Source organism: Centroberyx gerrardi, unplaced genomic scaffold, assembly GCF_048128805.1.
Source record: "Centroberyx gerrardi isolate f3 unplaced genomic scaffold, fCenGer3.hap1.cur.20231027 Scaffold_61, whole genome shotgun sequence".
NCBI lineage: Eukaryota > Metazoa > Chordata > Actinopteri > Beryciformes > Berycidae > Centroberyx > Centroberyx gerrardi.
In genome coordinates this window covers 15,875-87,286 of record NW_027605195.1, presented here as the reverse complement: position 1 = coordinate 87,286, position 71,412 = coordinate 15,875, and the positions used below count along the sequence as shown (strand labels likewise).

The 71,412-nt window shown below is 41.8% G+C and overlaps 4 protein-coding genes across 4 annotated transcripts; 3 read left to right on the top strand and 1 right to left on the bottom strand.

Annotated features, from left to right (window-relative positions):
* The first annotated feature begins 1,891 nt into the window (after positions 1–1,891).
* On the top strand, positions 1,892–9,382 carry LOC139931395 (uncharacterized). Its single transcript, XM_078282288.1, has 7 exons — positions 1,892–1,936; positions 2,056–2,191; positions 3,946–4,096; positions 4,518–4,633; positions 5,206–5,450; positions 6,808–6,935; positions 7,915–9,382. The coding sequence occupies exons 1-7, from the start codon at positions 1,892–1,894 to the stop codon at positions 9,380–9,382; spliced, it is 2,289 nt and encodes a 762-aa protein (XP_078138414.1).
* Positions 9,383–20,283: 10,901 nt separating this feature from the next.
* LOC144538179 (uncharacterized) lies at positions 20,284–25,446 on the top strand. Its single transcript, XM_078282301.1, has 6 exons — positions 20,284–20,307; positions 20,673–20,800; positions 21,714–21,829; positions 22,446–22,690; positions 23,241–23,368; positions 23,533–25,446. The coding sequence occupies exons 1-6, from the start codon at positions 20,284–20,286 to the stop codon at positions 24,950–24,952; spliced, it is 2,061 nt and encodes a 686-aa protein (XP_078138427.1). The 3' UTR covers positions 24,953–25,446.
* Positions 25,447–26,891: 1,445 nt separating this feature from the next.
* LOC144538178 (uncharacterized) lies at positions 26,892–41,006 on the top strand. The gene is made up of 5 exons (XM_078282300.1): positions 26,892–26,921; positions 29,056–29,121; positions 29,341–29,449; positions 30,095–30,875; positions 39,979–41,006. Exons 2-5 carry the CDS (start codon positions 29,104–29,106, stop codon positions 40,685–40,687), a joined length of 1,617 nt encoding a protein of 538 aa, XP_078138426.1. The 5' UTR covers positions 26,892–26,921; positions 29,056–29,103; the 3' UTR covers positions 40,688–41,006.
* A 4,860-nt stretch (positions 41,007–45,866) lies between these two features.
* Positions 45,867–71,091, bottom strand: LOC139931394 (uncharacterized). The gene is made up of 5 exons (XM_078282294.1): positions 71,038–71,091; positions 69,367–69,478; positions 67,437–68,225; positions 57,799–58,309; positions 45,867–46,442 (listed from the first exon to the last, which is right to left on the bottom strand). The coding sequence occupies exons 1-5, from the start codon at positions 71,053–71,055 to the stop codon at positions 45,869–45,871; spliced, it is 2,004 nt and encodes a 667-aa protein (XP_078138420.1). The 5' UTR covers positions 71,056–71,091; the 3' UTR covers positions 45,867–45,868.
* Between the last annotated feature and the right edge of the window lie 321 nt (positions 71,092–71,412).

Sequence of the window (71,412 nt, the reverse complement as noted above, 5' to 3'; positions counted from 1 at the left end):
TTCTGATGTCGTACAAATCCTCCATCGACACCACTTCATTATGGACTTACTGTGAGCCTCGAGCGCCACCAATCCGTGAGTGGTTTCCCCTCTGCTGCAATCGCTCTTATCGGAAAGCATTTACTCATGCACCCAAAACTGGAACGGTACTATGAATAAAACACGAAGTTTCCTTATTGTGGCTGGCTTCACGCTGCTGTTACGATGGGGCCCGATGGTTTCGAGTCGGACGGCATTTGCGCATGCACCAAAACAGGAACTCGCCATTATCACAGCGTAACCGCGTTGTTCTGTGAACGGGAAAAAACAACTTTCTTGCTGGTTAACATGATGCACGCGGACTCCGGGACGCTCGAGAGTTTCAGTAACATGTCTAAAGCTGAGATACTGAGAGGAATCGTCACCGAGAGACTGGCAGCAGCCGCCCGGGAAATCTTAGCGGTTGTAGAAAGAACAGTAGCCGGTTACGAGGAGGAGGCTTCGGGCTTCAAGCAGGAGATCGACCGGCAGAGGAGACAGCTGGATGTTCTCCTGCAGCCTCGAGTCAAACTAGAGAGGGCAGGTCAGTGGCAGACTTACTTCTCTGTGTTATAATAGTAATAATTATCCTTCAACCTCTTCGAACCAGTAATCCCTTAAAATACCCTCACATTTACATGAATTCACCCCTTAATTCATCCAAAATTCATCCAATCCTCTTAAAATGAGTTAATGGAGGAGACCACATCAAAACCTACTTAAACACCCCTTAATGTTTGACTGCTTACTTTCTAATTTAATGTAAAATTCAGGGAGACAGGAACTTTCCATTAATAACTAATAACCTGTAAACCTGCACAAAAGGCATACAAAATCCCTTAATTACCAGTGTCTCTGTGAGCCAACCCATGAATAAATCCATTATAAACCCATGATACTAACCTTACTTTTTTAAACCTATGTTACTTTTAATGGATAATTAATGTCTATGTAATGAGAACTTAAGGACATGGGATAAAATTAAGGGGTTTGGTTTCATAGTGAACCTCAAGTCTAGCACGTACAGTTGTCTCGCAAGGAGAAAGCAGAGCAGATATACATGGTAACAGATCACAAAAATATGTGTAGGACACACATTCACACGTATACACGACAAACAGCAGTGGATTCAAGCAAGACCCAATCAAAAGCCACAGTAAAGAGACATGTTTTTAGTTTTTACTTTTACCCATATATGCTACTAAATGATGTAGTCCCCTTCTTTTAGGACAGGAGATAAACTATGAAGTAATTATCTATTTTTCACTACTTGGAATTTCTTCTCTGTGGCTTTCAAGGACTGAGATGATAGCTAGATGGATGGCTAGATTGATAGATTAACGGATGAATATATCGATAGAAAGATTGATAAATAAAAATAAAAAAAACCTTTATCCCTGATCCAGATGACCTTGGGCTCCCCGCTGTGTGTGAGGAGGAAAAGGAGGAGTCAGGTGGAGGTGAACTGCCTGAGGAGGAAGAGCAGGACAAACCAAGTATGTCTTTACAGTTCTCTTTCTAAAGTTTCTTAATAAAGTTGTTTATAATCAGTGTTTGAGCCAGTTTACAGATAGGTTAAGCAGATTCCCATGACCTCTCGATTATCTGTGAGAGGGTGAAAAGTTGATTGACTGCTCTTTGACTCGGACAAAATATACATTCTTCCTCCTGAATCTGAGGTTGACCCATTGGCAGTGAGTGTCCTTTCTAGCACCATGGCATAGGCTTTCCCAGGGAGGTTGAGTAGTGTGATCTCGCCATGGTTGGAACAAACCTGGTCTCCTTTTTAAAAGGTAGTGACAATTAGCACTGTCTACCAATCTAAAAGGCACTGTTCCTGAAAATCATGTGATATTGAAGAGATTTGTCAATCATGAAGTATCCACAGCCTTCTCCAGCAGCCCACCAAGAAGGATGGGTATTCCAAATTGCTGTAAGGCACATAGGCGCAAACAACAGTCAGAGTTTTCCCCTCAGCAACTCATAGTAGTATTGAGTTGACCCTCTTGTCCACTAAGACAAATTCCACCTGTGCAGCAGCCAGCCGGGGACTTTATCCCCACACCCGCTGGTTACATACGTATAGAGGGCACGGTGGCGCAGTGGTACCGCTGTCGCCTCACAGCAAGAAGGTTGGGTTCGATTCCCGCCTGGGTCGCTGTTGGCACTGGGGGTATGTTCTCACCATGCCCTCGGTGCCTAGTGCCCAGGTGGATTATCTCGTAAAAAGGGGCCTTTCTGTGTGGAGTTTGCATGTTCTCCCCGTGCTCACTTGGGGTTCCCTCCATATAACATCAATAAGAACCCCCCACTAAAAAATATGCAAGGAGATCGTCGCCTGACCAGCGAGGGTCAAAAAGAAGTTGGTCCCCGGGCGCTGTAAGCTGCCCACTGCTCCTGGCCTGCCCCATGGAGGAAGGACGAGCCAGGATGGGAGAAATGCGGAGGACAAATTTCATGGCGCCATTAAGCATGTGTGTGTGTGTGTGCTGGCCGCCGTGCACGTGTGTGCATACGTTGATGGTTGCGTGTGACAAATAAAGACGGGGTTTGTCCGTCCTGTTTCGATTCCCCTACCTCTCATCCTGGACAACTCCTGAATAGGAGAGAGAGAGACCACCCTCTATTGAGGAGTTTGGTTCCAGTATCTACTTATATTTCTCAACCTCGACACCAGATCCGGCTCCTTCCCCTCTGGAGAGGTTACGTTCCATGTTTGGCCAATCTCTGTCGCCAAGGTCCATCCTGTCTCAGTCTGCTCCACTCCTGCCTGTTGCCCGACAGGCATTGCACTAGAACCCTACCCTTCGCCTTGTGGGTGGTGAGCTCGGCAGCAGGCCCTGTGGCAGACCAAGGGAAAGTCCAACCACATGTAGTGGTGCAACAAAAGACAGTCAAGGAGTTCAAAAGAACCAAAAAAATCCACCTTAGCTGTCAGGCACATGCTAACATTTTCTTTAAATTCCCTTCTTGAGGACTTTGGTTCTGCTGCACCCATCTTCAAACATTGAGCTGCTGCATGCATTCCTCCGATGGCAGTAGTCATTTCAGGAGCCATTCCTTGCAGAAAGGAGGGTTGTAGTGCTGGAGTTGCACTCAAAAACTCCTTCAGACCACATCAGTGCTCCTCTGAAAGATGCTTGGCTCCTTCCTTTCCAAGCCAGGTCAATGTGTCAGTGCTCATCATCCAGTTCTCTGGTAGCAGCATTTTTCTTCTCACAAGACATTTTCAACATTATCAGGAACCAAAAAAGGTAAGAGCACTTGTCTGTGTCTTGTCTCAATGTTGCACCACTACTGCAGGATTGCATAAGCTTGCAAGTACCTGCATTATCTTCATTGCCAACCACTTTCAGCTGATGGCCAACAATTATGCAAAAAGTCCCACAGCTGGCCCAGTTGATCCATCAAAGGTCACATGGAACATGGGAATTGTAGGTTAAAGCAAGAAGGGAAGCCATTTTAAGGTGGTATCCGTCCAGGGATGCCACAGCCCATGTTGCTTCTTTGGGCTGTGCCTGGCTGAGCTACAGGGTGACCCAGCTACCAGGCACTCACTGGCCAGCACCAGTCCCAGGCCAGGCTCCAGGAGCGAGTCGCAGTGTCCCTGTCCCATACAAGGTTTCCCTTGATGTTTTCGGAACTCTCAGGTCTTTTCAAGATGCTATTTGTCTGGTTGGTGTCCGACCTGGTGCTCAACATAAGTCCCAGGGCCACTGGGGCTCACAAACCGTTGCATGAGGTTGCTATTCCAGGAATGGCTCCCATCGGCCAACAGTAGTTAACTGTGGTTGTATTGGGCAGCTCCCAGTGGCCAGTAGTAGAAGACTGTCACATGACTGTGCAACCCCCAAGTGGGAATGTGTGAAAAATAAATTCAAAAAGGGTGAATAAATGGGAGTGTTGACATACTCAGTTTTTGCCCAGGCGTGGAGGACACTGGGAGTCTGGGCCTCTTCTGCCATGTTGAGGAAGAGGAGGGCGAAGATGAGGAGGATGAATCCCCTGAGCTACCAGCGCAGAGCCCCAGTCAGCGTCAGGAGAATCTGAAGGACCCGGATTATCAAACACCATCAAGGTTCCAATCACATACTCCTAATATTATCACTTACAGATAGTTTACATGAGAATGAGACTGGAACAATTTGGGTGTGTTGGGCAGTCACACTCATATACAAGGCTATGACAAAAGCATTGTTTGATTTTTGGCTTGAATTTTAATTTGTTCTTTTCTTGGTTGTAGTTGTTTCTAAAGGAGGTCTTTTCAGTCAATGTGTGAAAATGTATATTTAGTAATAACAAATCTAATTTGTATATTATAGTGATGGATAGTTAGCTCCTCTAATCAGAAGTAATGTAACACTAGCGTTAAGCTAATGTATGGTGATACTGATATTGATATCTGTATTCTGCTCCCAGAGGACTACAGGCCAAATTAGTGTATCATCCCTTTATTAACCCTGCTGCCAATCTTAATCTTAAAAAATATTTTCTCTCAGAAGGCAGTTTGAGAGGAGGAAGCCAGGGAGACCTCGGCTCAGTGAAGCATCGAGCCACCTAGATCTCAGGGTCTGCATGCTGGAGGACTCCCAGATCAGTGTACTCTCAAACAATGGTAAATTTAAAGAGTTTAATTCCAAATTGAGATGTCCAATAACAATGTATGTTGCTTGATTTGTAAATGTAGGCTACATCTGCAAGTACACAAGATATTATGGTAATACCATTGGAGCCATTTCTATAAAATATGTTGTGCTCACATCAGAGATGTTTGGTTGAATTAAGCCCACACCACCTCCAGAAGGGTCGACAGGAAGTTCTGTACTGAGTACTGAGCCCCAGACCCCACCCCCCCACCGTCCACACCCGCTCTCAATGTTAAACAGAACTATCATCACCTACATTAGCCTGGTCCTGCACAGGCTTATATCTAGTTCACAACATTATCCAATAATTGATAAACTCGTTATTGTTTTAGCTTCGTTTTAGCTTCAACTTAAGCTATGCATTTGGGCAGGTAGCGTTCTCCTGGCAGCCGACAAACCCAGATTCGTCTGTTGGACTGCCAGATGGTGAAGCGCGACCTGAGGATTTTTTACTTCATTGTGCTCTTGTGTAAGGTGCAATGACAATAAAGCTGAATTGAGCTGAATTAACCTTGTGGTGAATATCTCTCTGTGTCTTAAGTGTTTAAGAAGTGTCGTGTGCAGGAGGTGAAGTGTCCCCGTGGCCTACAGGAGGCAGACTTCCTGGACCTGCTAAGCTCCAGCTTCCCTCAACTGGCTGGAAGAAACAAACTTTTTGACCTCTTCACAACTGACCGAAGCAAGAGACTACAGCCACTGAAACTGAAGACATGGACACCAGAGGAGATCCACAGGTCCATCAAGTCAATTGGAGCAGGGAATTCAGCCCTGTACATCCGACTGAAGGTACTTTGTCATGTTTTGTAGTAATTTGCTAGGTTAGACATTGGTTGCAGTACTTGCAATGCCCATACAAGTCTTCATCCACTACACCACTTTAGCTTCATTTACTGTAGGAGCCATTTTTTTGGGCTCAAAACATTTGTAGAACTACACTTAGACGAGGCCAAGTAAGTGAACTTAGATCTGACAATGGGACCAACTTCATCTCGATGGAAAGAGAACTGAAAGAAGTCTTGCAGGCATTGAAAGACAAAATTGAACAGTCCTTGCCACAGAAAGGAGTGGAAATGGACCTTTAATCCCACTGGTGGTGTACATCACAGAGGATTGTAGGAAAGATTGAATCAAATGCTTAAAAGCATTCTGCTGTCAACATTGGATGCAAGCAATAAACATTGGAGGATGAGAATGTTGGGGGTGAATGAACTACTCATCCCAGAGAGAATTGTGCTGTCAAAGTCCCCCAATTACAGAGCTCACTTCGTCGTTTTGTCATGTGGGAGAGACAAAGTATATCTAGAGCTAGTCATACAAGATAGACTTATTGGTCACACTTTATTCTACCGTTTTCCATCGTCTCAGTCGGCGAGGGAGTGGTGGATCTGACTCATTAGGTAAGTTTAATCAACTCAAAGCAGGTATCAGAGAACTGCTGGTTAGCTCGCTGGTGCGCTGCAGCACTACACAGCTGTCATCTCTACACCAACATGACGCTATAAGGTTTACACTCGGGGAAAAAAAGCAAAGTCTCCAAAGCAGGTAGGCATTGCAAGTTTGTTGTGCTATCACCATAGTAACAGCCTCTAAGGATCATGGATATTGTAGTGTTTGGTGTCGTTTTAAACACAGAAGTGACAGAAAAAAATACAATTAGGCACTAACGAGGTTGAAATATTAGTAACCGAGGAACATTACAGCAACCTTTAGTATTGTTTTCTGATCACGGAGACTCAAGGGGTTCTCTGTTGTGTAGTTTGGCAGCTATCGCTAAAGTTAAAATCCCATATGAGTCTGGTGGCTGGAGAGTCGGTGTCAAAAAACGCTTACGGAGCCGTACGTCTCGACTCTATCGGTTTGCTTGAAAGCTGCTACAGGAACTACAGTTTGTCCTTGCTCCACAAGGCTCAGGACGTCTTCCTTATTCCTGAAATTCATCAATCAATTTTGATAAAAATCTACAGGATCCAGTTTGTAAAAGTCTTCTCATTTTGTCAAACAAGGATTTAACTTAGCTACTGTCCTTTTAAAAAGTACCATCATTTTTGGTTTAATTTTGTGCTGTCAGCCATTTTGTATTAGTAGGTGTCACTTATTTTTAGAGGAAGTGTCATTTGGGAACAAAACTCTTGGTTTCTTTTAGGCAGGAGAGGAGCACCAGGCCAGCGAGGAAGAGCTTCACCTTTCACAGAGAAAAGACGACGCCACCAAAGATTCTCTGTCCACCTCTACCATGATGATGACAAATGATGAAACCAGGCCGTATGCAAGGTAACCAGTGTTGGGGAAGTTACTTTCAAAATGTAATATATTATTTATTACTTATTACTCCTCATTTAAAGTAGTGTGATTAAGTTACTTTATTACTTTCTGTATATGGTTACTAGTTATATTACTTAAGTACTTTCACTCAAGGCAATTATGCTGACAAGTCGGACACCGGCACAAAATAATGTATTTCAACTCTTTATTTAAAGAGATAAAACAACCTCTTCACTCTTAAAAACTTGTGATTAGCAGGAAATACTAACAAAAAATAAATAAGTAAATAAAATAAAGTGCCTAAATGGGGATTAAGTAGCATAATGCCTACAAGCTCACAGTGAGCTCTTGAAAAAGAAAACAACACTGTGTAGGCAATGGCGGTAGATAGTACCTTATAAGGGCAAAACTTGACTTTAATGTTTTTACCTGCCTCTTCGTTTAAGGTAAAAATAATGTGAATATTTCCACCCTGAAAATGTTAAGCGAGCCGCCTCTGAATCCGCCATTGTTGTACTGTACACCAATATTATTACAGTTACTTAAAAAAGTAACTGTAATAATATTACTTCATTTAAAACTGTAACTCGTTACTCTACTCTGTTACTCAGATAAGTAATAATATTACAGAACGCGTTCTATGACGTAACTCGTTACCCCCAACACTGAAGGTAACATGACATTACATAACACAAATGATGTCATTGGGTAGGAGCTTTTATCCAAAGTGTCTTACGGTGGCATGAATGTATAAATCATTAGTATGGGCGGCTCCCAGTTAGGAATGAAACTCCTAACCTGCCCGTGTTGGTGCCGGTCTCCACCCATATATGCCATGTTGAAATGCTTTGTGGATTCTTGATTCTTGAAGATAGCTGACTCTTATGGACTCCAAACACATCCCTTGTATGCATGTGCTTGCAGACAAAGTTAAGTGAATCAATCAGTGTATAATGTAACTTTTTAACTTTTTTATTTCTGCTCCTAGTTCCGGCAACAACCCTACTCAGAGAGTAGAAAGCGACAGAGCAGACCTTCTGTCCAACAACTTGACATCACAACAGATGGAAGAAGAGGAAGCGGATGACGGAGAAGATCGGAGTGGAGAAGCAGAGCAAACCAATGACACTCCAGCTGAGAGTGAATGGGACACCAGTGATGAAGATGAGAAGCAAGATGACAGAGATGATGATTGGAAACCAGATGAGAGTGATGAGGACCTGAAGGAGAGCAAACTTGCAACAAGGAAGCGGTACGCGAGACGTTCTTGTTTTAGGGCCAAGAGCAGGAAAGTGATCCAATCTTCTCCAAAGACTGTGATTGAGAACAGTAACTCTTTTCTCTCCTGTAAAGTCTGTGGATCTCTGCACGGGTCAATGCGCATTTTGATCAAACACGCCTGGAGTCACGTGGACGATCCAGGATGTCTGTGCGGGGTGTGCGGAGAACATTTGGAATCTGCAGAGGCGTTGAGGGGTCATCTGCAAAGTCACCAAAAATCTCACGACTGTCCTGTTTGTGGAAAGTCTTTCATGTCAATGAGTGGCCTCAACGAGCACGCCACTTTACACACAGGAGAGAGGCCATATGAATGCAATATTTGCCATAAAGCATTTACTCAGAAGTCAGGCTTGAACAATCACCAGTGGGTCCATGTGGTGGATAAACCACACAAATGTGCTGTTTGCCATAAAACATTTGCTCATAAATCAAAGTTGAGCAATCACCATTGGGTCCATTCAGTGGATAAACCGCATAAATGCGATATTTGCCATAAAGCGTTTGGTCTAAAGGCACAGGTCAAAGCTCACCGCAGGATCCACACGGGTGAGAAGCCGTTCCGCTGCAGTGTGTGCAGTAAATCTTTCTCTGACCTTGGCTCTTTATCCCGCCACAGGTCGGTCCACACAGGGGAAAGGCGCTACAGCTGTCAGTTTTGTGAGAAGCGCTTCAAACTTCCTGGAACACTGAAATCGCATGAGAGGATTCACACGGTTAGAGAGAAACCATACCTCTGCGATGTTTGCTGCAAAACATTCCGTATGAGTTCTGGGTTAAAGGCTCACCTAAGAACGCACACCAAGGAGAGGCCGTACCCTTGCAGCGAATGTGGAAAGGCCTTTTCGATCAGTGGAGATCTGAAGGTTCACATGAGGATCCACACCGGGGAGATGCCATACTGCTGCACAGAATGTGGCCGGTCCTTTAAACGCAAGACTCACCTCAACACCCATCTGAGAGTCCATTCTGGTCAAAAACCCTTTGTATGTGGGATTTGCGGTAAAGCGTCCTCTCGCCTCGAGCACCTCACCGTCCACATGAGGACTCACAGCGGGGAGAGACCGTACCAGTGCACTGTCTGTGACAAAGCCTTTACTCAGGCCCACTGCCTCAAAACACACATGAAGACTCATGAGGTGGGAGAAAGCTCATCATCGAATGGATCCAAGTCGTAAAAAAAACCCCACATTTTTTGTAGTTTCTGTTCCCCTTCGTTTCAAAAGAACTTTCAATGGGTATTTGAAGGAAAAGCGACATTGCTTAAACACTGAAGTTTGACCTCAAGTGGGCAGAGTTTGGCCCCGCTCTCCATCCTGATCTTGACCAGAAGCGACTTAACTGGGGTGAACAATTGATTTTGTGTATTTCCTGGGTCAACCCCATGTGTGAAAAGAATACAATTTGAGAAATGGTCTTTTACTAGAGTTTTTAAGTCATTAAGAGTCACCAAATGGGAGAAAACACAACACTAATGGATAAGTAGTAGTTACATGCACATCAAATAAGGTGCTGGGCTATTTCAGCAACGATAGATGAAGAGAGTAGAGCCCTCACAGCAGGAAGTCCATTCACCCTCATTAGACATTTTGATCCCTCATGGATCTGCACCAGGTCAGAATAGTTAAAAGTGCTCCCACCACCATTTATCAATGCACAGGATATGATGTTAATATCCTTTGTGCCATAATCCAAGGTGAGCATTCATATAGAGGCCCAATTCAGAGTGTAACAGAATGATATACTTCCATACCAATGAATACCATAGAAAACACCAGGCTACAAGTCTACAGCACCATCAGACAGGCAGCAACATTCACCAGCTACCTACTCTAGCTTCAGGGTGAGTGAGTGTAGGCAAATCATCGGGGTTATCAAGTGGGCTCCCTCCTTCATCGATGTTTCGTTGAATTAGGCCCACGACACCTCAAGAAGGCTCAACAGTGTATTCCAGCGTCCCAGAAACAACAGGCTAATCTATTCTATTCTAATAATCTAATCTAATAATCTATTCTAAATGTATTAATGAACTACAACAACAACACTCCCTGTTATACAGGCGGGAGCCCTCGAATTAAATAAATACAATAAAAACAAACAGGTTCTTTAAGATTGTATGAGTGTGCCAGAAGCCAACATAAAACCATAAAAGCAGGGCATTCTCAGTCAAAAGGGATTTATTATACAAAAGAGATAGAAAATACAAAATGCGTGTTTTTACACCTGTCTTTAGGCCTACTCAACAAGTTACTCAACCAAGCATAATTCAAAAGAGTCGGACCCCCGACAACGGACGTCAGTGTTTCCCACAGGCTGAAAATGTACTTTCTTTACGGTTAATTACTTTAAATTGTCTTTACATTGTGTCCAACAGAACCCAACTGGCGGAATATGCAATGAAGTCTCTGCACTGCACTCATGTTAACTTTCTGAGTGTTGAACAGCGTGAAAAGTATCAAGTTACTCTTTACCGTTACAACACATGCGAGTTCGGGGGAAATTGTGGAATTTTATATTTTTTTACGAACGTTTTCAGAACGGGAGACGGACTGTCAGGTTGAGTACAGAGCTACTGCATCGCCAAGTGACAGACATGACGTGATGCGCACATTAGACGCATTACAGAGCGATTTAGATCAATTTCTATACATTGATTAACTGTTTATGTTGTACCGGCCGTGCCGATATTGTGGCGCTGCCACAGTTTATGTATTGGAAACAATGGCACGACAATCTACTGGTTTATTTAAGAATAAGAGCGTGTCTACGTGGTCAGGGATGAGTCCAGTGCGCAGCCTGGTGACAGTCAGTCCATCCGCTGAAACACACGCAAAAAGTGAGCTTCAACTTGAAAACATTTCGCGGCCCACCAGAGGGCGCTCACGGCCCACACATGGGCCGCGGCCCAGTGGTTGAGAAACACCGCAATAATGGACCAAAACTCAAATTGCGAGTTCATGTTTTGCTGAACAGTGAGAAAACTTGGTTGGATTTATGTTTTTGTAGTTTCACTTTTCCCTCTTCAACAGAACTATCAATGGATGTTTGATGGGGAAATGATGTAAAGCATTGTATTTCATATCATATTTAATAATCAATTCAAAATTCACACGCACAAACATGAATCCTGTTACAAACTGGGCCTGCACATTTAAAAGAAAGTGAAGAAATAAGTAAATGACCATAAAGCGTTATTATTACACCAAATATGTTATATGGGCCATGTGGTGGAAGTTTTCTGAAATAAAGAGACTTGGAGATGAGAAGTTGTCCTTCTGTTATCTTTGTTGCTTGCAAGCAAGGCGCAATGCCCACCCAACGAGTGTGTGAGACAAATAGCGAACCAATGAGCTTTGTCCACCCTTCTTATAATCATGTAGTAGAAACAGCTGAGTCATGAGAAGTCCGACACATTCTTATACTTGAAACATTATGCGATTAAGCTGCATCTGTGCATAACAAAATCCAGTTCCTACCGGACACTCAAGGCCACCTCTGGGCAGAACCTTTGTTTATCTCAAACTGGTGAAGAATGGAAAATTACTGAAGGCAGAGACAGCGTTTAACTGAGGAATGAGATTGTGCTTAATACGTAATGAATAGAATGGTATATAATGGTATAATTTCTACTACAGGCAACACAAACAACATATTTTGTTTGACAAAAAGCATTCACAGACAAAGAAATGTATGTTATCCAGAACAGCAACGTAAATTGTGTTTGGGGTCAGTTTAACCCCAGAGAGAAAAAACTTTAGAAATGCAATAACAGAAATCCCAATAGACTATTGATCTAAGGTAAACGAACTATGTACAAATTTACAATACTCACTCCAATGCCAACAGGACTGCCAGACGCAGAACCCATGCACAAGACGCTACCAAAAGGTCCCTAGCCCGGAAGTGGGCATGGTGGTGGGGGGTGGGGCAGGGGGGGCTTAGTGGACCAAAACATCAGAAGTCAACCAGTTTCCCAAGGACCCTCAGATGCAGCTGTGCGAGAACTTGTTCAGTGTGGAAACATGAATGGAGAGGCTAAAAGGAGAAGCTAAATGACTAAGCAAATCGAATAGCTAATAGAAAAAGGAAAAGCAGCGGGGAAATGGAAATGCAAATGGGAAAGGAAATTGCCCTTTTGATTAAAATCTGTATTCTTAATTCAATTTGTGAATCCAGTTATTTATTTCTCTTTCTAAACTGCATTTTCAAATAGATTTTTAAATTCCATTATTTATTTATGAATTCATTTATGTATTTTTAAATGATGTACTTATTGACTGTTTTATGGTTGTTTTTGTAAGTCCCTTTTTAATTTTAACTATTTATTGATGGGTTAATATTTCATTTGTAAATTCTTTTTATAATTCCTCTTTTTATTGCCCATTAAAATATCAAATAATGAATTACTTTTTAGTCTATTTATTCATAGATTAATAAATTAATTTGTGAACAAATTTATCAATGCCTATTTTTATTGTGCAATTAGTTATTAATTAATGAAATGCTTTATTACTGTTTCCATGACACTTGGTGCTTGCAAAGTAGTAATGTTGCAACTTTGTGGCAGGTGCAGGTGCGCGCGTGTGTGTGTGTGTGTGTGTGTGTGTGTGTGTGTGTGTGTGCGTGCTCGTAGCCTATTAATTTACTGAATATGAGGTGTTTGCTATAGATTCGTTGGGGAGGAGCTTATGCGTCTGGGGGACAATTTTACACACTGGCGTCCCGGTTTCTAGTCGGACGGCATTCGCGCATGCACCCAGACTGGAACCATCACAACGAAACCGCGTTGTTCAGGGAGTAAAAACTATCCGTAAAATACTTCAGTGATGCTTCACTGGATGCACGAGAACACCGCGGACTCCGGGACACCTGAGAGTTTCAGTAACATGTCTAAAGCTGAGATACTGAGAGGAATCGTCACCGAGAGACTGGCAGCAGCCGCCCGGGAAATCTTAGCGGTTGTAGAAAGAACAGTAGCCGGTTACGAGGAGGAGGCTTCGGGCTTCAAGCAGGAGATCGACCGGCAGAGGAGACAGCTGGATGTTCTCCTGCAGCCTCGAGTCAAACTAGAGAGGGCAGGTCAGTGGCAGACTTACTTCTCTGTGTAATAACTTAAGGCCTTGGCGCTTTCATTTCTCTCATCTATGAAGCACATTTGACTTGCAGATCGGCAAATGTACATACCTCGGAGAATATAATTTAAGAACTGAAACGAGTCGATATGACACATTGTTCAATTCGGCCTGCATCTAATACACCAAGCAGCACAAAAAAAGTCAACTTTCAGAATCGGTTCGCATGTGATTCCTCCCCAATCTTCGACCAGAATAGTGCGCGGTAGCCTAATGACCGGTGTGAAACAATTGTAAAACCTAAAATAAAAGCGCCGCTTGTTTGATTACTTGTAGGCCTATGGCGAATTTACCAGTAGACCCCAAGGATTTGTAAAAGGTCTTAATTCATGCTCTACAATGTATGGACCTTTGTAGATTACCAAGGCAACAGAAATTGACAGATTTTGAATGGAGTTTGGCGTAACTCTCTGTCCACACAGTGCATGTAAACATAGTATGGATTTAGATTTCATATCACCAGAATAATGCCCATATTTGCTACAAAATCATTTAGGCCTACAGTCCTACAGTGTCGAGATGGGAGCTACACTACGGAGTAATGATCTAGTTTTCATTGATAAATGAAAAACAAAAACCTTGATCCCCTGATGCAGATGGCTGTGAGATTCTCCCTGTGTGTGAGGAGGAAGAGGAGGAGGCAGGTGGAGGTGAACTCCCCGAGGAGGGAGAGCAGAACAGACAGCAGCCAAGTATGTCTACAGCTCTTTTTCTAAAGTTTGTTAATAAAGTTGTTGTTGGGGCAGACCGAGGGGTGGGGAAAGTCCTACCACATGTAGCGGTGCAACAAAAGACTGTCAAGGAGTTCAAAAGAACCAAAAATGGTGAATTTATTACCATAACACAAGTCTTATACAAACCAAGGTGATCGTCAATGTCTAATTCATAGTATCAAATATGTAATAAACAGAAATGCTGGAGAAGCCCCATCTCTCTGCAGGCCTCACCCCAGCTTTCTCTCCCCCAACTGAGCAATCTTAGTCACTCTATATGCATTGTAGTAGAGGTCTTGATTACTAGTCCTTTTCAGTTGATGGCCAACAATTATGGAAAAAGTCCCTTAGCTGGCCCAGTTGATGCATCACAGATCACAGGGAACATGGGAATGAGCGGATGAGCGGGAAGGGAAGCCAATAAAGTGCAGCCATGTTGCTTCTTTGGGCTGTGCCTGGCTGAGCTACAAGGTCACCCAGCCACCAGGCCAGCACCAGCACCAGTCCCAGGCCAGGCTCCATAAGTGAGTCGCAGTGTCCCTGTTCCATGCAAGGTTTCCCTTGATGTTTCTGGTCCTCTCAGGTCTTTTCAAGATGCCATTTGTCTGGTTGGTGTCCGGCCTGGTGCTCAACATAAGTCCCAGGGCCACTGGGGCTCACAAACCGCTCCACCATGGTGAGGTTGCTATTCCAGGAAGCGCTCCCACTGGCCAACAGTAGTTAACTGTGGTTGTATTGAGGAGCTCCCAGTGGCCACTAGTAGAAGGCTGTTGTGTTACTGTGCAACCCCCAAGTGGGGATGTGTGTGAAGCAGGCAATCTTAATCACCAATCCTTGAGAAAATAGTAGCTGAGCAGCTTCTAGAAGTGACTGAGGGACACACAATTTTTGATCAATTTCAATCTGGTTTCCGATGAAAACGCAGTACAGAGACTGCCCCACTTTGAGTTACTAACAACATCTTAATGTGTGCTGATAATGGTGACTACTCCATCTTAGTGCGTCTTGACTTAAGCGCTGCTTGACACTATTTACCATGCCATCCTCATTGATGGGCTCAGCAGTTGGGTTGGCATTTCTGGTACAGCTCTGAAATGGTTCTCCTCCTACCCCCTCTGTTGTGCGGGGTTCCTCAAGGTCCTCGGCCCCATTCTGTTCTCACTATACATGCTTCCCTTGGGTCAGATTTTTAACAGTTTTGGTTGTATCTCATACCATTGTTACGCTGATGATATTCAGTTGTACTTATCTGTTAAACCCAATAATCAGAGTAATTTTATCACTCTCCACAACTGTGCTATTAGGGACTGGATGCCTTTTAACTTTTAATTTTCTCACGCTTAGATTATTGCAATGCATTGTTCTCCTGCCTTAGCCAGGCAGTCTTGGCTCAGCTACAACGGGTCCAGAATGTGGCAGCCAGACTTTTATCTAGGACAAAACAGAGGGCCCACATAACCCCCATTTCTCACCTCACTGCACTGGCTGCCCATTAAGTTTAGAATTGAATTTAAGATCCTTTTAATCACTTACAAGGCCTTGAATAGCCTAGCCCCTGACTATACATGTGAGTTGCTGACGCTGTATTGGCCTATGAGGTCACTTAGGTCCTCTGATCAAGGTCTGTTAGTAAGCCCAAATTCTAGACTCAAAACTAAGGGGGACCGTGCTTTTGCAGTTCTGGCCCCAACTCTTTGGAATCGTCTCCCCCAACCAATTAGATCAGCTGAATCTTCCTATGACTAGGGGTCTCTTCTTCAGTTTAGATTATGTTGTGTGTATGATTTGTTCTTTGTGTGTATTGTACACGTGTATGATTATGTTATTTTAAAATGGCTTTTAAGGGTTTTTTTCTTCTCTTAAAGTTGTTTTTATGTCTTTTATGTCTTTTCTTTTATCCTCTCGTTGTGAAGCGATGTAAAACCACATGTTTTAAAAAGTCGCTATATAAATAAAGCGTTACTTAATGAAAGAGTAAATTTAGAGCAGATTTTCCCTGGACAAATAAAAGTATAACATTTTGAATAACATCATGAATCCACATTATCCTCATCCTGAGCCATCGTACATGGGAAAATAAATTCAAAAGGTGAATAAATAGGAATTTTGACACACACTCAATTTTTGCCCAGGCATGGAGGACACTGGGAGTCTGGGCCTCTTCTGTCACGTTGAGGAAGAGGAGGGCAAAGATGAGGAGGATGAATCCCCTGAGCTACCAGCGCAGAGCCCCGGTCAGTGTCAGAAGAATCTGAAGGACCCGGATTATCAAGCGCCATCAAGGTTCCAATATTATCACTTATATTAGATAGTTACATACATGAGATACATGAGAATGAGACTGGAACAATTTTGCCTGTTGTTTTTGCTGGTATTATTTTTCTTCTTCTTCGTTCTTCTTTGTTCTGACTAAAACTGCCTTCCCGTGAACGAAAATGCACAAAATTTTGCACAGCAGTGTAAGTGCACTCAAGTTTGGTGCCAATTCTCCCCATGGTGGCACCTTAGCAACTATCTAAAGTTCAAAAGTTTTTGAAAATGCATTAAAAATTGACTGTATGTGATACGGCTTTGCAACTTTCATCAAAATGTAGGCCCAAGTGAGAAGAAACTTTCATATGCTGCAGCCTAGTGTAAATTATTAAGTCCATCACTCTGATTTTTTCAAAAAACTGTAAAACTAATTAAACCTATCTCCTCCCACATTTTTTGGTAAATTGACACCAAACTTGGTACACAGCATCTTCACATTTTCTGATACATCAAAAGCTGAGCCCACAGTGCTTTGAAATGTTTTACTGTAAATGGTGCTCATAATAAATAAGATTTCCAAATCTTCACAAAAATATTTGGCTGGCAGAGGTCATGTTGTAGATGACATGAGGTAAATTTCATCCATGTTAAAATTTTGACTTTTTAAAAAAATGTATTCTGTGGTCATTTCATAATAGAAATGAATGGGAAATTCATTCATTCATACTTGAAAAATAATTTAGAGAAACCACATTCAAAATATGTGCATAGAAATATTATTATTATTGTTGTTATTATATCAAAATTATTAAGTATGCATGTGAATTTTTTTCAATTTTTGTCAAATCCTGTTTTTTTTTTTGTATAAATTCCAAAACGTATTTATTTATTTATTTTTATCACCCTCTTTTTCTTTCTTTTGCCTGACTAACTGTTTTGCAATCGTTTTAGATTTTATATAGACTTACATTCTGAATGAATACTAATACAAAATTTTATTTCCTTTTTTCTCTCTCGTAAATTACTAAATGGCTAGACTGAGCCCGGTCGCCGTATGCAGCTATAATCTTTCTGATTATTTTCTGCCAGAGGTCAGTCTGAGAGGAGGAAGCCAGGGAGACCTCGGCTCAGTGAAGCACCGAGCCACCTAGATCTCAGGGTCTGCATGCTGGAGGACTCCCAGACCAATGTGCTCTCAAAAAATGGTAAATTTAAAGAATTTAATTCCAACTTTAGATGTCCAGTTAGAATGCATGTTGATTGATTGGTAAATGTATAGCTACATCAGCAAGAACAAATCGGTTGTGCTCACATCAGAGATGTTGGGTTGAATTAAGCCCACGCCACCTCCAAAAGGATCAACAGCAAGTCCCCTATGTTACCCTGTACATGCACAGGCTTATACGTAGTTCACAACATTGCCCAATCATTTATAAAATCCTCTTTGTCTTAATCAGAGACTGAAGGGACGGCTGACCTCCTTGCTAGAACCAGCCCACTCGCCATTTCAGAAACCGAATGAACTGAATTAACCTTGTGGTGAATTTGTCTCTGTGCCAGTGTTTAAGAAATGCCCGGTGCAGGAGGTGAAGTGTCCCCGTGGCCTACAGGAGGCAGACTTCCTGGACCTGCTAAGCTCCAGCTTCCCTCAACTGGCTGGAAGAAACAAACTTTTTGACCTCTTCACAACTGACCGGAGCAGGAGACTACAGCCACTGAAACTGAAGACGCTGACCCCAGAGGAGATCGACAGGTCCGTCAAGTCCATTGGAGCAGGGAATTCGGCCCTCTACATCCGACTGAAGGTAGTTTGTCAGATTTTTTTAGTAGTTTGCTAGGTTAGACTTTGTTTGCACTACTTGCAATGCCTGTACAAATCGCCATCCACAACGTCATCCAATAAGTTTGTAGGACTACTCTTGGATGAGACCTAAGTAAGTGAACTTCGATCTGGCAATGGTGCCAACTTCATCTTGATGGAAAGAGAACTGAACCAAGACAAAATCGAACAGTCCTTGCAACAGGACTGAACTGAAATGGACCTTTAATCCCCCCTGCACATAACAGAGGCTTGTGGGAAAGATCGATTCAAATGCTGAAAAGCATTTGCAGTCAGTCATAAAGCAACAAACACGAGATGATGAGAACGCTGTCGCTGTCGGTACAAGTTGAGGTAGTCATTAACAGCTGTCCAGCTGTCCACTGTGTTGGACGATCCCAATGACTTACAGCCACTGACACCAAATCACTTGCTGTAGGTGCAGTCCATGCTTCCACCTGCGATTTCCAAGCAAGATTATATGTATGCCAGACAGCCATGGTGACAATTCCAGAATATGAATATACGAATAATATGAATGGTGAAAGGAGCACCCAAAACACAGCCTACATATATAGACAAAAGAAACAATCATGATTGGATAATTGACATCATGTACTTTGACTCTGAGGAAGGCCAGTTCTTGGTCGATTCGCGTTAGTCACACTTTGTAATGTGTAGCCATTAGGTGAAGTAAACATCAGAGATGCTTTGCTACAAGCAGAAAACTGCAGGAGCTACTTAAGATCTGGTGTTGCAAGTTCCTCCTCATGGTGGTATTCCTTGGTGGGAGGGTGGGCAGAGCATTCGCTTTGTTGGAAACCTTTCTGCATCTTCAGCAGGTATCTCAGGGTCACAAGCGCTTCATCCCTTAGCCTGTACGCCTCGCCTGAGTGGGGCAGCGAAGACCAAATTAGCCTTCGCCTGCAGAAGGGTTCCAACTGCGGGCTCTCGTCAACCACAACCATCTTGAGCTGGTCTCCATGGCTATCTCCCTAGTGGCTTTCTTCAGTTGTTTGGGTTCCAAGCCGGCCTTCTGTAAGAAATAGCGCACTGATGTTGCTGAGAAACCGCGGCAGCCGACTTCAGTGGGGAATAAGGTTGCGTGCCAAACTTTGACAAGAGCCTCATCAATCAAATCCTGGTACTTGGCTTTCTTCAATTGGTGAGAGATGGCTAGCCTGTCCTCCCAGGGCACTGTGAGTTCGGCTACTAAGATGTTTTTTGTGCTCCTGGATAGAAGAACCATGTCTGGTCGGAGTGAGGTTACTGCCACCTCTTCCGGAAAGACAAGTTTCTTCTTTAGGTCCACTTGCATCTCCCAGTCAGAAGCTTGATGCAAAATGGAGGGCGGTATCTTGGCGGCAGTTCTTGCTCTAGGAGCCTTATCTCCTTCCCTTTGGAAATTGACAAATTCGGGTGGTGATGCCTGGTGTTTGTTGGCTTTGACCCTCTGCAGGTTCACCCATTTGGCAACTTCTATAAGGACCTTGTCGTGCCTCCACCTGTATCGGCCTTCTCCCAGTGCTTTGGGACATCCAGTCAAGATGTGATTCAGTGTGCAAAAGGTTGCTCCACACTGCTTGCAGGATGCGTCTTCTTCTTTGCCCCAGATCTTTAGGTTGTTTGGGGTTGGCAAGAGGTCAGCCACAGCGCGCAGGAGGAAGGTCAACTTGCCCTGGTCGGTACCCCAGAGTTCGTTCCAGGACAGCAATCGCTCGAGTGCCTGGTCCCACTGCATCCACTGTCCCTGGCAGGCGAGCCCTACCGCTTTTACGCGGCGTTTTTTTTCAGCTGCCTCTCGGACCCTCTGCACCACAAGCTCTCTCTTGCCTTTGGCATTGGCCTTGCTCCATCTCTTGGCGTTGTAGTTTCCAAGTCCTGTCCGTCCTTGACAGACCACCCCGACGATCTCCTGATGTTTCCAGTGCGCTGCTGCTTCCATCACTGCTTCCTGGGGCTTCCACTTCCTGCCGCACTTGATGGTCTTGTTAGCGTATTATAATACCTGCAGACGGAGTGCCATAGTTTTTTCTTTGGAGAATTCATGCCTTTTGTTTTTTTCCCCTATGTATCTACGTGGCTGGCAAGGAATATCCCTGGTATATTTAGGTTAAGTTATCATTTTTTTTGTTTGTTCGTAGGTAAGAACAAATTCAAAGATGCTCTTGACCACTCTTATTTCAGTACGCACAAATCTTGTTGCTCTTTGTTCCAGGGTTTAAGTAGCCAAATGGATTTTAAAAAGCCATTTGCTTTCTGAAAACTCATACTGCATCCCTGTAGCTTAATTGGTTTGCTTGAAAATTACTACAGGAACTACAGTTTGTCCTTGCTCCACAAGGCTCAGGGCGTCTTACTTATTCCTGAAATTCATCAATCAGTATTGCTAAAATCTACAGGATCCAGTTTGTAAAAGTCCTCTCATTTTGTCAAAAAAGGATTTAACTTAGCTACTAAAAAGTACCATCATTTTTGGTTTAGTAGTAGTAGGTGTCACTTATTTTTAGTGGAAGTGTAATTTGAGAACAAAACTCTTGATTTTTTTTAGGCAGGAGAGGAGCACCAGGCCAGCGAGGAAGAGCTTCACCTTTCACAGAGAAAAGACAACGCCACCAAAGATTCTCCGTCCACCTCTACCATGATGATGACAAATGATGAAACCAGGCCGTATGCAAGGTAATTCAAAAAGAAAGGGAAGGGTGTGGATAACATTACATAAGACAACATTGGGTAGGAGCTTTTATCCAAAGTATCACAGCAGTGTAAGTGCACTCAAATTTGGTGCCAATTCTCCCCATGGTGGCGCCTTAGCAACTATCTAATGGTCGAAAATGCATTAAAAATTGACCATATGTGCAACTTTCACCAAAATGTAGGCCCAAGTGAGAAGAAACTTTCATATGCTTCAGCCTAGGGCAAATTATTAAGTCCATCACTCTGATTTTTTCAAAAAACTGTAAAACTAATTAAACCTATCTCCTCCTCCCTTTTTTGGTCAATTGACACAAAACTTGGTACACAGCATCTTCAGACTTTCTGATACATCAAAAGCTGAGCCCACAGTGCTTTGAAATGTTTTACTGTAAATGGTGCTCATAATAAATAAGGTAATATTTTCCAAATCTTCACAAAAATATTTTGGCAGGCAGAGGACATGTTGTAGATGACGTGGTAAATTTCATCCATTTCTTAAAAAAAAAAAATAATTTTGTGGTCATTTCATAATAGAATTGAATGGGAAATTCATCATACTTGAAAAATCATTTACAGAGAAACCACATTCAAAATATTTGCATAGAAATATTTTCAAAATTATTAAGTATGGATGGGAATTTTTTTTAATGTTTTTTCAAATCCTGTTTTATTTTTATAAATTCCAAAACTTTTATTACCAACTAACTGCTTTGCAGTCGTTTTAGATTTATATAGACTTACATTCTGAATGAATGCTAAATTATTTAGTATTCATTCAGAATACTAAATAATTTAATTTCCTTTTCTCTCTCTCGTAAACTACTAAATGGCTAGACTGAGCCCGGTCACCATATTGCTGCTTGCAGCTATAATCGTTCTGATTATTTTCTGCCAGAGGTCAGTCTGAGAGGAGGAAGCCAGGGAGACCTCGGCTCAGTGAAGCACCGAGCCACCTAGATCTCAGGGTCTGCATGCTGGAGGACTCCCAGACCAATGTGCTCTCAAAAAATGGTAAATTTAAAGAATTTAATTCCAACTTTAGATGTCCAGTTAGAATGCATGTTGATTGATTGGTAAATGTATAGCTACATCAGCAAGTACACAGGATATGATATAAAAATCGATCGTGCTCACATCAGAGATGTTTGGTTGAATTAAGCCCACGCCACCTCCAAAAGGATCAACAGGAAGGTATGTTACCCTGTACATGCACAGGCTTACGGCCCTGCTCCACTACAGCCATCAGCCATCGAAGGAATGATTCCTTTACGTTGTGTTGCGTCCGATGGCTGCGTCCAAGCGAAAAAATCGCAGAGGTTCAATTCTCGATGGCTGACGCACGCGTTCTCCCTCATTGAAATATAGTTGAATTGATTGTTTTCTGGTGGATCCATTCAAAAGTCAACGCGCTCTGTGGAGCAGGGAGAATGTCACGTTGGCGACGCGACGCTGGTAGTGGAGCTCTAACGTTATACGTAGTTCACAACATTGCCCAATCATTTATAAACTCTTTGTCTCAATCAGAGACTAAAGGGACAGCTGACCTACTTGCTAGAACCAGCCCACTCAGCAGTTCAGAAACCGAATGAACTGAATTAACCTTGTGGTGAATTTGTCTCTGTGCCAGTGTTTAAGAAATGCCCGGTGCAGGAGGTGAAGTGTCCCCGTGGCCTACAGGAGGCAGACTTCCTGGACCTGCTAAGCTCCAGCTTCCCTCAACTGGCTGGAAGAAACAAACTTTTTGACCTCTTCACAACTGACCGGAGCAGGAGACTACAGCCACTGAAACTGAAGACGCTGACCCCAGAGGAGATCGACAGGTCCGTCAAATCCATTGGAGCAGGGAATTCGGCCCTCTACGTCCGACTGAAGGTAGTTTGTCAGATTTTTTTAGTAGTTTTTAGGAGTGCCATGGTTTTTTCTTTGGGGAATTCATGCCTTTTGTTTTTTTCCCCTATGTATCTACGTGACTGGCAAGGAATATCCCTGGTGTCATATTTTTTGTTTGTTCGTAGGTAAGAACAAAATCAAAGTTGCTCTTGACCACTCTTATTTCAGTACGCACAAATCTTGTTGCTCTTTGTTCCAGGGTTTAAGTAGCCAAATGGATTTTAAAAAGCCATTTGCTTTCTGAAAACTCATACTGCATCCCTGTAGCTTAATTGCTTTGCTTGAAAATTACGACAGGAACTACAGTTTGTCCTTGCTCCACTAGGCTCAGGACGTCTTACTTATTCCTGAAATTCATCAATCAGTATTGTTAAAATCTACAGGATCCAGTTTGTAAAAGTCCTCTCATTTTGTCAAAAAAGGATTTAACTTAGCTACTAAAAAGTACCATCATTTTTGGTTTAGTAGTAGTAGGTGTCACTTATTTTTAGTGGAAGTGTAATTTGGGAACAAAACTCTTGGTTTCTTTTAGGCAGGAGAGGAGCACCAGGCCAGCGAGGAAGAGCTTCACCTTTCACAGAGAAAAGACGATGCCACCAAAGATTCTCTGTCCACATCTACCATGATGATGACAAATGATGAAACCAGGCCGTATGCAAGGTAATTCAAAAAGAAAGGGAAGGGTGTGGATAACATTACATATGACAACATTGGGTAGGAGCTTTTATCCAAAGTATCACTTGTATGCATGTGCGTGCAGACAAAGTTAAGTGAATCAGTCAGTTCACATGTATATAACATAACTTCTTCATTTCTGCTCCTAGTTCCGGCAACAACCCTACTCAGAGAGTAGAAAGCGACAGAGCAGAACTTCTGTCCAACAACTTGACATCACAACAGATGGAAGAAGAGGAAGCGGATGACGGAGAAGATCGGAGTGGAGAATCAGAGCAAACCAATGACACTCTGGCAGTCTCCTCTGCAGCTGAGAGTGAATGGGACACCAGTGATGAAGATGAGAAGCAAGATGACAGAGATGATGATTGGAAACCAGATGAGAGTGATGAGGACCTGAAGGAGAGCAAACCTGCATCGCACTCACCAAACACAACAAGGAAGCGGTACGCGAGACGTTCTTGTTTTAGGGCCAAGAGCAGGAAAGTGATCCAATCTTCTCCAAAGACTGTGATTGAGAACAGTAACTCTTTTCTCTCCTGTAAAGTCTGTGGATCTCTGCACGGGTCAATGAGCATTTTGATCAAACACGCCTGGAGTCACGTGGACGATCCAGGATGTCTGTGCGGGGTGTGCGGAGAACATTTGGAATCTGCAGAGGCGTTGAGGAGTCATCTGCAAAGTCACCAAAAATCTCACGACTGTCCTGTTTGTGGAAAGTCTTTCATGTCAATGACTGGCCTCAACCAGCACTCCATTTTACACACAGGAGAGAGACCATATGAATGCAATATTTGCTGTAAAGCATTTATTCATAAGTCGGGGTTGAACAATCACATACGGTGGAAACATGTGGTGGATAAACCACACAAATGTGATGTTTGCCATAAAGCATTTAGTTTTAAGTCAGAGCTCAAAGCTCACCACCGGATCCACACGGGTGAGAAGCCGTTCCGCTGCAGTGTGTGCGGTAAATCTTTCTCTGACCTTAGATCTTTATCCCGCCACAGGTCGGTCCACACAGGGGAAAGGCGCTACAGCTGTCAGTTTTGTGAGAAGCGCTTCAAACTTCCCGGAACACTGAAATCGCATGAGAGGATTCACACGGTTAGAGACAAACCATACCTCTGCGATGTTTGCTGCAAAACATTCTATACGAATGATGAGTTAAAGGTTCACATGAGAACGCACTCCAATGAGAGGCCGTACCAGTGCAGTGAATGCGGCAAGGGATTTTCAACCAATGGAGTTCTGAAGGTTCACATGAGGATCCACACCGGAGAGATGCCATACCGCTGCACAGAATGTGGCCGGTCCTTTAAACATAAGACTCATCTCAACAACCATCTGCGAATCCATTCGGGCCAAAAACCGTTCGTCTGTGGGGTTTGTGGGAAAAAATGCTCTCGTCTGGCGCACCTAACCATCCACCTGAGGACCCACAGCGGGGAGAGACCGTACCAGTGCACTCTCTGTGACAAAGCCTTTACTCAGAGCCACTGCCTCAAAACACACATGAAGAGTCATGAGGTGGGAGAAAGCTCATCATCAGATGGATCCAAGTCCTAAAAGACACATTTTTCTGTAGTTTTTGTTCCCCTTCTCTCCAAAAGAACAATTGACCCTTTGCAAACTAATGATTGAAATAGCAATCCATCAATCTGTGCTTAGTATCCGTCTACTTTGTCTGACATTGTTGCGCCGACAGTTCTGACAGAGCCTCAGCAGTTTGACTCTTGACAAGGACATAACACGGTAAAAATGTGGGTAGTTGGGGAACTGCTGAGGCGGATAGTAACATCTTTGGTTGTGTCCATCTTCAATGTTTGTTGGACATAGCAACAGTAACTAAGGGGGTCGGGAGTTAACAAATATGTTGCAAACAGTCAATTGATGGCTATTTGACAGAAAAATTTCAAAGCAAATTTAACAACTTTAAGTGTTATTTCATGTTTAGCTTACGTTTCAGTTTAAATGTTTTTTCTCAGTATTCATACCAAAGTTAAAATTTTGGCCCATGAACATGCTCTAGATGATTTAAGATCATCGTGTGCTTTACTAATACAAACCAGCTCTTTTGCCACTACATTGAGTGCCAGTATTGGAACACAGTACCTGATGCCCCTTTAACATACATGACTCAGGAATATTATGGTATGATCCAGGAACTTCCTATGGGCTTTCACCTCATGACGTTATGAAAAACAGAAAAAAAAGTTGCTAAATTATGATAAATGATGAAGAGGGCTCTGTTTTTATTAAATCATCTTAAATTTAATCACACTGTCCTTTAATATATCACTCATTTTTTCAATGTACATACATATTCATCACTCCTGAGCATTTATATCAGATCTGTTTTTATCAATTCATTGGATTTAAGTTTTAAACGACACGTCTTTTTTAAGTTTCTGTTTCCCTTCCTTGAGAGAACAATCAATGGGAAAAAAAAGGGGGGGGGTTAATTAGTTTAGTTAAATTGTTAATTTAGGTTATTTCCTTTGTTACTGAGCTATTGTTAAAAATTGTTGCCATGATACCTGGACTTGTATTGGTACCCAAGTCAAACTGCGTTGAGTCAAACTGCATGCAAGATACAGATAAAAGAGAAAACATTGCAACATTAAAACAGAGTAAATGGATAATTTGAGAAAAAAGAAAGTTACGTTTTCCTAAACGTTTAAGAAGGTTGTATTAGATGCTGCTAATATAAGCAGCATGTACATAGCCTTTTGCTTTTTTTATGCGTTTAATTGTGCTCATTAAGCTTTATTAAAAGTAACTTTTGCTTTCAAGGTGACTCCTACTGTTTCTTTTTGTTCTTTTTTACATATTATAATGATATAGTGCAGGTTAACCTCTCGTAGAATGAAGTGTATTTTCTACATCCATTAGCACAGTATATTAACTCTGCAATGTTGCAAAACATATACCCAGGCCTATTTAACATTATTCATCTTTTTTCATTTCAGCTTAATAATGCTGTTTAGACAAAAGCGCAAACAAAGTAAAGGACAAATTGATTAATTGATGTCTGACGTCGTCAAGGCAACACGTGATCTCACAAAGTGCTGGCCCGCTCCTCATGTACCATCTGGAGCCCTCGTGACTTCTCGCACTCAGGAACTACAGCTGCGCACACAGGTGACGTCAATTAAGTCCGTGCGGGCTCAGTGTTTAGTCCGTAGGGGGGACGTTGGGATTGGGCTATACTGTCTCTGGAGTCAGGTACAGTACATGTAAAAAAAAAACAAAAAAAACCCTGCAGGACCGGAATTGAGTACCGAAGGTAGTCCAAAAACTACCAAAATGATCAGAACATTTTTTTTTACTAGAGAAAATAATTTGTATTGCACATATTTTTTCTTTATTTTGTACAAAAAATGTACTTGTAGTCAATATTTCAGTGTTGTGGATTTGTATGAGTGGCGCTTTTATTCTGAAGAGAACGAACCGGAAGTCTGCTTGTTGTTCTGGCTGACTTAACACACTGGCGTGTAAAGCAACATGGCGGACGAAAGTTGAGGAGAGAAAAGCGGTAATCCGCTCGGTCTTCCTGGTTTATCTGAGTCCAGTAGTTCCTGATAGCAGTCCGGGTTAAAAGCTGTAAAGCTGTAAGCAGCCTAGCCGTTTAAAGTCAGCGGGTTTCTTCCAGATCCTCGGTGCTAACTTTGTGCTGTCTTAGCTCGGATGTGTGATGCTAGGCTACTACCGTGTTAGTCCTACGGTAGATGTGAGGATGTGAGGAGGGGATGAGACTTCCAGAGCAAACACACAAAACTAAACTGACATCTCAGCTCATTTCGACAGATCCTTTAATAAGGAAGAGAGAGATGTGAGTGGGACTTCACTAAAGTCTGAGTTCAGGCTCATCATAGTCATCGTAGTCTGTGAAGCTAGCTAGCTACTAGCTAAATGCATGCTGGGTAGTGTAGTTCGGTAACTAATTTTGTCGTTTATGTAAGTAATGCAGAGTGGATTTTTGTGAAATTAAGCCAAAGGAGATGTGTTGATGCTTAGTGCAACATATCTCAAAATCAAAACCATATGCTTTTAGATTGCTGATATGAAGAGACCTCCCGTACACTGACAGAGGGCAGTCAAACGAAGGGCTGACGGAAATGACGTCAATTTCGGCACCCCATTGAAGTTGATTATTCAGTCAAAAATTGTCAGTTCAGTTCATTGAGTGGCCTGAATGCGTTAAATGTGATTTCTCTAATGGTTTATTTTCTTTTTCTTCCCCGTTTCTAAACTCCCATTTAGAGCAATTTATAAATTCATGAGAAATTAATGAACAATTAATCGAAAAAAAATATCGAAATCGCAATATGCAATTAATTGCTTAAGAGAGAGAGAGGCGTCCAAAATCCATTTCTAAACAAGGTGTTTTAGTGCTGTGGAGTAATCTTTGGTCCATAAATCAAGTACAATATTGGTGAAAAACTTTCTTCAGATTTAAACTCAGTAAATCCTGCACACTGACATATTTTTTTTTTCTTTAAACAATTTTAAAGGTCTAAAAAATTAGGACAAGAAAAACTTGTGATGATATGAATCGCAGTTTAAATCGCAATCGCAAGATTCTGTCAAATAATCACAAAAATCGATATTTTTGGCAATATCTTCCATTGGCTCGACCCGACCCGACTGGACCGGACCGACTAAATCAAACATGTTTGGGGGGGAAATTTTTGCCAAACGGCTCCAGTCAGCAGTCTTGATCCTGTTCACACTAAAAGATAATCTTGACTGACCGACATGCCCAGATTCAAATCGAGAATCTTAGAATCAGAGTTAAAATCAGCCGGTGTGATCTGTGATTCAGGGAGGAAGAGAGTGTTTAGAGTGCAGCAGAACAGCTTGTAGGAGAGAGAGACAGATAATTCATGAGATCGCTGATAGACGGGTTTCTACTGTACATTATGATGCGGGGGAGGGGGGGGGCAGTGGGATGTGTGGGGAGATTTCCAGCGGGGAAATGTAGAGTTAGAGTCTGTCGGTGCTGCAGATGTGATGGGAAGGAGTGTAGTGCTGAAACGATTAGTCGATTAATTGATCAGTCGATCGACAGAAGTAATCGATAATCGTTTTATTCATTTATCGAGTAAAAAACACCAAACATTTGCTGGTTGAAGATTTGCTGCTTTTCTCTATTTCATCTCTTTATAAAATGAATCCTTTGGGTTTTTAATCTGCTGGTCAGACCGAGGAAGAAATCTGAAGAATCACTTTGGACTCTGGGAACTGAGATGGACATATGTTGTTATTATTGACATTGTATAGACTACATGATTAATCGATTAATCTGAAAAATAAACAACAGATGAATATAGTGGTTAGTTGCAGCCCTATGGGAGTGTAAAGGAAAATAATTGAATTTAAATTCTGTTTTCTGAATTTGTATGGAATGATTGAATTTATTGAAGTTGAAACTGATTATAGAAATCAAACTCATGATGCTCTTACCAAGTTTTTATCCTATTAAAACCATATTGCATTGAAAAGTCCTAGATATTTAGTTTTCTTTAAGATATTAAATTGATACTGGACTCTTGATTTGTTCTGACTTGACTTGCTGTTCTATATTTAGACTTGAGACTTGAGACTTGACTTGGGACTGCTGGTCCAGAAAACCTACAGCTTGTTAACCAACAAATATTTTTTTGCAGGTGAAGAAGAACAGCTGAGCTGAATTTGGTGTTCGCCACTAAGGCAGAATGAGTTCTTCAGAAGAGGTGAGAGAAATATCACTGTAATGTTTTGTTATTTTGTACATAATGTTATCCTGGCTATTGAAAACTTAATGTTCTGTGGATAACATTAGCGTATTAACTAATAATATTTTAACGCAATACAGATAATGGCTTATAATTCTCTCTCTCTCTCTCTCTCTCTCTCTCTCTCTCTCTCTCTCTCTCTCTCTCTCTCTCTCTCTCTCTCTCTCTCTCTCTCAGGAGGAGTTGGGCCTCTTACCTCCAGTGGAATTCATCTGCAAGAAGAAGAAGAGAAGAAGAGCGAAGAGAAGCTCCACTCAGGAAGACGCGACTCGTTCGGCCTCCTCAGGTTCGCTCTGCTCACAGCTTTGATTTCATTTCCCACAGCAGTTAAAAGGTAAATTACTGTCGGAAAGCAGAGGAACATTTACATTGATTTATTGGATGGTTGTTAGTTTACTCAGAGAAGGATGTGATGTACCGAACTTTTTGTCGGATCATATTGATTCACTCTCAGAACCTTATTATTCTCATATGGACACACCACATTTTTCTTTATTTTTACTATTTTCCACATTTTGGAATAATAGTAAAGACAGTAAAACTATGAAATAACACAAATGGAATTATGCTGTGACCATTAAAGTGTTATATATTCGATTCTTTAAAGTAGCCGCCCTTTGCCTTGATGGAAAGGCAAAAGGCTTTGGAAATAAATTTGTACGTAGGATCAACTTCACTATTTATATTTGTCTAAGAAACTCATTTAAAGCATTTAAGCATAAGCCTTTAGATCAAAATGGCTTTAAGAGAATGAAAAACATAGAACATTCAATCAGGTGGGTCCAAAGTTTTGACTGGTTGTGTATGTAACAGTTATAAATTGTTATTTACCAGCTATCAGCCGCCCCCTAAGCATCAGCATTGGCCCTTGGAATAACACATATTGATCAGCCTCTAACTGTCATCCTTTCTTTTTCTTTCTTTTTTTCAGGATTTAAGTCCCGGTCGTCCCGGACTCGGGTTTCCTCCTGTCCTGATGGTCAAGAGACGCCCCTCCCCTCCACAGCCTCTCAGCCAATCAGGAAACGGAGAGGCAGAGACAGAGGCGGAGAGAGACCCAAAAGTCACGTCTGCCAGCAGTGCGGGAAGGCGTACTGTAGTGCAGAAAATTTAAAAGTGCATTGGCGTATTCACACTGGAGAGAGACCGTATCACTGCGACCAGTGTGGGAAGAGTTTCATTAAATCGGAAGCGTACAGGAATCACCAGCGTGTTCACACTGGAGAGAAACCTTATTCTTGTGACCAATGTGGGAGGAGTTTCAGTCAAAGAAGTTCCTTCAACCTTCACCGGCGGATCCACACTAAAGAGAAACTCCCCATGTGTCCAAAGTGTGGGAAACACTTCATCACACTCCAGGCTCTCTCAGTTCACCAGCGTATTCACACCGGAGAGAAACCTTACTGGTGTCCGCAGTGCGAGAAACGCTTCCGTACTTTACAGAACCTCACAGTGCACCAGCGTGTCCATACCGGAGAGAAACCCTACCAGTGTCCACGGTGTGAGAAACGCTTTGCGACTTTTCAGAACTGCACAGTGCATCAGCGCAGTCACACAGGAGAGAAACCGTATGGCTGTCCGCAGTGCGAGAAACGCTACGCCACACTTCAGAGCCTCATGGTGCACAAGCGGAGGCACACCGGAGAAAAACCGTACGGCTGTCAACAGTGCAAGAAAAACTTCACTTATTTATCGACGCTGAACAAACACCGGTGCATCTGAACTGCTTAAAGGAGCTGTGTGTAGAATTTTAACATCAATAAATCATTGCCACAGTAATTTTGAGACATTAGTACCTTTACTGTAAACAAACAAGACCATCGCCGAAAAGATTGGCAGCCTCTACCAGCCTCTACTTTACGCCACAAAGGAGGTTGATTTACGGCACAAAACAGGAGGCGGGAGCTGTCAGTGGCAGATGGTGTAATGAGAGAAAGGCCTGTGGAAAAATCACTTCCAACTTGTTTATCGTCTTCTGTAAAGAGAAAGAGAAAGTACTTCACCTTTGAAGAAGCAAAAAAGGCCAGGGAGGGGAAGTGGGGACAAATAGCACATCTTTGTGACAGGAAGCATTGAGATTTATGGGAAACGTGGTCGTAAAGCATCATCTACTCCGTGGTTTCATTTGTTTACAGTAATTATACCAAGGTGTTACAATTAATTAGACAATGATATATTAATGTTTAATGTTACATATAGCACCTTTAAGAGTGCCGCCTACTGATCCGTGACTCCGCACAAGTTCTCCGACAAACAGCTGACTTCACAGCAGTATGATGTCACAGCAGTATGATGTCACAGCAGTATGATGTCACAGCAGTACAGCGGAGCACAATGTGGAAATTAGAGTTCCCTTTGCATCAATTTGTACTTGATAAAACTTGATTTTACTTGATATGTAGTTTTTTGTGTTATAAAAAAGTGTTATAAGAACTTTGCAGTTTTCATTTGTTACATATTTCAGTTGACTTTGTTACTAGACAGAAGTCTTTGCTAGTATGAACTAGCCTGCTGACATTACTAGAGCTATCAGATAGCTAACGTTAAGTTGAAACCAGTTGTGGTGTTATTCATATTCAATATGTTGTGTAAGGGAGAAATCTTTAATAAAGCCGACTATGCAGTATGCTTTTTGAAAGAGTGAAATCTCATAATTGTGTCTACACACACACACAATTTTACGACCCCACTGTTAGAGAAACAACAATCCCTTCTTTTGTAACAGGAGTTCATACACAACAGACTCACTGAAAATGGCGACTCCTTACCTCTCTTCTTAAAACGCACTTTTAGCTTTCCTGTGATCCCATCTTACCTTTTCTACACCGTTTGTTTGTATTGTTTTATCTTATTTTTCATTGTTATGTTTTATTACTGTGTTTGTTGTTTTATGTTTTATTGCTTATTTTATATATTGTTTTATTATTGTGCTACTTGTTCTTAGTGTTTTTATGACTAACACCTCATGATTCCTGTTGTTTGCTTTTACCCTGTAAAGCACTTTGTAAGCCCTGTTTTTGGAAAGGTGCTATATACAGTTTATTATTATATATTATTATTATTATTATTACCTTCAGTGTCTTCTAGAAGTCCAGACGATATGAATCATGTCGGTGTCCTGATCACAGCAAGTGTCCGTCAAACAGAAGTAAAAGTAGTTTTATTCACTAAAATGTGCGAAAAACAAAGAACGTCAATTAATTACTTTGCAGTTCTTTGAAGCAAAGATTGGTTTCCCTTTCTGCCTTGGATGTGTGTTGTTTACATATGAAAGCTTACAGGATAAGTTTGTCGATTTTGTTCCTCTATATAATTCCTCTCTTCATCCTGTTGTACTTGGACCCACAGACAATATTGGCTCCAGAGTCAGCTGTCAATGAGTCCAGTCCAGTCTCAGTCTCTCAGCAGCTCAGCAGCCGACTGAACTGCTCCTTGTCTCGGCTGGTCAGAGGCAGTGAGATGAAGAAGGTCGTCAAATTCTGACTCTGATGTCTGAAAATATGGGAAATGCCTCTTCATCCAAGTTCTGCATGAGCAAAATGAGAATAATGTTCCTCATCTTGACCGATTTTAGAGGAAACATCTACCATTCTGTTTTCAAGTTTGTCATTTGATGGTGACTGAGAATGCGTAAAAGTAGACATTCATCTGCAGTAGCCATTTGTAAAGCCATGTATAGAATATTTACCTCAATATATCATCAAATTCATTTTGATAACATAGTATCATGGCTGTAGAGAAATGAGACCATCACGGTGTAAATTTGTTAATTCTATGTGTTGCTCCGTATGTGTTTATTCTGTTCGTCCCGGGGTTTTGATTTAGCACAAAATGTGCAGGACAGACTTACAGCATAAAGAGCCTCAACTAAAACTAAGAGGACTCACTTTGAAGTCCAGATGCTGTTCAGTCCCACAGCGCTTCGCTTTCATTCACCAAGAAGAGATCCACTCTGCTGTACAGCTGTGCTCCAGTAGGTTAGCTGTCTTTCAGTATCATAACATAGTAACTTGTTAGCCAAAATGTTTTGTTAGTTGCCCAAACCTAAATTACACACGTTACGCAAAACTGCTTTGCTGATTCTAGTTGTAACTTCGAACATTCACAGATTTGGATATAGACAGATATCTAAATGGCCACAGATTAGCTACTGCAGTTGCAACATGCAAAGTAATGAGACGGACACCGGACGAGCAAGAATCACTGAATATTTGATTTATTAATTTGCTGTTTTTGTGCAAATAAAGTATTTGTAGTCAGTATTTCAATGCTGTAGTGTCGCTTTTATTCTGAAAAGAGCAGACCGGAAGTCTTACTCGTCTTTATGTCAGTCAGGAGGAACAAGCAATTCTAGCTGATTTTACAGCTTTTTATTCTTCAAGAAACGTTGAAAACATGTTTTTGCCAGTAAGAGTTTTATTGTGAAGGTTGTGACCGGATATGGTACGTTTTGTTGTCGCTGACTTGACACTGGTGTGTAAAGCAACATGGCGGCCGAAAGTTGAAGAGAAGCGTAAACAGAGAGAGAAAAGAAGTTTCCTCTCGGTCTTCCTGGTTTATCTGAGTCCAGTAGTTCCTGATAGCAGTCCGGGTTAAAAGCTGTAAAGCTGTAAGCAGCCTAGCCGTTTAAAGTCAGCGGGTTTCTTCCAGATCCTCGGTGCTAACTTTGTGCCGTCTTAGCTCGGATGTGTTATGCTAGGCTACTACCGTGTTAGTCCTACGGTAGATGTGCACGGTTGTGCTCGTTGTAGCGCCGCGGAGAGCGTCCGGTAACTCCGACCGGAAGACTCCGGGTCAGATAGAGGCCTCGGCGACCGGGGAAAAGCCTTTGTCTTCCTCTGATGAAGAAGCAGCTCAGGCTCACGGCCCTCGGACTGCTTCAGGTAGGAGCTCAACAATATGAACACATCAACGGGACGCACGAGCTTTCTGCAGCTGGCTGCAAAGCTTTGATCTGACGGGCTGCAGTCTGGAGGAATGGAAAAACTTAATGAGTTCAAAATGTTTTTATTTTAGCTGCCGTAACTTCCTGTTATCATCCATCAGTCGCAGAACTCGCTAGCTAAACATTAGCTTTGTGCTAATCTAGAACTCGTAACTTACTTGTTTCTTAATTTAAATCGGTTTATCTATAGTAATAATCTCTTAGTTAATGGTTAACAGACTCTACTTTGTGAATCGATGCTCCTTTAAAACGCCTCTGCGTCAGTTTGACGGAGCGGAGCCCGGGGTGACGTCACACCGACCGCTACATTAAAACAGAACTGCTTTGTTTCAGGCCCAGGAAGACAGTTTCACACTGTAAACTCTGAACAGTGAGACTGAAGATTACATACCGTATTTCCTCTAATAGTGGCCGGTAGTCAATTAAAAGCCGGGTCTCTGATAATGGCCGGGGCCGTCGTCTACACGAACAAATAAAGGCCGGCCCCAAATACAGGCCGGGGGAAAAAAACAAAGGAAACAAGACTAGGTCAAAACCAGTATATGGCTGGACCGTGTCCGTCTCCTCTCTCCGCCACTGTCCTCTCCACCGCGCCCACGGCCCGTACCTATCGGGGACACCCGGTGACGCGTCGGCGTCGGGACCCCGTCGAAATCTCGGCCGGATCACCGGGAACAAATCGGCGCCCGGCTATCGGCGCCGGCCGGAACCGTGTCCCCGAGTAACTCGAAGCGTCGGCAGCTAATACATCCATGGTCGGCAGTAAGCCCTCGGCGCACCGAAACCTCCGTGCCGCCGACAGAACAGAGGGCTGTCAGGTGGACTGAGCTCGCGCATCCAAATAAACGGCGATATGATATAATTGTATAGATTCTACTTTAGCTTCAGTTAGCTTCATCTTACATGCAAACAACGGTGGATACCGGTAAACTCCTGGCGCCTGTTATACATGTAACTGTGGTTTGTAGTAACATACAAGTGCCACAAGACGGCTCGGCCGGCAGAAGTCTCTGGAGCGTGCCGTCGTCGATTACCGTAATTATCGTAATGCATCGCAGTAACAAAAAAACGTCTACCTAACGTACCGTAACAGAAGCAGATCAGAAAACAAGGAGGCTTCGTACTAAAATATGAGCAAATATACTTATCAAACAGAGGGAATTAGAAATAAAGGCCTGTCTCTAATATAAGCTGCTTCCAATAAAGGCCTGGTACCCTCTGCAGTTGAGGTAAATAAAGGCCCGGGCCACTATTAGAGGAAATACGGTAAACATGATGGTCAACAAAACAGTCTGGACTTCACTAGTTGGATACTGCAGATGGATCCTGGATAACACTTATTGCTTAGAAGTGATAGCAGGCTCGGTGGTCTACGAGTCAATAAATCTGTTGCAATGGATAAGACACTGAGCTTTATTTTCTTCCTCCATATTGGAGCCTAACGGTCTTACTGAGGCTGCAGTAGACCTTCTGTCTGTCCAGGAAATGAACCACAAGACAGAAAACACTCATAAAGTTTCATGATATTGAATGATTTTGGAGGTGGCTCAGTTGATTTCATCATAACACACGGAGCCAAGCTGTTCTGGTTGTATCACAGTATTTAAAATCAAATACACTGAGTGATTATCCATTCAGATCTGGTTATTCCTTTATCATCTATGGTCAGTTTTGATACTGCAGGGAATTGTTGCCTGTGATGAAGGAAACAGCTGGAGTGGAAAAATCCACCAGTCTACTTGTGCAGCTGTTTACTGAATGATTGAATGCGAGCGATCTGACATTTTCTTGTAAAGAAGTGGGAGTCAAACACACTTCTTCATGAACGTCAGCCGGCAGTGGTAAATAAAGCACTCACCGCGGGTTTAAAACGAAGTGAGTCTGAAGTTGATCTTCGGTTTTTGTTTTTTTCACTATAATAGAGGGCAAAGGTCAAGCAAAAATCACCAGAAATGTATTTAGAAGCCTTCAATAAGAGACGATAAAGCGGCTTGGTGCAGCTTTGGTGTCGATGATTACTGGGATCTACGCTCTGTTCTGTTTTCATGGCTTTAACTAGGGATGCAACGATGCCACTTTTTCAATGCCGATACCGATTACGAGTATGAAAGTTTAAGTATCGGCCGATACCGAGTACCGATCCGATCCGTTACTTTTACTGAACAGTGCAGCTTACTTCCTTAGTTTGGGGTCAATGGACAAAATTATTGAGATAAAATCCTTGTTTTTCCCTCTGTTTGAGAAATACAGGCTTCTATGTGCCACAAATGCATAAAATCAAGACAGTTTGCTTTTATTTCTTACATGTTACTCATGGCTTTCAGTATCAGATTTTAGTCTTGGGTAAAATCTCCGATACCGATATTCCATTTTAGCCTGGTATCGGTACATCCCTAGCTTTAACCAAGCGATACAATCAAAATGAAGAGACTGGAAGCACCTTATGTGCAACGTCAAAAATGTATTAAAAGCTTAAAAAGCGCATAAATCAACAACAGCGCATAATGAGCAGGTGAACATATATAAGCTATAAACATGCAGAATATGCAACGCGTTTCGAGCTCAGTGCTCCTCCTCCGGCAGCATATTTACCAAGAGAGACTGATCCTATTATCTATCCCATCCTATCTATCCTAGAAAACTTACCGACCATTTTTAGATGATATGTTGGCCAATTTGACTTTGATGTAAACCCCTCAAGCAGGACAAAATAAGATAAAACATTTTTCTTTCTCGCTATATACACACGTAGCTGTGGTGTGAATGACTGTCATCCAACACAGAGCTGTCAGTATGCAGTATGACAACACTGAGGGGAATTTCAGTATCTTGGGAAACTCATGTTAACCAAATGTGTTTTCTCATCCCAAGCTTATTTAACATCGTCTGCCCTCAGCAGCTTGTTTCAGTTCATGTTTCAGTGATTCTCCTCCTGCACGGGAACATCAGTTTCCTCTTGGGAGAAGTTTTTGTGGCGGATCTGTCCGGACGTTTCAGCAGAGCGTACTGCTTTTAAAGGGCACGAAAACAGGTGATTTGATTGGTCAAGACTGAAGACAGGCCCAACACACCTACTGATAATGTGTTCCTCCTAATCCAACCCTGTTTCCAACTGCATCGCCATGTGAATACATTGCTGGCAGAACATTTGATCTCCTTACCAATAGTAAGAGATAACTGGGTAATGTAGGAAACTAGGAATAAGCCTCGGCTGTCTGACGGTCCAGTAACATGTAGAGCCGGTGGTTAGTGAGTGATGCTGCTCTCTGACGGTCTGTAGATTTCTGACTCTGTAGTACGGCTGAAAGATATTGACAAAAAATTGAATTAATCAATCAATCAATTAATTGCTCTATGCTGCAGCCTGAAGTCGTCTACAGTCTCCACTGCTGGGTCCCTGCATCTTCTTCTAACATCTGAACCGGCTTCTGTATAAATGCTGAGTCTGGAGCTGAAGAGATTGTTCCATCACATCACATGTGTGTTAGTAGATGTTACAGTCTAGTTGGTGTTGTTGCTACTTCAGAAAACTTCCAGCTTCTTAACCAACAAACATTTTATTTTGCAGGTGAAGAAGAAGACAGCTGAGCTGAATTTGGCAGCAGAATGAGTTCTACAGCAGAGGTGAGAGAAATATCACTGTAAGGTTTTCCTATTTTGTAGATAACATTATTAATGACTTAATGATATTGTTTTGGTAACATTAGCCTATTAGATAGCTATTGATAACTTAATGCCATTCTGTGGATAATGTTAGCTTATTAAACTAGCTAATAATATTATTCTATGGGTGACATAAAATTGGCATTGGGTAACATTAAGGTTTTTCTAACTTACAATATATTACAATAGAGATGATGGCTCATAATTCCCTCTCTCTCTGTATCTCTTCATCTCTCTATCAGAGTCGGTGTCAGGAGGAGTTAGCTCTCTCTGTTAAGGAGGAGCTAGCTCTCTCTGTTAAGGAGGAGCCAGTCTTCTTTCCTCTAGTGGAGTCCAGCAGCATGAAAGGAGAAGCAGAGAGCGGCTCCGCCCGGGGAGACGGGACTCCTCCCGCCTCCTCACCCACACACCAGCTACATATTGGTAAATTACTGCAGAAAACCAGTAAAAAAAAGAAAATGACCACAGGACAACAGTAAAGAAAAAAACTTGGTAAATTAGTAAAGGATACCAGTAAAACGCTGGCCAATTCTCCACCCAGTTACATCCCATCAGGCGTGGTATTGGTCAAGGTTGCCCGTTGTCCCCGCTTCTTTTTATTTTATGGACTGGCACAAGCTTTACGTCAATCTGATGTTGATCCTATCACTATTTGTGGTATACAACATCTTATTTCCTTATATGCTGATGCTGTGTTGCTTTTTATTAATAATACGTTATCACTCCCTTTTTATATTCAATTTGTTTGAATGTTTCAGCAGTTTTTCAGATTACAAAATACATTTTCAAAAATCATCTGTACTGTTTTTTTAGCCCCTCCAACATGTCAGTTTCTGAGATTATGTGCGTAGAGAATCTCTGATATTTTGGGATGGAAATATATAAAACCTATTTATTAACTATACAGGGTTTTTAGGTGAGGACTGATTTAGAAACATGGTCATCTTTACATCCTTTCAAGCTCATGTTTCTGTTGTTAAAATGAATGTGTTGCCCCATATAGACTTTGTTAGCTCTATGATCCCTCCGTATGACTCCACCGTCTTGTTACTGGTGTGTCATGGTGAGATCACAAAGTATATATGAAACAACAAGGAGCAAATTAATGTTAAATTCTATCAATGTGCTTTTGTTTTAAGAAGAGTAGCCACATAGATTAATCCCAACACTCAGCCTGCTTGGTGATCTTTTGATTGTTGTAAACCCACGAGTAATGTTCTCTATTTATTTGGAGATTTATTTGATTCAGAAGTTTCAAGACAACTGCGAACTGGGAAACCTCCCATTTCCTACTTAACTCAACCTTCCAATTTAAGTATCAAACTGTATTTGTTGATCTTAAAAATTCTGTTTAAAAGCTTAAAACGTTATTTTTTTGTTCTTACATTTCACTGTGAAGGCCGCCATGTTGATTTATGTTTATGTGACAGAACTTTATGTTGGGGAACTCGGAGCTCAGAGAAGAGTCCCAAGTTTCTGACTAGGAATTACGAGTTGGAAGGCCGTTCAAATGGATTTCTCCTATTTGGAAGTAGGACGTTTCCCGGTTCCAAGTTGTCTTGAATGTACCGTTATTAATTGACTCAATTGCAATCAATTTTTATCTTTTTTTTAGCCAGATTTTTCATTTACAGGCAGCACTAAAAGCTTATGATGTTCCTTTAACATCTAAAGTAAACAACTACCTGTTAACAGATGTATAATATACAAAGTGTTTCAAATGGATTTGTCACAAGTATATATGCAAAAATTACAAGTTCTTTTACTAAATCATGAAATATTTGAGATTTTGAAAACTGGGACATTCTATGGAATAATGTACAAATAACTTAAAGAAAGTTCCAATTCAATTATAATTTTGTACATAAAACTTATATTACTCCATACAAAAGGATCAGAATGTCACTTTCCCCCTTTAATGTTCATTTTGCTCTGATGTTGGGATGAGTACGTTGAACAATAGGACATGATTTGTGTATGGCTGCCCAACCTGCCCCTAAAAATTATTATATAAAAATAAAATAATTGATTACAAAAAAAGAATATAACAGGACTCCAAATGGTGTTTGGTTAGTTGTAGATTGACTTTCTTTCTTTCTTTCTTTCTTTCTTTCAGGAGAGACATCGGAGTTGTCCTGTACAGACGTTTTCTCCTGTCCTGAAGGTCCAGAGAGTCTCCTCCCCTCTCCAGCCTCTCAGCCAATCAGGAAACCGCGAGACACAGACAGACCCAGATGTCACCGCTGCCAGCAGTGTGGGAAGGCGTACACCGCATCAGGAAGCCTGAAGATCCATCAAAGGAGTCACACCGGAGAGAAACCGTACCACTGCGACCTCTGCGGGAGGAGTTTCATTAATTCCAACGGATACCGGCAACACCAGCGTATTCACACCGGAGAGAAACCGTATTACTGCGAACACTGTGGGAGGAGTTTCAGTCAAGCGGGCGCTTTCAGGCAGCACCAGCGGATCCATACTGGGGAGAAACCACACCAGTGTACGCAGTGTAATAAAAGCTTCATCCGGCTGGGCGCCCTGCAGGCACACTGGCGCACGCACACCGGAGAGAAACCGCACCAGTGTCCGCAGTGTCAGAAGAGCTTCAGTCAGCTGGGTGTTCTCCAGGCGCACCTGCGGACGCACACCGGAGAGAAACCCTACCGCTGCCTGCAGTGCGAGAAATGCTTCGTGACGTTTCAGAGCCTCTCGGTGCACAAGCGGATTCACACCGGAGAGAAACCGTACTGGTGTCAGCTGTGTAAGAAAAACTTCACATACTCGAGCACCCTGAGGAGACACAGGTGCGTCGAAACCACAGAAGATCCTCACTGTCTGCAGTGTGGAGCGAGCTTCTCTCTGTCCAACCAGCCGTGGAAACACAAGTGTCCGGATCTCAGTGCAGAACCTGGACTTTAAATCACAGCTGGGTTTACATCAGCTAAAGCACAACTACAGGTTCTGTAATGGAATACATTACGGGGTGGAATTTCAGGATTTTGGGTGAAATTTGAGTGAAATTTCTACAAGCCTGGACAAATGACGACTACCCCAGATAATGTAATATTCAAGTTTTAAAAACACAGATAATGTTCTTAAATTACATACATGCACAAAAATTTTAATTTTGTGTTCTTTTGTATATTTTATATTTTATTATTACTAACTCAGTATAAGTAATGTAATGTTCCAGTGTAGCAAGGCAATCATGTTAAAAATATATCCACAATATTACAATTATATACATTGTATTACAGTCATATCGGCAGGCTGAACAGAACATACTGAGTCTTCCAGCTTTCCATCATCCTTACTCTTTTTTTTATTCGTAATTATTAGACTTTTTTTTTTCTGGAGGTGTTGGTGCTACATTTGGTTTTTGGATGAGGTTTGTTTGTAGTTCTGCTGCTGGTGGCGTTAACATTAGCTAGCTAAAGTGAGCTATAGAGCTAAAGCCGTCACCTCAGATTTGAACATTGTCGCAGTGGCAGCTGGACAGCACTTGGATTTTTAAGCGGAACCAAAGAAACAGAACACAGGCAGCTGATATTTCTCTGACACCATCGCTAAATGTTGGTGTTTCACTCACCGTGGGCGAGCTTAATGTCCTGAATACATCAGTAACGAGATTAATAATTTGGCTCCAGTCAGTGGTCAGTTGGAACAGTTGCCTCTTGTGGCTAAAGAGCAGTCCGGATGGGGTTTGTTGTTTCTTCCTGTTGTCTTTGAGATTAACTAAATTGTTTCCAAACTGCCAGAGTTTGAGTCGAGGTGCTGCCTATAAAAATGTCAGTAAAGAGAACAAAAAACTAAAGCGCAACACTAGCTCAGTAGAAAAATACAGACTCTATTTATTGCATTAAAAACATGTCGTTTCAGCCTTCATTTGATGAAGGCCATCAACTATTTTATTCCCTTCATGTCGTCTTTCAAATAAAAGCTGTAAAAACTCAGCTTTGAATGGCAGGAATCAAATTCTCCATTTTACACTCAATAATCACATCAGTAAGGAAACAAGGAACTGCTGAAATCTGATTGGCTGTTAGTCTGATTGCTGTATGGCTGTTGGTGGTGAAAAGCCGAACATGGGCCGAGTTTCTCTGTTCGTTCTGGAGGAAATGAATGGACTTCTCCGTTCTCTTTTATGGCTCTAAAATAGTTATTGATTAATTAGGACCCTGCAAAGTGATCCTGCTGTTTAATCGGCTTCCTGTCAGGGAGACGGATTCACTTGGCAAGAGAGAGAAATGATCACTAACAGATGAAACAATTTTTATCACGAAATTTGAAAGAAATAAGAATTTGTTCTCATGGAAAATTACTAGGATCAAAAATGTACATGTCGAGTTTACATTTTGTGTATTTTGAAGACATCAGACAAGTGATTGGAGAAGAAAACTTTCACAAACACACACCTTCATAAACTCTGTTACTGTCACACACATTTATTTTACCAAATGTCAGTTGTGCTTTATGCTGCAAATTATATTTTTAATGAGGTTCCTGATGGACTTTGTCTTTTTACTTGTTTGAAAATGTAAAAAATGAAACTTTTGCACAGTTTTGGAACAGCAGAGAATAACTCAATGTTTAGCTATTATGCTTTTCTATTACGAATGCTCATCAATATGTATTCTTAATATGTTATGGTGCCTTGTAATGGTTTTGGAATTGTATTTTGATCTATACATCTTTATGATCATTTAATGTTTAATATCTTGAATCTTTCTACTTCTTACATCTTGTTTGTGTTCTGGTTCACTCGTTGAAATTCTGCCTGAGGAAAACAGAGTGCAACAGAGACACAGCCTTCCTGTCAAATGAGCACAAACATATACACACAGAGAGACATTATCCAGTTGTCGGATAAGATTTAATATTGTTTCTGATTGAGATGTTAGTACAGTTACATGTTCTATGTAACTGTACCAAAGTGCTTTACAGAATTGGTTATAAGCGACAACGATGCAGAAAATAAAGCAAAGGGCCATTTCTCACGTTCTTTCGTAGTAAAATGTTTCGTCCAACTTTTGAAACACGATGCTGACGTGTGCTGCAGTGTCCTGCAATTCAGGTGGAGGCGCTAAATACAAAAACCGCTAAATGAACAACTGTAAATGAAGAAGCAGAAGTGGTTTCTGGTGTAAACGTCCCAGCAGTTACTGAGCAGCTCAGTGTGACTCTGCTTCCTTTGGTTAATCAGCAGAGATCTGATGGAGGTCAAATCCTGATGCCGAGATCCCAAAATATTGGAAACGCCTCTTCATCTTGACAAAATTAGAGAATATTAACCATCTTGCAATCTCTATTTGAAGGACGAACATACCACTTTCTCTTCATCTTTTTCTTTTAGAGGTGATTTGTAAATGATGAGGTCCCGGGACACCAAGGGGTCGGTCTGGAGGGAAAAGCTTCCGGAACATATCAAGACAACGAGCTCAGTGCAGCCATACAGCTTACTGTAGACCTAACAGCATAAACATTACTAAATGACCGACTATATGACCTTAGAGCTCCGACTACTGGGGACCTATAACAATATTTGATTATTGCATAGGCTACATAATGCTCATTTTTACAAACCTGCCCTTCAAGTAGTAGACTAAAGATATAACTGCACTGTGCACACATAGGCTCCTAAGAGACATCCTAATCATACATAAAGGAAACTGCAATGGTTTCAACCATTTACCAGAGAAATTCTGGTTTGAGTAGTTACGCATCAATATTCAATACAAATACTTTCATAGGATATCGATTTTGAATGTAGGAAACAATGTCAGTGAATAATGCAATAAAACGTGTCGTGGTGCAGCTAGAAGTCGGCCTGACTGCGACACTCAGCTGGACCTAATAAACTAACCAGTTCTCATGTTATTACCAATTATTTCTGGACACTCAACATAACATTGCCCGCATATTTAACTGTGGGACTTACAGGTCCGCACTCCAAAAAAATTTCTGTTTCGCAGTCATCTATGCAAATATGAATTTTGATTGTCCCAGCAGAGACCTAATAGATTACAGAATATGCTAACACGTTTACAAACAAAAAAAAATCATGCTTACCTTGTCTAATTTTCCAAAATAGTCCACACAGCGGACATATGGACAGCAAATTCAACTTTTAGCCGACGCTGTCTGAAGTTTACCATAACACACTCTGCAGAGCAGCTCACTCATGTGTGAAGTGATTACTCTGCACTTGTTGTTACTTTCTAATATGGTAATCACCTGTCTTCATATGGAAATGAGACAGTTAGGTTTTTGGAAGGGAGGGGAAAGGAAAGAAGAGTCAACTGTTGGGAGTATTACATGGCAGAAAAAAAAAAAACCTGTTTCATGCCACCAGGTACCGGAACCACAAATTAAGCACGGTGAGTGAGAAAGTGTAAAAGTAGAAATTTCTTAAATCTCCACTCAGTCGCTGCCTTCAGTTCCCGCTGCACCAGGCCTTAACGCTCCACATATTCACCAAAGTCATCAGACTGAAAACCAACTCTGACGTCTTATTCAATATTTTTTACATCAATTGTAATCAATCAATTGTATTTATCAATTTGTATATCAATGTTTTGAAGTGTTATGAAAATGTTTTATAATGCTTTAAGAAATAAAAGAAAAGTTGTTTGTTTCAAAGGTTTTTATTGAAACGCGAATCAGGAACATTGTGGACGTTGGTGAGAGGAACTTGGTGAAAAAGGTAAATAAAAAAATGAATATATAATAAAAGAATAGAATATATAATTAAAATGGAAAAGAAAAATACTGACCTCCATGTCTTCTGACCTTCATGTTCTCTTGCATCTAGGAAGCTAACTGAGTAGCACTGATTGAAAATAAAGAAGCTTTGTGATGATAAAAAAACGAAATCTCATTTGGCAATTGTCAAACGTGTTAATGGTACAGTTAATATGGGAAATGTTAAAGAGTTAATATGGGAAATGGTAAATGTGCATATTTGCAAGTTAATGTGAGTGGAAAACATTAATTCAACAAAGGAAATTTAGGTTAAAATACACATTATTTCAAAAAATATCAGTTTGAACATTCTTTTCAACTGTCAAACTTTACAGCTTATTGAAGTCTTAAAGATACATAGAAGTCACTCAAAGTCTATAATTAAAAATAAAATAAAAGATAAAATTAAAAATATAATTGATCACATTATTTGTTAAACCAAATGCTTGTTTTGTGATCAGTGTGTCTGTGTGACATAGAGAGAAAGTGTGTGAAGGTGTGTTTCCATTCTAGATAATAAAGGTGCTGATGTTTTCTTCTGTTGTTCTTCTGGTATCCGTTATCAATCTGTAGATTCTATTTTAGTTGGTCTCATTATGTATTATGTAATCCATTATATGTTCTATAGTTCTGCTTTAGTTTATGGGATGGCTGATGTAAACTCAGGTGGAATTTGCAGCTTTTTTCCAGGTCATTTGGCCCGGATTACAGCAAAGGTGCCGCCATGTTTTTGTTGAACTTGCTGATGCTTTCGTAGCTTTGATGTTCCACAACGCCAAACAAAAGCATAATCCAGTTTGTGGAAACAGTAAGTGTATTATGTATGCAAAGTAATTGTTACTTTGTAGTGGCAGCCATAAAAAAAGAAACAATCAAAAATTCTACCTGTAATCTGTCATTAATTGGTGTCTGCTATACGTATGAGTTTTAATGACAGAGGATTAGGCCTGGGCGATATCCAAAATGTAATATTGCGATGCTGTCCCACCAAAATATTGTGATATTTTTCCCCCTATTTTTTTTTAACAACAGCCATTTAGTGTAATTTGCTCAATCCTGCCGTTTCCAGACTGATTGTGGAAAAGGGAACCAACTTGAAATAAAATGACCAATTTTTCACTACAACTATGATTGTAATTTGTTTGTTTTTGTGTGTGTGTGTGTGTGTGTGTGTGTGTGTGTGTGGGGGGGGGGGGGGTATTCGGTATCACAGTAAATATGCCCCAAGCCTAGAGAGGATCAGCTGACATGGATCACCGCATGCCACTCAGTGTGACATCAGACATAAGGCTCCGCCCCCAGGGAAAGTGCTGTGAAGAAAAAAGGTCCTGGGTCATTTAGGTCACTTAGAGTAGCAGGTCAAAGGCAGCGGTGTCTCTTCAGGTGTCCAGAGTGAACGAAGCTCTTCTGACACTGCGGGCAGCGGTACGGTTTCTCCCCGGTGTGGATCCGCCGGTGCACCGACAGGTTCTGGGACGTCGTGAATCTCTTCTTACACTCCAGGCAGCGGTAGGGTTTCTCCCCGGTGTGAGTCCGCTGGTGCCGCTTCCAGTCACAGACGCTGGTGAAGCTCTTCCTGCACTGCGGACAGCAGTAGGGTCTCTCTCCTGTGTGGATCCTCTGGTGAACCGCCAGGTGCTGCGACGTGATGAAGGTTTTCTCGCACTGCGGGCAGCGGTACGGTCTCTCTCCGCTGTGGATCCGCTGGTGTCTGGAAAGACTCTGCACTGTGGTGAAGCTCTTGCCGCACTGGTCGCACTGGTACGGTCTCTCTCCGGTGTGGACGCGCCGGTGCTGCCAGTACGTACTGGAGTGACTGAAGCTCCGTCCACATTGGTCGCACTGGTACGGTCTCTCCCCGGTGTGGATCCTCTGGTGCTCTGAGAGTTTTTGAGACGTACTGAAGCGCTTGTCGCAGTGGCTGCAGTGGTACAGCCTCTCTCCGGGCCGTGCGACTTCGTGTCTCGTTAGTTTCCGTAACCCACGCTGCTGACAGCAGTGAGGTTTCTCTGCGGTGTTAATCCTCTGGTGTCTCTTCAGGTTTCCTGATGTAGTGAAACTCTTCCCGCACTGCTGGCAGCAGTGACGTCTGGGTCCGTCTGAGTCTGTCTGTTTGCTGATTGGCTGAGAGGCTGCAGGGGGGAGGAGCTTCTCTGGTCTGATCTCTCCGCTCTCCAGCAGCCGGCGGTACAGCTCACTGTGACTCCTCTTAATGTGTTTGTGGAGGAAGAGCTGAGACGTGAAAGAGTACAGACAGTCAGGACAGGAGAAAACCTGAGAGAGGGACGACTGGGCTTTTCCTCCTGAGAGAGGGAGAGAGAGAGAGAGGGAGAGATAGAGGATTATGAGCAAAGTCAAACACACAAGGCAGTCAGTGAACTACAACATCCAAAAACCAACACCTAAAATCAGGCTGGAAACAACCGCCAGCCAAACACCGGTTGATGTCTGTCTTTGGTCAGCAGTGTTGGGAAAAAGATACTTTTAAAAGTAAATATAGCTGCAAGCTGCCATGAAAGGGTTTCAAGCCTTTACTGACTGGTAATGTGGAAAAGATTTGCAGTGCCAGGCTTGAAATGTCACTCCTGTGCCCTCTTCAGGCCGAACTGCATAAAAAAGTTGCAGTTGTTCAAATTTCAGTAATGCGTAAACTGAGACTTAGCAAGGATTTACATTCAAACTAGCCTACAGCTGAAATTAAGTTTTGAACTGAATTTAAGATCTGAACCCAACAAAGACTTCTGGGACGAGGTGGAGGAGCGGGAAATGAGCGAAACCATCGAGAAAACACGGACCAAGATCCCTGTGAAAGTTTCCAGCAGCTTGTTGACTCCAGGTCTCGAAGACTTCAGGCTGCATGAGGACAAAAGCGGCGCCTACCCAGAACCAACTAGGTGTTCTGTGAGTGAATATTTGAATTATTCACAAAAAATAGATAAATCCATGTAAATCTTGGTTATTGGGGGAAAGCAGGTGACTTCAAACCATATAAACACTTGAAGTATCACCGTAACCTGATTATTCACAGTAACCAGATTATTGTGTGCAGGTAAACTGGTTCATCCCAGTTCATACCAGACACTTTCACATTTTACCAGACGATTTTAGAGTAGAATAGGACTCCAAATGATGGTTGGTTACTTTTAGAGTTGACTAATTTACCAGATACAGGAAAATATTCTGGTGGTAATTCACCATTTCTTTTATTGGTGTCCACTGGTAAGTTCCCAGTATGTAACTGGACTCCCAGCCTGTCTGAAATGAGAGAGTTGTGGTGGAAGCAGAAATAACTGGGCGGGAAATGGAACAAAGCTCTTCACACACTTAAGGAAGAGTTTTGACTTCTTCTGTGTTCCAGTAGAACCCAAACTTTCAGAGTAAACACCTCGGCAACGTCTCTGCTGCCCCAAGAACCTCCGAGTGAATTCTCCCAGCATGCACCAGAGGCCGCCTCATGTGTTCCTACACATTGACATTCTTTTAAATCCCTTTTAAAAACACACTTATATAGACAGATTTTTATGTGAATCACTCCTTAATGCACTGCCATTCGGGAGTTTGGGATCACTGAGGGGTCTTTGTGTTTTCTGGGGGCTGCTGGTGCTTTTGGTCACTGGGGTGGCGTTGAACTGGTCAGGGAGTGCAGCCGGGGCGTGGATGGCGTTGCGGACTGCCGTTTCTGTTTCGGGTGGCTGTTCTGTTCTTCTGACTTTCTGTTCGTTGGGTTTCTCCACCGTGGTGGCTTTGCTGACCTTGGGCGTTCTGGCTTTGGGGGTTCTTGGGATGCTTGGGTGGGGTTTCGCTTCCAGTGGGTGCGGCCGGCTTGTGGGGCGCTTCCCGTGGGCCTTGCGGTCCGGCTGTTCCCGCGGGGGCTTGATGGGGTTCGGATCGGGCGGTTTTACCGGCCGGTCCGTCGGAGGCGGTGCCCGTCTCTGCTGACTCATCGGTTGGTTGTTGTTTTGGGGGATGGGGTCTGTCTACATTTGATTAATTAGTGTGCTTGCTGGCACACAGCTAGAATACACCCTAGCAACCACATAGTACACCCTAGCAACCACCTAGAAGCGCCCTAGCAACCAACTAGCAACCACCTAGAAACGCCCTAGCAACCACATAGTACACCCTAGCAACCACCTAGAAACGCCCTAGCAACCACATAGTACACCCTAGCAACCACCTAGAAATACCATAGCAACCGGTACTCTACAGCAAACCCACACATTTTCTCCAGGAAATGTATTCTAGTTATTGTTCACAATTGCAATTAATTAAAAAAAATGTAATAAAAGCTGTGAGCAGAGCCAACCTGAGGAGGCTGCAGGAGTGGAGTTTCTCTCTGCTGCTCCTGTACTGCTGCTGGAGGCGAACTGAGAGAGAGAGACAGAAAGAGAGAGAGAGAGATAATTATGTATCTGTATTGTCATATATCACATTATGTTATAACCAAGGTAATAGGCCAATGTTAACCACACTAACATTAAAGGAATAGTTCACCTCAAAATGCATTTCAATCATCATCTACTCCCCTCATGTCAGTGGAAACTCTATTGAAGTTGTTCGGACACCAAACACACAGCGACTTCGTCCCTGTAGCTCCATCTCAGCCTTCTAACAAACTACTGAAGTTAAGAGCCATCTTTGTGAAGCTCCATAAAAGCAGAAAATGTCCACTGCATTACTCCAAACAGCTCTGTAGCAGAATCAAAGTGTTTTGTAGCCAAACGATCACACTGTGGGTCCAGAAGTCTAATATTTACCTCATTGTCTCCTAGGTTTTCTGCTTGTTAATGTGATCTAGAACAAAGTATCGACAGTGAGGAAATTCTAGGAGATAATGAGACTCCAATGGACTCCGATCAGTATGCACAGTGTCATCGTTTGGCTACAAACCACTTGGATTCTGCTGTAGACTGTTTGGAGAAATGTGATCGACATTTTCTGCTTTTTTTGCCGCTAACTTCAGTAGTTTGTTAGAAGGCTGAGCTGGAGCTGCGGGGGCAAAGTCGCTGTGTGTTTGGCTTTGCTGCCAACTGCAATACATTTCAACTGACATGAGGGTGAGTAGATAATGACTGAATTAAAATTTTGTGAACTATTCCTTTAAGTTCTCAAATGTCATGCTAATTAGACTAATGGAGTTACCTACAAAATACCAAAACATTACAGTGACATTTCTCTCACCTCTTCTGAAGAACTCATTCTGTCTTAATGGCGAACACCAAACTCAGCTCAGTTGTTCTTCTTCTTCACCTGCAAAAAACAAAATGTTTGTTGGTCAAGAAGCTGAAAGATTCCTGAAGCAGCAGTGACACCAACTAGAAAAGGTTAAATTTTCTGAAGAAAATGTGTGTGCTTGCTTCAGCAAGACAGGTTGAAGACAGTTGAATTCATCACAAAGAGATTAAATGTCTTTAAATTTTGAGTATTTGGATCTTATGTCAAAAGTCCTGTCGTTATCAATACATGAAAGGATAGGTAGGCCTAATAATGTTTTTAAAGGTTGTAGTATTATGGATTGTAGTAAAAGCAGCAGTTGTAATATCAGGAGTAGAAGTAACACAATTAGCAGTAGTAGCAGTATTTGGACTATCAGTATTAGAAACAGAAGTAGCACTAGTGGCAGTAGTAGTAGCAGTAGCAGTACTAGTAGTAGTAGTAGTAGTAGTAGTAGTAGTAGTAGTAGTAGTAGTAGTAGTAGTAGGGATGTGTGTGTATGTTACACAGTGAAATACACTGTAGATGGTCATATTTGACTACAGCAAATGACTGGATCACTTTAGAAAAACTTTAGAATAATTAGGTGGCAGTGACTATAAGAAATGACTGAATACAAGCTTCAACTTCAGTGTTAAGGGTACAATGTCAGTAGAGCTCCCCCTGGCCTCATAAACACGATACTACAGTACAGGGAGAATCAACAGTGTCATGAATAGGACACCACACCACTGACAGTGTCTGCAGAGAAAGGAGAGAAGCCTTCTATCAGTAGTAATATTTGGATGACCAGTATTAGAAACAGTAAAAGTAGCAATAGTGGTAGTAGTAGCAGTAGTAGCCGTAGTAGCAGCAGTAGCAGTACAACAGTAATAGTAGCAGCAGTTTAAGTGTTTGGAGTAGTTGAATTAGTAGTTTAAAATGGTAGCAGTATTAGTACCAGTAGACGTAGCAATAGTAGTAGTAGCAGCAGTAGGACTTCTAAGTTGCAGTAGTAATGTTAGTTGTGGTAGAAGTACTTGTTCTTGTTGTTCTTTACGATTTACGGTTCAGAAGTTATAGACCAAAACGTGAAGTTGTTTGTTACAGCGCCACCATGAGGCCAACTGATGTGGGTTTTGATGCCTTAGTATCAAGACTTTGGACCTATCTGCCAAGCTTGGTTGCTGTAGCTCTTACTTATTTCCTTTATTTTACCAGGTAGGTTATTGAGAACACATTCTCTTTTACAATAACGACCTGCCAAAAAGACACAGAGGCGGTTTATGAGATCCAGATACTTTTAGGGCAGAAGAGGAAATGGAGAAAGCAAAAATAATTGCCAATATATTGCGGGGTCAAAGCACAATATGGTAATTTGTCAAAAAATGAGAAACTTAAGACATTATGATTAGTTACAAATGCATGGCTTGAAAAGCTGATGCTTTTTAGAGATATTTGTCGGTCTAATGTCAAAGAATATCGTTTTGTCAAAAATAACTTGCAATACTATTCTCTGCTAACTGATTTATAACATCTACTGCAAACATAGGGCGAACTTACAAACTCCACAAAGAGAAGACAAGGGAAAGCAACAGGCTTGGTGGTGTGAAGAGACAGTGTTACCCACGGGAACTGAACACACTGTCTTTTGCTTTGGAGTCCGCTGGGTGGAAATGGAGGGAGTGCAAAAAAAATAGAGCCGTGTGTGGAGACTGAGAACTTGTTTTGAAAGTGGAATACTCTGAAACAAACGTCCATAGCTCAAAAACTACAAATGCTATCACTTAGATAGAAGAAGAAGGAGAACATTTTTTGGTGTGTAATATGTGTGTGTAGTGTTAAATTTGTGGAAATGACTACAGTTAAAAGGGAAAAAAACTGTTGAAAGTAGACACAAATAGTATTGCACTAGTGTTGAACAAACATGCCTAACTCAAAAACGACATATCCCATCACTTAGATATTTACATTGTGAGAGAGAGAAGAAGTATGCGAACATTTTGATGTGTAATATGTGTGTGTAGTGTGACAATTGTGGTAACTATTACAGATCAAATATCATATGTGCAAAATGAAAAAGCTGCTGAATAAAGGCAAAATTACTGTAAAGCACTAGTGTTGAACAAACGTTCCTAACTCAAAAACTACAAACGCTATCACATCACTTAGATACATTGCATTGTGAGAGAGAGAAGAAGTATGTGAACAGTTTGATGTAAAATATATGTATGTGGTGTGAAAATTGTGGGAATTGTGGCAGTTCACAAATCTGTACAGGACACAGCTGCTGAACTGAGAGAAAAGTGCTGTAAAACACAGTTTTGCACTAGTGTTAAACAAACGTTTGTAACTCAAACACTCTCGACACTATGACTTAGATATTGGCATTGTGAGTGGCACAAGAAGTAGCAGAACAGTTTGATGTGTAATATGTGTATGTAGGGTGAAAAATGTGGGAGCTACCACTTGGAAAACTTCAAAACTTGGGATATTTAGTAAAAATCACAGCCTCTAGAGCAGCGGTTCTCAACGTGGGGTCCGGGGACCACCAGGGGTCCTTGAGGGGGTTCCAGGGGGTCCCGCAGCAAATTGATGAAGTGTTAAACTTCACCATTATTTCATTTACCAGAAGTTAACACCATTAGAGAATGTAGAAGAATTAATATTTTGATCATAGTTTCTCTGTTATCTCTCTACCTACAATACAGACAGTCATGGAGTTCTGGACAAAATCATATCTAACAATAAAAATATTCTCAGATTTGGGTTTGAGAGAGAAAATCTCATCAAATAGGGGTCCGTGGCCGTAATGTGGACTAAATTAGGGGTCCACGATATAAAAAAGGTTGAGAATCACTGCTCTAGCGTGCCTAGAGTGTGTGATGACATCACCGCTCTAGCAGGCTGAACATGCTCCATTCATTTCTATGGGGAAAAAATCTCATGTTTAGACATAAATTGCAGAAAAAGTAAACATCAGAATGCTTAGAAAAGTAATAGCGCACTATTCCCGAACATGCTGAACATTTTAGAGTTTGAACCGTGTCGATAGCTCAAGAGGAATAGAGGATTAACCAATCGTACTGGATAATCACTCTAACTCTGTGCTTTCAGTGGTCATTTTTAACAAATAGGGATTCGTCATGGAGGGAAAAACTCCATGTGAGCCTCATATTGACTCACTGGTGCACCACATGCTGTGTGTTGGTAAATGTTACAGTCTAGTTATTGTTCTCCTGTTTACTTCTTATTATTTTTCTTCCGGACAGATTTTTGCCCATTAATGCACTGTCCATCACTCCGCATCAGTTCCTCATATTGAAGGATTTTGGAGGTGGCTCTGCTGATTTCATCATAACACCTGGAGCCAAGCTGTAAAATCTTCCAGCAGTGACAGATTTACCAGTTTTTGCGGTTTCTCATTTCAAATGGAGCGGTCAGTGTGACGTCACTCCGGGCGCCGCTCCGTCCAACTGACGCAGAGGCGATTTAAAGGAGCATCGATTCACAAAGTAGACTCTGTTAACCATTAACGAAGAGATTATTGCTATAGATAACAACCGATTAACCGATTAAATTAACAAGTAATAATTAAGTAAGTTACGAGTTGTAGTTTAGCTTAAAGCTAATGTTTAGCTAGCGAGTTCTGTGACGGTTGGATGATAACAGGAAGTTACGGCAGCTAAAATAAAAACATTTTGAACTCATTAAGTGTTTCCATTCCTCCAGACTGCAGCTCATCAGATCAAAGCTTTGCAGCCAGCTGCAGAAAGCTCGTGCGTCCCGTTGATGTGTTCATATTGTTGAGCTCCTACCTGAAGCAGTCCGAGGGCCGTGAGCCTGAGCTGCTTCTTCATCAGAGGAAGACAAAGGCTTTTCCCCGGTCGCCGAGGCCTCTATCTGACCCGGAGTCTTCCGGTCGGAGTTACCGGACGCTCTCCGCGGCGCTACAACGAGCACAACCGTGCACATCTACCGTAGGACTAACACGGTAGTAGCCTAGCATAACACATCCGAGCTAAGACGGCACAAAGTTAGCACCGAGGATCTGGAAGAAACCCGCTGACTTTAAACGGCTAGGCTGCTTACAGCTTTACAGCTTTTAACCCGGACTGCTATCAGGAACTACTGGACTCAGATAAACCAGGAAGACCGAGAGGAAACTTCTTTTCTTTCTCTGTTTACGTTTCTCTTCAACTTTCGGCCGCCATGTTGCTTTACACACCAGTGTCAAGCCAGCGACAACAAAAGGTAACACATCCGGTCACAACCTTCACAATAAAACTCTAACTGTTTCAACTTGAAGAATAAAAAGCTATAACATGGTATTATGTTACAGTTCTTATGTTAAAGTGTGAACATGAATGAAAATGTTTGTTGTAATATTTGTACATTTTCATACAAGATTTATGTTGTTTTTTTATTATATTAATTTGTATCTTGTGTTCTTTTTGGGAAATCTTAAGTGTCAATATCCATATTCATAAAGCTGTAAATTAACAGGTTATGTCGATACATTTCATTGTTGCTTCATGGGTCTTTGTTGTTGTAGCTGCAGTTAAAAATGTACAAGAGTTGCATTGTACACACACTCACACACACACACACACACACACACACACACACACACACACACACACACACACACACATAAAAAACTCAGTGGGTACAGCAAGGCACTATCACTGTCAGGTTGTGGGTTCTATTCCCATACTAAAGATGTCTCCTCTCCTGGTTCTGTAAGGTGGTTTAGATACAAAAAAAACACAGTTTAAGAAATTGTTGTGGACTAATAGTGTGATTATATTGTAATAATAATAAACTTTACATAGCACTTTAAAAAAAAAAACAAGAGTTTACAAAGCGCTTTACAGAGAAAATGAAACATACAGAGACAAAAGTACAATCAGTTAAAAGCCAAACCGTAAAAACATGTTTTGAGACGTGAGTAAAAATAGTAACAGATGCCCTTTGACTTCAGAGTTCTGGGTTTGAAGACGCAAGGGGCCTTGTGGTCTGATCTGGATGAAGCAATTCAGTGATGTACTCAGGCGACGGGTCATGCAAGGCCTTATATGAAATTAGAAGAATTGAAAACTCAATTCTGAACTTTATTGGAAGCCAGTGTGAAGAGGCTAAGACAGATGTAATGTGTGACGTACGCTTAGTTTTGGTCAACAATCAGGCAGGTAAACAACGCGTTGCAATAGTCTAAACACGATGACACAAGAGCGTGAATAACCCGTTCAGTGAGTCCTCAAGAGAGAAAGGGACTGATTTTGGCAATGTTACTCAATTGAAAAAAGCATGACTGTACCGACTTCTTGACATGATGTTCAAATTTTAAGTTTGGGTCAAAGATGACACCTAGATGTTTTGACGCAGGCTTAACCTTAAGCTTAAACTTATAAAAGAGTCTAGGGACTGCTGGATTTGTTTAGAAAAGCATTCAGGACCAACAAGAAGAGCTTCAGTTTTATCTGAATTTAGCCGGAGAAAGTTGTGAGCCATCCAATCCTCCATCAGCCAAACAATCATGTAAGCCTACTGAAATCGCTGGGATTAATTGAGATACAACTGAGTGTCATCAGCGTAAAAGTGTAATATCATGCTGACGAATAATTTGCCCCAAGGGTATCACATAAATAGAGAACAATATTGGCCCAAGAATTGAGCCCTGGGGAACCCCACATGTAATTTCAGAGGCCGATGATGTAAAGTTACCAACTGACAAACTGACACTGTCAAATTCCTGTTGGAAGGTAGGATGTAAACCAGTTTAGGGCCGTCCCAGAGACACCAGCACATTGCTTCAATCTATCTATTATAATAGCGTGGTCAGTGGTGTCGAAAGCAGCACTTAGCTCAAGGTGTCAGCACTCATCAGCATGTCATTTGTGACACGGAGGAGGGGTTTCAGTGCTATCATGTTGACAAAACCTGACTGAAACTTCTCAAAGACAAACAGTATCTAGGAGTTGCTTTGAGATCATTTTCTCCCAAATTTTGGAAATAAAAGGTAGTTTAGAGATGGGCCTTTAACTACTTGGTATAGTTGGGTCAAGACTGGGTTTTTATTTTTTGAACAGAGGCTGAATGCTGGCATGTTTAAAATAATCAGTCAAGTCAAGTCAAGTCAATTTTATTGTCCCAGATGGGCGATTTGTGCTGCAGCAAGTATAACACTCATATCACAACATAAAACATATAGTATACATCACATAGAAACATTAAGATAGAGTGACAAAGGTGACTCACACACTGCACCAAAGTTCATTCCAAATTCAGGAGAATTGGCGCAAGTGACCGTTCATACGGCTTACAATAAAATCATATACATCAACAACAATCCTTACAAGACTGAACCATGTCATCGTCAACAGCATCATCACAGGAGTAGTCAGTGACATCATCAAACGACAATACCTTGCCTATATAATATACATCTTATCAACACGACCAGACGAAAGTATGGTTATCAGTGCATTATTATCATCAACTTCACCACCAGAGCAATGTCATCCTAACCAAGCAACATCGCTATTAGCAATGTAGCATACCACACAGCAATAAAAAGTAATAATAGTAATAATAATAATAATACAATTAGCAGTTACCTCCTCCTGCCAGCAGCATTTAAGGCTCGAATGGCAACAGGGATAAAGGAGTTCTTCTACCTATTTTTCGTGGCAGCAGGGATCTAAACCGCAGGCCAGATGGTGACAACTTAAACTCAGAGTGTAAGGGATGAGCACTATCTGAAATAATAGCCTTAGCTTTCTTAAGCACCTGCTTGTTGAAGTCATTTGGGTTACTGAACTTTACTCCTACTATCTTACTGGCCATTTTCACAATCTTAGCAAGGGCATTTTTCTCTTTAATGCCAAGGTTGCCATACCAACAGATACTAGAAAAAGAGATGACAGACTCAATAAAAGCTGTGTAGAACAGGGTCATTAGGGTCTTATCAATCTGAAATTTGGTGAGTTTCCTTAAACAGTAAAGGCGTTGCTGACCTTTTTTTACACAACATATCAGTATTTAGATCGAATTTCAGCCAGTTATCAATTATGGTGCCCAGGTATTTGTAACTGGTTACCATGTCGACTGCCTGACCCTTAATAACACTGCTCTGGGGAGCTGGGGGGAGCTGCCTCAAATCTATACACATATCTTTTGTTTTTGCTACATTTAGTTGTAATAAAGTGTTGATGGAGACCAGCAATTAAACTGGGTGGTGTTATTGACTAATCTAATGTCCTCAATCTTGTTGACAAAAAAAGATAAAAACTTCTCACAGTCCTTAGAGGAAGAGGCAGAGACAACGGGTAATTATTGTTACTTCCGCCCTCACACCTAAACGTCAATCAAAAACCACGCCCAGTGAAGCTCAGTGATTCTCTCGGACTGTCGAACGTTCCCGTCTTCGACAACAATGGCTGACAACGCTAGGCAACAGCAAAATATCCCCAGACAAAGTGAAAATGTGCGTGTGTAGCAACTGCTTTCGTTTGTAGGATTTTGAAGACGTGGCGCAGGAGAAAGAATATTCCCCACGCTCCGAGACCGAGGAGAGCTGCTGTCCGTATTCCCCGGACCTGCCGGGGGGAGAAGCAGGCAGAAGACGCGCCTCAGGAAAAACGCCCAGGAGTTGAGGTACAATAATCTGGGTAAATTTACCACATTAGAGCCTAATTTATTTTTATTTTGCCATCTGGCTAAATAATAGTAAGACATTTTTGTTACTTCCACCCTTCTGGGACTCGCCTTAAATGATAAATGGCAATGCTGAATGATAGAAAGTGGTGATAAATGATGAAAATGGCTTGTTTTTATCAAAGCACCACCATTTTAATCAAATCACATGCCAGTTTATCAATTCACATGCATTTACATCTCTCTTGTTTTCAATTCACAAGCATTTTCATCACATCTATCTACACACACGCTTGTGTAAACCGTATGCACCTGACTGTCTGAAACTCTTCCCACATTGGTTGCAGTGGTATGGTTTCTTCCCAGTGTGAATACGCTGGTGTTGATTGTATGTACTTGACCGACTGAAACTCTTCCCGCATTGGTCGCAGTAATATGGTTTCTCCCCGGTGTGAATACGCTGGTGTCGCCTGTATGTTTGAGCATCACTGAAACTGTTTCCACATTGGTCACACGAGTATGGTTTCTCCCCAGTGTGAATTCGCTGGTGTCGCCTGTATGTACTTAACTGACCGAAACTCTTCCCACATTGTTCACACCAGTATGGTTTTTCTCCATTATGGATACGCTGGTGTCGTTTGTATGTACACGACTGACTGAAACTCTTCCCACATTGATCACAGTGGTATGGTTTCTCCCCAGTGTGGATACGCTGGTGTTGCCTGTATGTACTTGAATTTCTGAAGCTGTTTCCACATTGTTCACAGCAGTATGGTTTCTCTCCAGTGTGAATACGCTGGTGTCTTGTTAGGTGACCCGATTGCCTGAAAGATTTCCCACACTGCTGACAAGAGTAAGGTTTCTCCCCCGAGTGAACTCTCTGATGGTCCTTTAACAGTTGAAGTTTTATGAATGCTTTGTCACACTCCTGACAGCGGTGACGTTTGGGTCCGTTGGTGTCTCTCCGTTTCTGTAGAGTAAGATATAGAGAAAGAGATCAGGACAGAAAGACAGACAGGCAGAGTGTGTGTGTGTGTGTGTGTGTGTGTTGGGGGGGTGAGGGTGGAAAGGGGGTTGGGTGGTAGTGGAGTTAGCGAATAGGTTTAACACTAAATTACTACTTTGACATGTAATACTATTAGCTATGAAACCATATCATAACTGACAGACACAACATATACAGTATGTCTTGTGGTATGTACTGTGTAGTATCATATGTACTGTCATAACATATTCCACAAAACAATAAATATATGGAATCATATGTTAACTGTGATGTCATAGCTTTTTAATTTCATCCAGACCTTGACAGCAGCAGCAGCTGATGTACTGGGCTGAGGAGAGAGAGAGAGAAAGAGAGAGAGATTATTATTTTATTATCATTATTAATGTTATCATTATTGATCACTAAGCTTAGGTAATATATACTGAACTGTACTTCATGCCAATAAAGCTCACTGAACTGAATTGAGAGAGAGAGAGAGAGAGAGAGAGAGAGAGAGAGAGAGAGAGAGAGAGAGAGAGAGAGAGAGAGAGAGAGAGAGAGAGAGAGAGAGAGAGAGAGAGAGAGAGAGAGAGAGAATGTATTGTCATGTATCCCATCAAGATATAAATATATAAGCTAACAGGCTAATGTTACCAACAGATTAACGTTAAAGTTACAACAGTGATATTTTTTCCTCACCTCTTCTGAAGAACTCATCTTGTCTCTTTAGCAGTGAACACCAAATTCAACACAGCTGTCCTGAACTGAGACAAAAGGACCGACAACGTTCCTCTCCTCCTCCACCAGATTCTTCTCTTCCTGGCAATCAGCTCTGACATCATCAAACAGAGACAGTCGGTAAGACAGGGAACACCCACAAAAACAGCTAAACAACAACTAATAATAATAATAATATTAAAGCTGCAAGCAGTGATTGTAGGATCCAAGCAGTTCTATGAAGACTTAAACCTATTGAGGAAATATACTAAGTAACATTAAAAAACGATCTGAAACTAATCTAAATGATCTTGGATGCATTGTGTGAGATGCGGATGAGACAAATATAGCTGTGCATGTATGTTTGTACACAAAATACAAAAGCATTTCTTGTATTTTGTGTAAAGGTTTGTAACAATGAAAGGGAATGACACAAGAAATGTACAGTTCAACGTTAATTTTATTGAAAGCATCCAAACTCAGTTCCTGGTGTGACACCATTTGCCTGAAGCAAAGTGTTCTCTCTTTGGGGGAATACTTGTTGTCAGTCCGTTGATTTGCCTCTGAGGATCCTGGGCCACTCCTCCAGAAGAGCCGCGCCCTGTGAGCTCACACACCGCGCTGTCGGAGGCGTCGACGGACGGTCATGCTGCCGATTCGCGGTCCGTATCTTCCAGGCGCCTCGGCAGCTGTCACAGACGGTGAAAGGAACGCGTCCCGGAGACGTGCCGATCCTGACGAGGCGTCGTAACACGCGGCTGCCCCGGGCGCGGTCCATCTCTGGTGCTACCGGTCTCTGTGTAGCGCCTACTTGAGCGTGATACGGTGGAACGATGGACGCCAAAGAACCGAGCAAAACTCTGACTGCGTACTTCCGACACACAGCGTGCCGACAGCCTGTTCTCTGTCGTTTGCACTTAAGCGTGGCGTCTTAGCTACAATTTGTGTGTTTTATGTCCCGGGTTTTAAAGCCACAGATCACAGAGCAGCACTCATAAACACGACCATTCCGTTATTTCTGTTCAAATTTGTGTACTTCAGCGTAGAACTCACTAAAATGCCACAGTAAGAAATCTCTCTCACTTCAATTCATACATAACACATAAACAACACCAGCGTTCAATTTTTTGCCATATGTCAACATGTTTGAGAAAAACAGCATTTTCAAATCTGAGATTGGAACCAGCAACCTCTTGATCAGCAGTCTTGACCTCTTGACCTCTACCTGTTTCTCCACACAGCACAAGCAGACCGTCAAACAAGATGGTGGTCGTCTCAGCAAGGATCACAGTCACATGATGTCCAGCCAGAGACTCTGACAGTTACAGTATATATGCTTCCATCTTTATACCTGTATTAGAGTTGAGAGTGCCTTGGAAAAGTATTCACCCCCCTGAACTTTTTGCACATGTTGTTGTGCCATGAAGTTATTTCAAAATACATTTATTCAGGATTTTTTATCTGAGTTCTTTGCAAAGCAATCTGCTCCATCAAAGTGAAAACAAGTGTGTAGAAATTTATGTTAAAGCATAAAATTAAAATAACAGAAACTTATTTTGCATAAGTATTCATCCCCTTTGCTTTGTTTGGGCTACATTGCCACACATTTGCTCAACATTTGTCATCTGTTACTCAGATACTACTCAGAACAATGTTTTCGATTTAAACTTTTTGGTAACACTTTACAATAAGGGTACATTAATTAAGGGTTAGTTAATGCTTAAATTAAGCATTAACTAACCCTTAATTAACAGTTAACTAATGTGTCTGGTAATCATTTAGGCTACTAATGGTGTTCATGTTAACTAAGGTATTCATTTATACATTATTTAATAGTCATCTTTATAAACTATTAAATAATGTATAAATTAATACCTTAGTTAACATGAACACCATTAGTAAATTACATTAGTTAACTGTTAATTTATAAGCGGAAGGCTAAGTACAAACACTAACGTGAGTACTCCGCCTACGCAAGCGGTCTGCTTACACAGCAGTATACATTACATGCGTGGATTGCACGTTTCTGGTTATATTGCAGCAGACGTGTGCGTCACGCTACACATTTTTGCCCTTCACATTTTGCTACACAAAGACGCAAACCTGTTGTTTGTACTTAGCCCTCCGCTACGCCTCTTCCCTGCGAGCTGTAACACGTTAGCGCTGCTGGGAGCTCGACCCACAGAGAAGAAACATAGAACAAGAGCAGCGGCCAATAAACTGTTTTTTTAATGGACGCCCCGGTCCCAACAGGGCAAGATGGCAGCTAGACTTCTCTACAGTTAGAGTGAAGACATCAGAAGACAGATTTAAAGGCTGTTTTAAAGTACTAATGAGTTACTATGTAAAGACTAATTTGGTAAAGTAACTAGTTACTATTTAGGGCAAGTAACGAAGCAAGGTGACTAGTTAGTTTCAAAAGTAACTTTCCCCAACACCGTTCACAATAAACTACAATAAATAAATAGCTAGCTAGTTCTCTACCGGCAGTAAAAAAACACTTTTAGACCGCCGCACTCAGATCTCATGTTATTATTTACTCATCACAAGTCTCGGAGCCTCGTTTTAACAAGTAGCGGTCGGTTAAACATTAACTAAGAGTTTATTACTATAGATAACAACCAGTAAACCGATTTAGATGAAGAAACTGAAGGTTATGAGAACTACGTCACCAGAAGGCTAATGTTTAGCTAGCCCTGTTGGGACTGACACAATTCTGCGTGGGGTGTCAGTCCCGGGTCCCTGCATTAAAACCTAGCATGTAGATGGAACAGAAAGTTTCCGGCGGTTCACAAATTGAATTTTGCCAATCTGACAATCTCTCTGGATTCTAAACAACAGGTCAGCTCTGGTGAAACAGGACGCAACGGGTGGTTTTTTCAGCGGTCAGAGGGGGCAGCAAGGGGCGTTTTCCAGCTCGCCGCACAGGGAAGCGAAAACAACCAGGACAAGCCACACAAAGGTGAGATTTTATACTATAGAGAGCCTAAGCCCCGCCCCTTCCGGTGGACCACCATGGGACCTTATTTCGGAAAAAATATGTACGGTAGTCAACGGCGAGAGACAAATAATCGTTTGATCCCGTTTGAATTGTGCCATGAATTACACATATGATGTTTTGTCAATTTAAAAGATAATTGTGCAGGTCAAGAAAGTCGCAAAACAGTAAAGTAACGTTTAGTTTTGTGTGAAACCGCTCAGTGAACTACATCTCTCGTCTCGCACGATATACGTCACCGACACCAACATGGAAGGAAACAGGAAACACACAGGCATCGTTAACGTTAGCCCCCACTGTACTAAAACTATCCTAAACCAGTTTAAATCCGTTCTTCCTGTCTACCTTCCAGGTTGTGTATAATACTCCTGCTCTCTGAGAGGGACTGAGCTTCAGGCTCTGGGTAGCTTGTGGAGAGAGGAAGTTATGACGTCACTTACGCCACTTTTGGGTGTGTAGTCTTTCTAATTACGTATTTTCACAGTCTTATACTTCAACAGTTTTACAGGTTAGCATGATATTTAGCGGCAGCGAAAGATAACAATGTGATTGATCTGAAACGTGTTTTTACATAACAGAGAGTTACGGTCAATACAAATAGTTGTAATGATTTCAAATAAGTTTACAAACCAGTCTGACCCGTCAGATCAAAGCTTTGCAGCCAGCTTGCAGAAAGCTCGTGCGTCCCGTTGATGTGTTCATATTGTTGAGCTCCTACCTGAAGCAGTCCGAGGGCCGTGAGCCTGAGCTGCTTCTTCATCAGAGGAAGACAAAGGCTTTTCCCCGGTCGCCGAGGCCTCTATCTGACCCGGAGTCTTCCGGTCGGAGTTACCGGACGCTCTCCGCGGCGCTACAACGAGCACAACCGTGCACATCTACCGTAGGACTAACACGGTAGTAGCCTAGCATAACACATCCGAGCTAAGACGGCACAAAGTTAGCACCGAGGATCTGGAAGAAACCCGCTGACTTTAAACGGCTAGGCTGCTTACAGCTTTACAGCTTTTAACCCGGACTGCTATCAGGAACTACTGGACTCAGATAAACCAGGAAGACCGAGAGGAAACTTCTTTTCTCTCTCTGTTGCAAGAAGGTCTATCTGCAGCCAGCTGCAGACTCGCTACAAGACAGTACAAGAAACGCCCCCTGAGAATACGGTGGCCGGAATGGGTCGGACAGTGGACGTTTGCAGTTCCGCGAAGCTGGCGGTGTTGTCGCCGATGCGCTTTTCCTTTTCAAAATAAAAGACCCTAGAGGCTGGCACTAAAAACACAGTTCTGAATCGTGAAATCTCTGTAACTAATAATTAATAATGTAGCAAAATGTTTAATTTACAAACATAATTTCTCCCCTCATAAATGTTTTATTTGGAATAGTCGGCATATTATGTTCAAAAATAGATCCAATAGTAGTAACCAACAATAGTAATAAATTTAAAGAATTATATATAATCAATTTGATGATTGTTTTAGCAAAATATAATATTCATAAATCCAAATGTAGCCATTCTAAACCTTTATTTATAGTATTTGAAAATGAAACCAAACAGCACATTAAAACCATTTTTAACTCAAAAAATAAGAAAGCTCTTCACTCAGAAGATTCCCCCTGGCTCTGATGTTGTTTTGTCTGTATTAATGACTTCGTTGTTTGTATGTGATTTCTATTGACAATAAAGATGTTAATAAAAAAATAAAATAAAAAAAACTTTAGTTATGCCACCACCTCACAAGCGCTGGGTAGAGGAGGTAATGTCCCATCTTAAACTTGAACAGCTTAAACACACTATTATTATAAGGTCTGGCAACCGTTTCTGTCTTATTTTGAGATTGAGTTCCCTTCCATTAATGCAATGTAGCTGCTGCAATGTAATTTTAATTTTAATTTATTTTATTTATTTATTAAGTGCCAATTCACTGTACTGAAGTGATATTTCCATTCACGGTTTGTAATGCCTAGCAATAATCTGTTTTTATGTTTCTATGTTTATCTTATGTTGGAGTATTGAGTACCATTGTGATTGCACAACATATGTGAAAATCAATAAAAATATTTTAATATTTCCTCGGCGCTTCAACTCCAAGGTGAGAACCTGTTTCCTGACGGAGTGACGACAGGAACAGTGTCTTGATCTGTTCTCTTATCATTCTTTAACTTTCTTTGAGCGCTTATCGTTGCTTGTTTGTTTCTGAGTTACAATTTTGATCCCTTTAAATTTACAGCTTGAATTATCATTAACATCTTTGCATTATTAACTCTTAACTTATTTTTCTATTCTGTAGAGAAATTGCAATATAGATTCAGTGCTATTTCAGTGATTTCTCTCTTTTTGATTTGATATAGAATTGGCTCATTATGACTTGACCAATTTCATTTTATTATCATTTTAGTGATTGATTTTTCCATATATCAAAGATTCGGTGAACTTTTGAATTTTATTAAAATCTTTTTTCATTCGCTTTAGTTTGTCTGATGGCTGATGTAAATCCAGCTGTAATTTAAAGTCCTGGGCCTTGTTCCTCGTACATGGATAGCTGAGTTAGCAGGATGAGTTTGGTGTCAATTTGACATAAACACAGGATTTTCTGTTCTTTGAAGCAAGCTTAAAATTTAGTCTGACTTGTCATCAGAGTAACAGCTCCTTAAGCTCAAACCTGCAAAAACACACGTTTAGTCAAGAGTTAAATGGATTATGAACAAGCCTTTTTAAATTTAATCCATGAAGTCGTTTCCAGGCATGGCTGCTCCTTTCTTTAGAGAGGAGCCAATAGATCAAAGCGCTGCTAAAATAAGCAAGGTTTTAGAAGTGAACGTGTAGTAACAGATCAGCAAGATCCTTTGGTGTCTGAAAGATAAAGGTCTAAACCAGAATGGATTATTTACAGTTTTAGTTTGAAGAACATTTTTCTATTTAATTTTTATTTGTTCAAATGTCCTCTTTAAGCCTCTGGCTCTGATGGAAAATTCAACACACGTAGGAAACTTCTGCCTGGTCTCACTTTATATGCTTCCCTTAGGTGACGTCATCAGAGAGCACGCTGTGAATTTCCATAGAGCCCACAGAGTTCCCTGACCTCCTGCCTATTTGCAATCAATAAATGGATGAGAAGGATGGAAGACAAGACCGAAATACTCCTAGTTGGCCCTGAGGCCAAGATGGACGCAGTATTCAGCAGACCTGGAAATTTGACTTCCCAGGTCAAGCCGGAAGTAACAAGCCTGGGTGTTATCTTAGACTCTGACTTAAGTTTTGAACCACACATAAACAAGGTGACAAAGACAGCATTCTTGCATCTCAGAAACATTGCCAAGGTGCGGCCATTCCTAACCCGGCAAGATGCTGAAAAACTTATCCATGCCTTTATATCAAGAGACTTGATTATTGCAATGTGCTTTTTACCGGGCTTCCTAAACAGTCAACCAACAGACTACAGCTAATCCAGAACTCTGCTGCTAGGCTCGTAACTAAAATGAACTACGATGAACGGGGTCCAGGTTTGGTGTTGTGACCTGGACTCTTGAGCTTCCTGCGTTGGTTGGAGGCGCTCTTCACAGTTTAGATTTAGCGATTTCCCACATTTCCCAGAATCTTTCTTCCAACAACGGCTCAGAGAAGGTGCGAGAACTTGTTTCTTTCAATCAATGGGATATAAATATAGTTAGTTATCCAGTCCCACTCCTCCACATTGAGAGGAGCCGGTTAAGGAGTTAAGGAGCCTGAACGACCTTTCTAGCCGTCCGACAAACAGAATAAACACATATGGAGCAACACTCAGAATTAACAAATTTACACCGCAATGGTCTCATTTCTCTACAGCCATGATACTATGTTATTAAAATGAATTTGATAATGATATATTGAGGTAAATATTCTACACATGGCTTTAAAAAAAATGGCTACTGCAGATGAATGTCTACTTTTACGCCTTCTCAGTCACCATCAAATGACAAACTTGAAAACAGAATGGTAGATGTTTCCTCTAAAATCGGTCAAGATGAGGAATATTCTCATTTTGCTCATGCAGAACTTGGATGAAGAGGCACTTCCAATATGCTCAGACCTTCATCACACTGAGCTGCTGAGAGACTGAGACTGGACTGGACTCATTGTTGACAGCTGATTCTGGAGCCAATATTGTCTGTGGGTCCAAGTACAACAGGATGAAGAGAGGAATTATATAGAGGAACAAAATCGACAAACTTATCCTGTAAGCTTTCATATGTAAACAACACACATCCAAGGCAGAAAGGGAAACCAATCTTTGCTTCAAAGAACTGCGAAGTAATTAATTGACGTTCTTTGTTTTCCGCACATTTTAGTGACTAAAACTACTTTTACTTTTGTTTGACGGACACTTGCTGTGATCAGGACACCGACATGATTCATATCGTCTGGACTTCTAGAAGACACTGAAGGTAAGGAGTCGCCATTTTCAGTGAGTCTGTTGTGTGAACTCCTGTTACAAAAGGGACTGTTGTTTCTGTAACAGTGGAGTCGTAAAATTGTGTGTGTGTAGAGACCCAATTGTGAGATTTCACTCAAAAAGCATACTGCATAGTCGGATTTATTACAAATTTCACCCTCACACAACGTGATGAATATGGATAACACCACAACCCAAATTCTCTGTCAAAATATAAAGCAGGCGGAGCTGCAGCTCTGTGACGACCCTCGGCTTCACTCTGGCTGCACTGGCTCCAAAAAATCTCAACGTGGCGGCGATCGTAAACCCGATCTTTTGGCTTCACAAACCTATGGGTGATGTCACACTCACTACTCCATCTGTTTTTACAGTCCAGGTTTTTTTTAATCGTGAGCTGAACTCTTGAGCTTCCTGTGTTGGTTGGACAGAGAAGCTTGTTCCTCCTGCAGACAGTAGGAGGAGCTCTTCAGCAGTTTAGATGCACTGGTGTTTGTTCAGAGACGATACATAAGCAAAGTTTTTCTTGCACTGTCGACAGCTGTATGGTTTCTCTCCTGTTGAGGAAAAAGTTCTGGAGTCAGAGATTTGTCTTATTTGAACATATATTTATTAAAAGGAGTCTTCGAAGAGGAAGAGATGCACACAGCAGGAGGCTACATACACTTCTTCAAAGGAGAATAGATTTGAACTGGTCTTTATGTATCTTCCAAGGACGTACAGAATGTGCTGACATAGGAACAGGTCACAGAAGCAGAGTTACGGCAGCATATGTTATGTCTTAGTTTAGAGAATCCACAGATAGTCTGGGACATCCAGGAGCCACTTGTGACAAGAGACCTCTGGCCTATTAAGTTATGGCTCAAAGGTTACAGTGAGGTGACCATTCATCATGAAACAGAGGGGGACCCTAGTTCAGCTGTTAATAAATGTATGCTAAATTTTCTTCCACATCTCCTGTGTGCCACCGCACGTGCTCCAAGAGGCTCTGAAACTTGGCAAAGCTTTCCTCGCACTGTAGACAGTTGTACGGTTTCTCTCCTGTGTGAATACGCTGATGCACTGTGCAGTTCTGAAGAGTCGCAAACCTTTTCTCACACTGTAGACAGTTGTACGGTTTCTCTCCTGTGTGAATACGCTGATGCACTGTGCAGTTCTGAAAAGTCGCAAAGCGTTTCTCACACCGTGGACACTGGTAGGGTTTCTCTCCGGTATGGACACGCTGGTGCACTGTGAGGTTCTGTAAAGTACGGAAGCGTTTCTCACACTGCGGACACCAGTAAGGTTTCTCTCCGGTGTGAATATGCTGGTGAACTGAGAGAGCCTGGAGTGTGACGAAGTGTTTCCCACACTTTGGACACATGGGGAGTTTCTCTTTAGTGTGGATCCGCCGGTGAAGGTTGAAGGAACCTCTTTGACTGAAACTCCTCCCACATTGGTCACAAGCATACGGTTTCTCTCCAGTGTGAACACGCTGGTGTTTCCTGTATCCATCTGACTTAATGAAACTCTTCCCACACTGGTCGCAGTGATACGGTCTCTGTCCAGTGTGAACACGCTGATGCACCTTTAAGCTTCCTGCTCTAGTGTACATCTTCCCGCACTGCTCGCAGACGTGACTTTTGGGTCTCTCTCCACCTCTGTGTCTGTGTCTCTCTGTGTCTCTCGGCTTCCTGATTGGCTGAGACGCTGCGGAGGGGAGGGGCGTCTCTTGACCTTCTGGGCGGGACCGGGACTTCACTCCTGAAGAAAAGAAAACGAAAAAGAAAGAATGACATTTAGAGGTTGATCAATATGTGTTTTTCCAAGGGCCAATGTTGATGCTTAGATGGCAAGGGAAGCTGATAGCCGGTGTAATGCTGACTTATAATTGTTACATATATTTGGATATTTAACAATAGGGTTAGGGTTAGGGTTTAACAATAATTACACAATATCAAACTTAAGCAAATTTATTTTCAAAATATTTTGCGCACTATGCAAGATGATGCCTGTCTGTGATCAGATTGACTAAATCAGGAGCGCCAACAACACAGGCATTTCTCCTTGTTCATTTAGGGCAGATGACATGCTAATGGAAAGAATGTTTATTTTTATTAAATTGTTACAACACTCTAATTAAAACAGTCTACAGGTAACAAATTACAGGTAACCTTTGGAGTTATTTTCTCTTCTGAACATCTAGTCAGCTGCTAAAATAGAGTCTGGTTAGTTTGGGATGAACCAGACAGATATGTTCCTGTGTCCAAGTCTTTCTAACCAGGGAAGAAAACTAAACTTTCTGTGAATCAATATGATCCGTCAAAATGTTCCAACATTTTTCATCTGATCCTGAGACGCTGCCGGCTTGTTGCAGCACATCCTTCTCTGAGTAAACTAACAAACATCCAGTAAATCCATGTAAATGTTGGTTATTGGGGGAAATCAAGTGACTTCAAACTGACTAAACACTTAAACTATCACTTCATCTGATTATTCACAGTAACCAGATTATTGTGTGCAGGTAAACACACCCGATGTCTGGGTGTTCATCCCAGTTAATACCAGCCACTTTCATTATTTTACCAGCTGACTTTAGACTAGCACCTGTAGACGAGACTAACTTACCAGAAGCGGACAAACATTTAAAGAATTCCTCTGCTGCCCTGCGGTAATTTACCTTTTTTAAAGAGTAACTAAACCCCAAACCCAAATCTGTGGTGACACCTAATGGTGAAAAGTAGGGTACTGCACTGCTCATCTGTTATTGGCTTGTATTTGTGCCAGGTGATGTCACCACCTGCACCTACTTTTCACCATTAGGTGTCAGGCTTCACAACAGGGGTTTGATTACTGTGTGTTTGTGTCTGTGTGTAATGTAATCAAAGCTGTGAGCAGAGCGAACCTGAGGAGGCCGGACGAGTCGCGTCTTCCTCGGTGGAGCTCCTCTTCACTCTTCTTCTCTTCTTCCTCTTCTTGTGGCTGGACTTCACTGGAGGTAAGAGGCCCAACTCCTCCTGAGAGAGAGAGAGAGAAAGAGAGAGAGAGAGAGAGATGATGACAATGTGATGTGTAGGGAAACACAGTTGGTTGTCTCTCCATATTGTTGCCATTCCTGAATGAACTTCACAAAACAGCACACTTCATTCTGCCTATTAAATGATTCTAAAATGCTGCTGTATCCAAAAGACTGATGACTTTTTAAATGACTATATTCAGATTCACCGCTGCAACATGTTGTGCTAATGTTGCAGCCAATCAAACAATAGACAGCTACATATTCCTTTACACTACAGTCACTTTGGTTACAAAGACGAATCATGTGAAAATGACAATAATTTTTCTGTCTGTTTACAAGTTAAATTCACTTGAACACACTGTTTTATCACATTGGGTTGAAAACAAGACAGAATGTCTAGTTTCTTCTTCTCATCACAACCTGTCAGCTCCACAGTTCAGATTAAACTGTCTGTGCCTGTCATTTGATTGTGCGTTTGTTTAATGTGGTCCGGCTTCCTGGTTGGGGGGGGGGGGGGGGGGGGGAGTATGCAGGTTACGTACGTACTGAAACTCAAGAACCCAACTGATCAGCTCGTAAGCAGCACAACATTGTTGGGCGAGCCGTTCATTCGGGTTCTCAGTTTCGTAGCCCGTACACTGAATACTCCAACGACGAGACAGCAGACAGGAGGTTAGCTAATTGAAACATCTTCGCAGGGCAGAAACTGATATGATTGGTTCAATCGGGCGGCCAATCAAACAAGAGAGGAGGCGGGCCAATTTGAAACGTCAAGCGGGACCGTGACGGACAGAGCTGGCATTGTCAAAGACAGAGGTGAGTTAGCTAACACAACTTTTTTATTTGTAGGTATTTCATTTACAATTTATTAACTTTCCTGTTAAATAGAGAGAGACAGGTGCTCAGGTGTAACTGTTTGCTGACTATGTAAACAAGTTAGCTGTTAGCTAGTAGTTACTAGCGTTAGCTGGTGTGGTCACAGCCATAGAGATCAGTTAGACATGCAGCTACATATTCTTTAGTCACGGCTTGTGTGCTGGCTACATAGCATAGTTAGGTTTATTTAACTTGTTTTAGGAAGAAATAAACATGTTGCTTTTCCCCCGGTGTATACGCAGTCTCGTCCTATCTGCCCCGAGCACCGTAGGCTGTAAGACTCATGCTGGTTCTGGGGGCAGATGTGATTTCTGTCCTGTTCCCAGGGGATCGCTTAGTATTTAGGCAGTCTCGTCCCATCTGCCCCGAGCACAGTGCTGTAAGACTCACGCTTGTTCTTGTCCTTGTTGTGCCTGTTCTGGGGGCAGATGTAGCCTACTCATGTAAATAAATCTGCCCCCAGAACAGGCATGAGTCTAAGAACCAATTAGACTCACACTGTTGCCTAACTGTCGACGGGGATTAGCGGGCGGGTGATCTATGTAGAGGAAACACTGCCTTATCTGAATTGCCATATTTCACATTATAAAGTTAAAACGCTAATACCCATAGCATAACATTAAGTTTTCATTAGCCGGGCTAATGTTGGCTACAAAATAACTACAGTGATATTTCTCTCACCTCTTCTGTAGAACTCATTCTGCTGCCAAACTCAGCTCAGCTGTTCTTCTTCACCTGCAAAAAAAAATGTTTGTTGGTTAAGAAGCTGGAAGTTTTCTGAAAGAGCAACAACACCAACTAGACTGTAACACTTCCCAACACACAGGATGAGATGGAACAATCCCTGCGCTGTGGCACCTGCATTTCCCCAAGCGGATTAATAAACTGATATCTTATCTTACATGTTGATAAATAAACCATGCGTACGACCATTTCCAAGCAAAGAGTCGGATTTATCAATTTGTACTTGAGAATGTGTGTAAATCTAAGCAGCTCTGCAGGCTCACACAAAACCAAGCGGCTGAAACTGAAAGACCACCAAGAAACACAAAAACA

Excerpts from the sequence above, each read along its gene's own strand:
- LOC139931395 (XM_078282288.1), top strand. The coding sequence starts at position 1,892 with ATGAAGTATCCACAGCCTTCTCCAGCAGCCCACCAAGAAGGATGG. Across the intron at positions 1,937-2,055 it reads CAGCCCACCAAGAAGGATGG|CAGCCAGCCGGGGACTTTAT; the intron begins GTATTCCAAATT and ends CCACCTGTGCAG. Across the intron at positions 4,097-4,517 it reads GATTATCAAACACCATCAAG|AAGGCAGTTTGAGAGGAGGA; the intron begins GTTCCAATCACA and ends ATTTTCTCTCAG.
- LOC144538179 (XM_078282301.1), top strand. The coding sequence starts at position 20,284 with ATGCTCTTGACCACTCTTATTTCA. Across the intron at positions 20,308-20,672 it reads TCTTGACCACTCTTATTTCA|GCAGGAGAGGAGCACCAGGC; the intron begins GTACGCACAAAT and ends GATTTTTTTTAG. Across the intron at positions 21,830-22,445 it reads CAATGTGCTCTCAAAAAATG|TGTTTAAGAAATGCCCGGTG; the intron begins GTAAATTTAAAG and ends TCTCTGTGCCAG.
- LOC144538178 (XM_078282300.1), top strand. Across the intron at positions 29,450-30,094 it reads GACTCGTTCGGCCTCCTCAG|GATTTAAGTCCCGGTCGTCC; the intron begins GTTCGCTCTGCT and ends TCTTTTTTTCAG. Across the intron at positions 30,876-39,978 it reads TCGACGCTGAACAAACACCG|GAAACCGCGAGACACAGACA; the intron begins GTGCATCTGAAC and ends TCAGCCAATCAG.
- LOC139931394 (XM_078282294.1), bottom strand. Across the intron at positions 68,226-69,366 it reads GACTCGTCCGGCCTCCTCAG|GAGTGAAGTCCCGGTCCCGC; the intron begins GTTCGCTCTGCT and ends TCTTTTCTTCAG. Across the intron at positions 46,443-57,798 it reads ATTCACACCGGGGAGAAACC|GTACCACTGCAGCCACTGCG; the intron begins ATATTACTGCGA and ends CGGAGAGAGGCT.